Source organism: Impatiens glandulifera, chromosome 2, assembly GCF_907164915.1.
Source record: "Impatiens glandulifera chromosome 2, dImpGla2.1, whole genome shotgun sequence".
Taxonomy (NCBI): Eukaryota; Viridiplantae; Streptophyta; class Magnoliopsida; order Ericales; family Balsaminaceae; genus Impatiens; species Impatiens glandulifera.
In genome coordinates this window covers 45,830,841-45,902,929 of record NC_061863.1, presented here as the reverse complement: position 1 = coordinate 45,902,929, position 72,089 = coordinate 45,830,841, and the positions used below count along the sequence as shown (strand labels likewise).

The 72,089-nt window shown below is 36.1% G+C and overlaps 4 protein-coding genes across 5 annotated transcripts; all 4 read right to left on the bottom strand.

The window, feature by feature from the left end:
• Positions 1-23,252: 23,252 nt before the first annotated feature.
• Positions 23,253-27,422, bottom strand: LOC124924735. The gene is made up of 4 exons (XM_047464729.1): positions 27,374-27,422; positions 24,475-24,653; positions 23,953-24,303; positions 23,253-23,882 (listed from the first exon to the last, which is right to left on the bottom strand). Exons 1-4 carry the CDS (start codon positions 27,420-27,422, stop codon positions 23,253-23,255), a joined length of 1,209 nt encoding a protein of 402 aa, XP_047320685.1.
• A 22,479-nt stretch (positions 27,423-49,901) lies between these two features.
• On the bottom strand, positions 49,902-56,890 carry LOC124927286 (5'-nucleotidase domain-containing protein DDB_G0275467). The gene is made up of 14 exons (XM_047467677.1): positions 56,744-56,890; positions 56,628-56,661; positions 56,314-56,502; positions 56,064-56,200; positions 55,808-55,957; positions 55,277-55,378; positions 54,022-54,186; positions 53,816-53,926; positions 53,145-53,242; positions 52,553-52,676; positions 52,365-52,454; positions 51,131-51,175; positions 50,509-50,829; positions 49,902-50,341 (listed from the first exon to the last, which is right to left on the bottom strand). The coding sequence occupies exons 1-14, from the start codon at positions 56,786-56,788 to the stop codon at positions 50,312-50,314; spliced, it is 1,641 nt and encodes a 546-aa protein (XP_047323633.1). The 5' UTR covers positions 56,789-56,890; the 3' UTR covers positions 49,902-50,311.
• Positions 56,891-58,473: 1,583 nt separating this feature from the next.
• On the bottom strand, positions 58,474-60,905 carry LOC124926894 (protein KOKOPELLI). 2 transcript variants are annotated; one of them, XM_047467213.1, is made up of 4 exons: positions 60,512-60,905; positions 60,299-60,412; positions 60,145-60,222; positions 58,474-60,072 (listed from the first exon to the last, which is right to left on the bottom strand). In XM_047467213.1, the coding sequence occupies exons 2-4, from the start codon at positions 60,404-60,406 to the stop codon at positions 58,675-58,677; spliced, it is 1,584 nt and encodes a 527-aa protein (XP_047323169.1). In that variant the 5' UTR covers positions 60,407-60,412; positions 60,512-60,905; the 3' UTR covers positions 58,474-58,674. The 2 variants fall into 2 exon arrangements, with proteins under 2 accessions (XP_047323169.1, XP_047323170.1); XM_047467214.1 differs by lacking the exon at positions 60,512-60,905 and having other exon boundaries at positions 60,299-60,502.
• Positions 60,906-62,173: 1,268 nt separating this feature from the next.
• LOC124926411 (UDP-glucuronate 4-epimerase 1-like) lies at positions 62,174-63,660 on the bottom strand. The gene has a single exon (XM_047466634.1). It carries the CDS (start codon positions 63,603-63,605, stop codon positions 62,328-62,330), a length of 1,278 nt encoding a protein of 425 aa, XP_047322590.1. The 5' UTR covers positions 63,606-63,660; the 3' UTR covers positions 62,174-62,327.
• Between the last annotated feature and the right edge of the window lie 8,429 nt (positions 63,661-72,089).

Genomic DNA, 72,089 nt, shown 5'->3' with positions numbered 1-72,089 from the left:
AGAAAATGTTAACAAATATATATTTCTTTAAAAAAAAGTTAGATGAATAATTTGTGTAAGAAAGTAAATGTCAAGAGTTCAATTCTGACTTATAACTCCATTTAAACATAAGATATAAAATATGATATTAATTTTTAAACTAAAAAATAATTAAGAAATATAATTCAATATATATATATATAATTTTATTTTTTTACTTTTTTTCACATTTAAGCTGCATTCAAACTAAGTTTTGAAGATAAGATAGAAACCGAAACAAGGAGAATCATTCTTAGGTACAAAATTCATTTTTTCAAGTATTTAGAAAATTTGGCATACCATATCAACATATTTGTTGACTCATTTTAAATTTCATCCGTTCACATTTTATACCAAATTTACCCTATTAATTTCATTAGTTTTCCATAAATAAAAATAAAGAAAGAAGTGTTCAGTTAAAGAAATGAATTAGAACTAATGTATTTTAGTCAACAAAGACGGTTAGGATCTAGATCACGGATGGCGGACAATCCGGTTAGAGATTAACACCGGTTTCAATACTACATAGGCTGTCACAAACCCTTGAACCAAGTTCAAGTGCAGAAGAGGTTTGTTTCAGACTGAAGCAACACACACAGGATGAATAGAGATAGAGTTTGGAGAAAGTCGGTTTGAGGTTTAGTGAGTCGGTTAGAATGATGTAAGTTTGTTATAAGGCGGAACCGACAGAAAGTAAAGAACAAGACACAGGTTTTTATGGATGTTCGGAGATAAAACTCCTACGTCACCCCTTCTTCTCAAACCGCGAGAAGGATATTCACTAAGGAATACTCAACCACACTACACAATCGAGACTTATTTACTGCTCGATGAACACTCGTACAATTCTCACAAAAATTGTAATCACACTTCAAATGCACACTTAAACTTTGAATCTTGTAGAGAGATAAACACAACTTGTGATTGTTAGAACTTGGGTTGTTGGAACTCTTAATTGTGTAACTCTTGATTGTTCGAACTACATTTACTCCTCTTCAGCTCCTTCTTTTATAGGTGAAAATGTGCAAACGATCACATTTCTTCAACGGATACCTTCAAGGTAATCCTTGAATCTGATTGGTTGAGTAGAGGTTCAGCATTGCATTAATTGCGGTTTAAGCTTCCAAGGCATGGAGCAGACCGACTTCATATGTCTTTTACTTAATATGGCAACTGCCGGTTGGCCAGTTGCCTGCATCTGGAAAACTGCACCTTTGACTTGTACCAAAATGGTAACTGTTTCTTCAGGCAGTCTTCTGCAGCCTTCAGAGTATCATCAGACTTGTATGGATACGGCAATGTCACAGTCTGATCTTTTGATATCATCTTTCGCAGATACTCAAAGTGTTCGTTTGCACCAATTTGTAGATTGTACTTAGTTTGATAATCTTGACTTCTTTCTTTATGTAGTCTCTTCGTCGGTTTTCGGTTGAATACTGCATTTCGGTTTAGGATGTCTACCGGTTGTTTATAGCTTCAGGTTAACCGGATAACTTCCGGTTTTGGATACATCATTTGCTTCTTCTTCTAACCGGTTTGATTGCTTGTCCGGTTAGATTCTTGACCGTCCTGCACAGGAAATTTGTTTTTGTTAAGTTCTTATTTTAACCGGTCTAATTTATTTATCAATTTCTCCCTTTTTGATTATTTTATTTAAAATATTCAAAATCATGTAAGAAGTAAGAAGTAGGCCGGTTGTTTTAAAAGTTTGTTTGGCCGGATTTTTGAAAAAATTTAGAAAAAATTTTAGAAAAATTGTCTTTAAAGAAAAATTTTATCTTATCAATTTCTCCCTTTTTGATTATTTTATTTAAAATATTCAAAATAATGTAAGAAATGAAATGTAAGCCGGTTTCCAAAATACTTTATATATATATAAAAATAGGAAATATTGTAAAGTTGACATAAATAACAAATAATTGAAAGTCTATTCCCTATTCTTGTCGTCTTTAGGCATATATCTCCGGAGATATTCAGCCATCATTCCCTTTCCCGGATTGCACGGATCGCTGCCAGGTCCGGAGGAGGATTCTTGACCGCCCGAGGTGCCGGTGGTTGGTGAAGCCTATGCTGGTGGACGGACCGATCTGAGTGAGAGCACATTAGCGCACCGCACTCTCTTCCTCAACGGTATAGCTTCGTCCTCAACTTCTACAACTTCTGGTGAATCCGGGTTGATTGGAGGAGCATTGGTCGGTTCATCAATGTCATCTAATATCTGTTGAGTCCGTTTAGCCGCTGTATTCTTGGTGGCCTTTCTCTTTTTGGTGACCGGTACAGTTGAGGGATCAGCCGGATTAGGGAGTTTATTTCTTTCTTCTATTTCTTATTCTATCAACTTTTGTTGGATTAGCCGACCCGCGTTCTCATTTGCTTGTACCGCTTGTTCCGGTGCGGCATTTTCTACCACCTGAACGTGTTGGGCCAGGCTTGCATCCGCCTGTTCCCTTTCCTTCAATATCCGCATGTTCTCGTTCTCAGTTTTTGGAGTTTTTGGGCCGCGATCTCATTTTCTTTCTCAAGTGCCTCATTGGCCGCTAGCTTGGCCGCAATCATTTTCGCAAGCTGTTCGGTGACCGCTTGTAGCGAGGCTTCGGTCAGGGCATGCTTTTCTTCGAGCGCTACCATTCTTTGAAGTATCGAACCGGCCTGGATACCGGATTGAAAATGGCCCTCTTCAAGAGATGCCAACCTTTGATCCGTTGACGTGAATTGTTGAACGGTATGATTGTGTCCCTCATCAAGAGTCGTTAACCTTTGATTGTGACTCTCTTCAAGAGTCGCTAACCTTTGATCCGTTGAGTCGAGCCGCTGGTCGGTTAGAGCAAGATTCTCTTCATGAGTTGTAGTTCTGTGTGTTGTTGAACTGATCAGCTGGTCGGTTAGGGCGTGATTCTCTTCAACGGCTGTAAGCCGTTGGATCGCAGAGTTGAGCATTTCACCGGTAGACTTATCCAACCGGTGTGATGTTTTCACCCTTTCTTTCACTTTAGTCTGCCACGGGATGATGGCATCTTGACAAAATTCCTCGATGTATGCCTTGACGTGGTCCTCGGTTAAGACAGACGCCGACGATTTATCGGTTTGTGGGGACCCGAGTTGATCGGGAAGCGGATTACCCGTATCAATTATGTTGACCATGGAATCCGGTGGAGGAGGAGCATTCTCGGCCTCTTCCGTATTAAGGCTGGCATTGGATTTGGATCTTTCATCATCGTCAAGATGAGATCTTGAAAAATGCGAAGCTTCTTGATGACCGACTTCCGATTCCAACCGCGTCATCTCATCGATCAGCTCTTGTTCCTTAGCCTTTAACATCTCCAGCACTATTACATCAAGTTGGTTTTTGTCATCTGGAGAGACGTTCTGTTCATGAATATGAAGGATGTGGCCGGTGAGTTCTTTTAACCGGGCGTGCGTTTCAACCATCCTTCCTATTCTAAGAGCGGTGACAACGCTCTTTGTCTTTGTCAATTCGAACACCGTCCTCTCCATTTCCACTAGTTTTTCCCATTTCTGATGAGCGGGACACTCTGGTAACATGTCGGCAAAACCAACTTCCTCTCGTAGAAGAGCCCACTGATAGTAGACATTGCTCACAACATGAGTCTGCTTGAAGAGCTGCTCTATTATTTTGGAGACAAGTTCCTCTCCTAATTGTTGGATGTCGTCGTTTGCGGTTTCGGATGCCTCCGGTTGACGACTGACTGGACCGGATTCATCATCAAGATTTGTGGCTGGATTTTCCTCATCGACGACCTTCCCTTTTCCTTTGTTTGACCGATTCTGCTCGGTGTCATTGGTGTTGGTGCGGCTAGAGCTAGATGCGGAGTCCTCCGGATTTGGAGTGTCGACTTGAATATTTGCCGACCCGGATGTATGAGGAACCGCTTTGCTTCCGGATTGTCCTGCCTCTAGGGCCTTCCTCTTCCTAGGCTGCGATTTCCTAGGTCGAGTGGATGGTTGTTTAGCAGTTGAAGCCTTCGCTCTGCTCGGTCGAACCGCTGTTCTCAAAAAGTGGGTAGATTTTATTATCTTACTGTGAGGTATAAGAACACCTAAGCCGGTTTCGATATTTGAATGGAGCATCATCTTGCCGAGCGGAATAGTATATCCCTGAGAACGTTTTGAAGTCGGATCCACCATCTCACAAAGGTTGGAGAAAATGACTTTGGCCTAGTTGATTTGAAGACCTCCAACTATACCGGCCAACATCTCAATCTTCGAACCTGTTGGGCTGTCGTAGTTGCCTCCTCTTCCTTAGACCGACTTTGAGATAATTTCACAAAGTGGCCTGTATTCCGGTTTCAGGTCTATTTTCTTATCGGACACCACTAACGGTTGGTTCGAATCCGATACAGCACAGCAAACCGAAAGGAGTTCGTCGGCGTCCATGTCCTCGGTGAAGTCACACTCTTCTATTAGTAGGCGGAGAGCTTCAGCAATTGATTCTTTTGTAACCTAAAACGGTTTTCCACCAACCGTTGCGGATATGGTTTCCTCATTGAGTACGGCGGTTTGGAAAAACTCTGTGATTGCGTCTTGATACATGACGAACGGTCCACCTAGAAAATGCTCCAGACCTAAAGTAGTTATGAGTTCCAGCACTTGTTTAGCCTCCGTCGAACCGTTGGTTCGAATATCTTCGAAGTCTACTTGGAAAATGTGGTTGAAAAGTGCAGAATCACGACCCATTTAGATTAGAAAGATTTGGAGTTGGAACGATGAAAAGTTGAAAAGATTAAGTGATTGCTAAAGAGAGAAAGCAGATTCGCGGAAGAGGATAATAAGAAGACAAATGAGGTTATTTATAGGCAGCGGCCTGGAATGTCAACCGACACGAACCGTCACATCAAGAAAAGGCGTCAAGGTTTCCCTCTAAAACGAGTTGACGGTAAACTCTTGGGCGGCAATCTTTTTGGCGGGAGTCCTTTTGGCGGGAAGTGATTAAAGCGGTAAACAATTTAACCGGTGGAGAATTTAAACCGATATTTGATCCTTGTAATTTAAACCGATATTTGATTAAGGATGAAACAAACATGATGATGATAGAACTGATATGAAGATCGGTTTGAAATACACATAAAGTTAAAATTAAAAATTAACCGACTTAGAACCTAGAACATCTTAGAGATTTTGTCTTCCACCGCTTCCTTGGTGAGGACATTTGAAGGATTCACCGGTGTACCCGGTCCAAGGTTTGGAACGAAGGCTCGAACGACCCGGCTCAAATGAGGAGCATAGCCGAACCGTTTCTTCGTCTCGACCATAGTCTTCAGGTTGTTAAAAATGACCGATGCCCAATTGATGGAGGTTGAGCTGATGATATAGGTCATCATATCAAAGGCTTTTCTAGAGTAGTTTTGATTGGGGGTTTGGCAGAGGATCGACCAGTTAACGATCTCATGCAAAATTTGAATGTGGGGAGCAAGGTGGGCTTTAAGGTCGTGGTTTTGAACCGGTGTGTCGGAGGCGGAGAACATTTCAGCGTATTCATCAAATGTACTTCTCACCCGTGGTGGAAAGTCCGAAAACCCCTCGGTTGGGAGGTCGAAAATCTCGGCGAATAAGTTTTCCGAGAGAATGATGATATTGGTGTTTATAGTGGAGACGATGACACCGTTATGTATAGCTGCATTGGAGAGGAACTCCAGTACCTCTGGAAGAAAGAGAGGTCCGGATTCCTCTAGGAATCCACGAAGGCCGGTGTCAATCAAAGATTCAAAGAGTACTTCCCTTGTTTCATCGTTCTCAAGGGATAGTACTGAGTCAAAGTCGATGCACAAATAGTTTCGGAGGATGGAGTGAGACATTTTTCAGATTTGCTTAGAGATGTAGAATGTTGTCTTGGAGTGTATTGGAGTGAGAGTGAGAGATTTCTTAAATAGATTGGAAATGAGAGGTAACGTAAGAGCATTTAAGATTAAGATTATGTTTTGTCTCATTAATGCTGTGCAATATTTATGTTTTCAAAAACGTCTTGGGAAGTGGTAGTTTTGACCGGTTACGGAGACCGAGGTTGAGAATCTAGTTGGGAACTAACTAAGTTTGTGTAGTTTCCCATGCAGTTAGAATTCAAAGATACTAGAATTTCATTAAGAAAATGGGGATTACAGTAGACCAAAAGGAAGATACAACCGATTAAAATAAGTAGAGATACAACCGGTGCATGAAACAAAATGACCGGTTGTCCGAAGGGGTGATTCTTTAGTGGCCGGAGGAGGTGATGTTTCTCTGCTTTTTCTTCCATGCTTTCTCAAACCTCTCATAGAAAGAATCCACGGAATCCTTGGTCAAAACCTGGGATTGGTTCAGTCCTTCACTTGGACAGAGTGGAACCCCGAGTTCGATGAGTAGAGAGCTTATTTGAGGAATAAAACCGGTGTGACGGGTATTGATCATCCAGATTAGGTTGTCAAACAACAACCTACACCAGTTTACCGGAGTATCGGTTGTTATGGCAGTCATGATGTTAAAGATCGTAGTATAGTAGGTATTGGTGACATCTTTTCCCAGGATGGCCTTACCAATAATGTCGTTGATGAGCTGATATTCGGCCCTCAACGATGATCGTGCACCGTGATCATCGACCGGAAAGTTGGAGCGGAAGAATTCCAGAGATATTTCGGTTTTCTGTTTAGCCGAAACTGACAGGTCTGTATGACCTTCCTTGGAAAGGTCGAAGCACCGAGCGAAGTCTCGCTCGGTGAAGTCAAAAATTGTTCCTCTTACCCTTGACTAGATAAGAGTGTCGAAAAACGGAGTGCCGCGAAAAACTCTGCCATTGTGAAAGAATTCGGTCACGATTTCAGAAAATATGATATGTTTGTCATCTAGGAAAGACCGAAGACCGGTACTTTCCAAAGACTTGATCATCTTGAAAATTTCATAGTGTTTTGTGCCTTGTGCTGTGTCAAACTCAACTTAAAGAATGTTCTGGAACTGAGATATTTTTGCCTTAGTAAGATGAGAGGTTGAAGGTGTGAATATTTGTTTGATATTCATCTAACTTATATATCAGTTGGAGGGTGATATAAGTGAGTAGCATTATCTAGTGGGTAACAGGTAATTTAGTTTATTAGTCGTAGGATAAAACATCTTGCATGAATTAGGTGTGTTTACAGCCTAAGGGTGTGAGTCATAGGCCTGGACAATGAGAGATATTATATTTTCACGTCTTTTGAGGCATGACTGCTTTGTTTTGAAAAGGAATCTTTTTAGAACAGATACGTTCAAACACAGACAATTGTTCCATTTTTGTTGGGAAGCCAAATATTCCAGAGTATATTATATTCAAACCGGTTGGTTTTCAGTCATTCGTCGCGGCTAGAGGACCGGGGTTGGGCCGGTTAGCGCATCTCACTCAAAGGGTGGTGATTAATCCGGTTAGAGATTAACACCGGGGTTTCAATACTACACAAACTGTCACAAACCCTTGAACTAGGTTCAAGCGCGGAAGAGGTTTGTTTCAGGTTGAAGTAGCACACTTGTATAATAGGCATGACCGGTTTCGGATGATAAAGGTTTGAAAATTGATGGGTCGGTTTTTGTAACCTGGTGATTCGGTTTGGATAGAGTTAAGTAGATTAGAGCGGTGTAAGTAAGTTAGTACAGGTCGGTTAGAAAATGGAACCGGTAGAAAGTAGATGACAAGACAAATTTTATGGATGTTCGGAGATAAAACTCCTACGTCACCCCTTCCTCTCGAAACCGCGAGAAGGATATTCACTAAGGAATACAATTACAATCCGATCGAGACTTATTTTCTGCTCGATAACACCTTTACAATTTACACCGAAATTGTAAAATACACACTTCAACTTTAGCACTTAGGCTTTCTCTAGAGATAGAACACACTGTTTTCACTTGTAAATTAAATGCTCACTATATCGCTTGTGTCCCACAGAATCTCTCTTGTGTCGCTCATTTACTCTTCTTCAGCTGCTCCTTTTATAGGTGAAATATGCCAACGGTCATATTTCGCTCCCTTGAATTTGATTGGCTGAGCAGAGGTTCAGTGATTCAGACTCTGCGGTCATCTTTTCAGACCTGGCGGTCATCTCTACAGACTTTGCAGTCTGTTCTTCCGGTGTGTAAGACAAACCTGATATGTTTGTCTTTTACTCAATGTGGTAACTGTTGGTTAGACATTTGTCTGTACTTGGAAGATTGCCTCTGATTTATCCTGAAAGTGGAAAGATCCTGTAGGACTGTCTTCTGCAGCCTGCAGACTTTCCTCAGACTTGTATGAATATGGAAGTGTTCAGTCTGTTCCTTTGGTATCATTCTCAACAGATACCCGAATTATCTTCTTATGCTGGTCGGTTATTTGACTTAACTGAATGGCTTCTGGTGTGATTGGTTTAACCGGACAGCTTCCGGTTATTCCTTTGCCTTGTGGCTGATCGGCTTTCTGGTGTTTCCGGTTTTTAGCTTTGGCCGATCTTTTCTTTGTTCGGTCATGTTCCGAATGTCCTGGTCGGTTTAATAGCTTGACCGGTTAGTCTTCTTAGCCGGTTCATTTGTTTGACCGGTCCGGTTCCTTGTTCCTACATGGAAGGTTTATTTATGTTAAGTTTTGTGAACCGGTCTAATTTTATCTAACAGGTCCCGATGTAGTTAATTAGTGTAGGTACTAAGTAACTGATCGGTTTACTGTAACTGATAGACAAAACGGTTTTTCAATAAATACGATGGTAAATTCGGTTTCCGACATTTTAGGAATATCTGCCGGTTTTGTCTGTCCGAACCGATTTTTCCCTTTAGAGGTTAAAGGTTTTAAGAAATGAGTTGATTTATATCGATTAGACCGAGGATGTTTCTAAAGAAAGAAAACTTAGCTTCTTGCAGAGGCTTTGTAAAGATATCGGCTACTTGTTGATCAGTTGATACATATTCCAATCGGATGTGCTTCTACATGACATGTTCCCGGATGAAATGATGCCTTATGTCAATGTGTTTGGTTCTAGAGTGTAAAACCGGATTGTATGTGATTGCTATGGCACTTGTGTTGTCACAGAAAATTGGAGACTCTTCGGCGGTGACACCAAATTCCTTTAGTTGTTGTTGAATCCATAGAAGTTGTGAACAACAACTTCCGGCTGCCAGATATTCAGCTTCTGCAGTTGATGTAGCAACCGACGTTTTCTTCTTGTTGTGCCATGAAACAAGCCGATCACCTAAGAATTGGCATGTTCCGCTGGTACTTTTTCTATCAACTTTACATCTTGCATAGTCTGCATCAGAATAGCTTGTTAGGTTAAAACTTGAGTCTTTTGGATACCACAGTCCGACTTCAGGTGTTCCCTTTAGATACTTCAGGATTCGCTTAGCGGCTGTATAGTGAGATTGTTTGGGATTAGCACGAAATATTCCACATACTCCGACCGCAAATAGTATGTCCGGTCTACTTGCTGTTAGGTACAGAAGTGAACCGATGATTCCACGATAGGCTGTTAGGTCTACTCCCTGACCGTCGTCATCTTTATCCAGCTTGATTGATGAGCTCATTGGAGTGGCGGCAGAGGAACATGTGTCCATCCCAAATTTCTTTAGAAGTTCCTTTGTATATTTGGACTGATTGATGAAAGTTCCTCCTTCCAATTGTCTAACCTGAAGACATAGGAAGAAGCTTAATTCTCCCATCATACTCATTTCAAATTTGTTAGTCATCAGGGTTGAGAATTTATCACACAGCTTAGGATCGGTTGATCCGAAAATGATATCATCTACATATATTTGAACAAGTAGAATGTGTCCATTTTTTTTCAAATTTAAATAGGGTTTTATCTACTGAACCTATGGTGAAGTCATGATGTATCAGAAATGCGGTTAATGTATCATACCAAGCTCTAGGAGCTTGTTTTAAATCGTAAAGGGCTTTATTTAGACGATATACATGATTAGTCAAGTCAGCATTTTTAAAACCGGGTAGTTGTTCAACGTATACTTCTTCACGTAGGTCACCATTTAAAAATGCACTTTTAACATCCATTTGGAATACTTTAAAATTTTTGAAAGCAGCAAAGGCTAGAAAAATTCTAATGGCTTCAATTCTAGTTACAGGAGCAAATAATTCTTCAAAATCAATGCCTTCTTTCATGTTTGTATCCTTGTGCCACTAATCTAGCTTTGTTTCTCGTAACCAAACCGTCTTCATTGAGTTTATTTCTGAATACCCATCTTGTTCCTATGGCCGGTTGATCTTTCGGTCTATGAACTAGATACCAGACTTTATTACTCTCAAACTGGTTTAACTCTTCTTGCATTGCTAAGATCCAATCCGGATCCAACAATGCTTCATCCACCTTTTTCGGCTAAATATGGAATATGAAAGCGGAATTAAAGTATTCCTCCAGTTTTTGTTGCCTAGTTTGGATGGGTTTTGAAGGGTCACCTATAATAAGCTCAGGAGGATGATTTGTGTTCCTTTTGAGATTCGGTTTATGAATGTCTACCAAATTACCGTTTGTTTGATCAAGGCTAGACATATCGGTAGACTGAACCATAGTGTCAGACCGACCGATTTCTCCAGTTTGAACCGAGGTGTCAGCTTCCTGCTGTGTGGTAGCTTGATCCGGCTGGGTTTCAACAACACTCATTTGGTCATGGACAAACCGTCTGAAATCGAAATCTCATCTTCACTATCAGAATGGATATTATGATTTTCCAATCTGTTGTGCAGATCAAAGGATGATGCAGTGTTACTTTCAACCGATTCATCGAATACAACATGAAGAGATTCTTCCACGGTTAAAGTTCTAGTATTATATACTCTATATGCTTTACTAACCGCTGAGTATCCTAGCATTATCCCAATATCAGATTTTGCATCAAAAGCAGATAAATAGTTTTTGCCATTAATGTGAATGTAACATTTACAACCAAAAATCTTAAGATACCGAATGTTAGGGATTCTATCAAAATATATTCCGTACGGTGTTTTATTGTGAAATTTGTTAATCAAAGACCGATTTTGTGTATAACATGCAGTGCTGATAGTTTTGACCTAAAATTTATGAGCAACACCTGAGTCGGCTATCATAGACCTTGCGGCTTCCTTGAGAGTTCGGTTTCTTCTCTCAGTCAGGTCGTTTTGTTGAGGAGTTCTGGAACTGAACAACTCGTGTCTAATACCGGATTCCTCAAGAAATGCATTTAGAGTACTATTTGTAAATTTGGTTCCTCTATCACTCCTAATGCTATTTATGTGTGTTGATTTTTCATTTTGTAAACGCTTAAGCAATGTAATTAAATTGGATGCGGTTTCACTTTTAGATGCCTAAAATGTGACCCATGTATATCTATAATAATCATCAATAACAACCATAGTGTAATGCATACCACCTAGGCTGGTGACCCTAATCGGTCCAAATAAATCCATGTGAAGAAGGTCTAAACATCGGTTAGACTGAATGTGTCATTTACTCTTAAAGGTTGATTTAGTTTGTTTACCCATTTGACATGCTGAGCACACATTATCCTTATTAAATATTATATCAGGAATTCCTTCAACTAACTTTTTATTGCGGATATAATTTAAGGTTTTGAGGTTTAGATGGTTTAACCTTTTATGCCATAGCCAGGTTTGATCAGTTTTAGCTACCATGCAAACAGGATGCTCCACTTCATTTTTCCAGTCTACCTTGTATATATTTCCTAACCTATTACCGGTTAGTAGTGTGCTACACTGAGAGTTTTTAACTAAGCATTCATGTCTAAGAAATTTTACGGTATATCCAGCATCACACATCTGACTAATACTTAGTAGGTTAAAATGTAGATTTTCAATTAGAAGTACATTGTTAATTGTTAAGTTACCATGGACAATCTTACCCTTGCCCACAGTTCTACCTCTTGAGTTGTCACCAAAGACTATCATTGCACCGGTTTGTATTTTGATGTCGGTTAGAAGGTTGTTGTTTCCAGTCATGTGTCTAGAGCAACCGCTGTCCAGGTACCACTCAGAATTTCCTAGCCGTTTCTTCATAACCTGCAAAATACACATATTTACAACTATTTGGTACCCAAATTTACTTGGGTCCACGGTTGATTAGTCCCTTGGGTATCCAGACTTTAATAAGTCGGATAACTTTCCCGGTTATGATTCTAATTCTTTTTCCTGTGCTTGGCTTGACATCTTTCTGTTGTCCTAAGAGTGCCTTATTTTGTAGTGGCTTTGGTCTATTCTATGTGGTCGTGGATCGGTTTGTTTACCTGTTGGCCGGTTGGCCTTCCTTCTCTCAGGATGAAGCCATTTTTCCGAGTCAGTTGGACTTAGGGATGGCAATGGGGCGGTTCGGGGCGGGGAATGCAATTACCATCCCCGCCCCGTTTTAATTTCGGGGATTTTTTTAATACCATCCCCGCCCCGTTCGGTTTTTTTCGATTTCGGGGAATCCCGCGGGGCACCGTTAATATTTTTTATTAAAAAAAATAAATAAATATTATACAATAAAATTATATAAACCAAATTTTTAATATAATATATATTGTAATATATTAAAATTTTATATTATTATAAAGAAATAATTTTAATACTCTTATAAAATATAGTAAATAAATAAATATATTGTTGATTTAATATATTTAATTATGTTTATGGTATTCGGGGCAGAATCGGGATGAAAACGGGGTGAAATCGGGGCGGGGCGGGGGACACAAATACCATCCCCGCCCCATCCTCGTTCGGTTTCGGGGGAAAACCGTCCCAAACGGGGCAATTCGGTTCGGTTTTCACGGGGCGGTTTTAAATTGCCATCCCTAGTTAGACTTACATATATTATTTCTTTTTCCGGTTTTGAGTCACGTTGTTCCTCATTGTCGGTTGAAGAGCTCTTGACAAATCTTATAAAAGGAAAATTGTCTTTTGTGAGTTTCATCTCGTTAGAACGGTTCCGGTTGGCGGATCTGTTGTCTTTGTATCCAAGACCAAATTTGCATTTGGGATGTCTTTGATATTTAGACATTTGGTTCACCGCTTCACTAGATCTTTTCCATGCGGCTATTCGATACCTAATTCGTGCATCTTCCTCTTCGGTCAACTCTTGAACTGACTCCTTGAGCTGTTTAGTCTCAGAGGATAGTTCAGGTGTTGCCTCGATTTCTAAGATTTCATCAGGTTGAATACTATCTATTTCAAGATTGGGGGACCGATGTGGTGATATAGGGTCAGTTCTAAAGTTGAGTCGGGTTGGTACTAAGGTTAATAGATTTTTATACTCTACTACCATGTCATTTAGTGCATTAACTAAATCATCTTTAGTAAATTCTTCACAAGAGAAATCAAATACATGTTTTTCGTTTGTCATGAGACAAGAGAGTTCATCATCGTTGTCACTGTGAGCTCATAGACTTCCTCCATCATCGACTATCAGTGCTTTCTGAATTTCCCTCCCTTCACCGGTTTATGAGTAGTTGTTTCTTTGGTTCTAATCATCCGGCTTTCGGTCATCCTGTCTTGGTTTTCTGCATTTCCACCTGAAATTTCCCAAACAGTTGCAATTATAACATCTAATATTAGATTTATCACCGTAGTTATAGTTGTTGTTTGTCGGTTGGCTTTTCTTCATGGATCTGCCAAACTTCTGTGCAAGCATTTCCATTGCATCCTCAGTGAATTGTTCAGCGAATTTGATCGGTGCAGCAGCTACAGGTTCTATAGATGTGACTAGTGCCTTAGTAGCGGTTGAGGTTGTTGCTTCATCTTCGATCCTGGATCTCATTTCAAACTCATATGCCTTCAGATTTTCGAATACATCGTGTAGCTTCATTTTGTTTAGGCAGTTTGATTCTCTCATCACCATCGTCTTTATGTCCCATGCACTCGGAAGAGATCTTAAAGCTTTTATGATTGTTTCCTTGTTATCATACTTCTTTCCAAGAGTTGATAGCTCATTTATCACATTTGTAAATCGGTCACTGTAATCCCTCATGGTTTCTCCTGGCTTCATCTTGATGTTTTCAAACTTCTGGGTATCCACCATTATCTTGTTTTCCTTGGTTCTTTCATTTCCCTCATGAAGTTGAATCACTGTTTCCCATACTTCCTTTGAGGTTTTGCAATCTCTGACCTTATAGAAGGTATTTCTGTCCAAACCTTTGAAGATATGGTTTTTGGCGTGATTATCCAGATTGTTTCTCCTCTTATCCTCAGCTGTCCAATCCTTTCTATCTTTATCAATCTTTATCGGTCCTTCAGACAGAATGAACGACATCTCATCATCCATAGTGATTAGGTGAAAGTGCATGCATATCTTCCAGTTGGCGAAATCATCACCTTCTAGCATTGGAGGCTTCTCGAAAGTCATGCTTGATTGCTTCGGGTTGCTTGAGTATTGAAACTAACTGCTCTGATACCAATTGTTAGGATCTAGATCGCGGATGGCGGACCGGAGTCTGGCCGGTTAATACTATCTAACAACACTCAACGATTGACGTTTAATCCAGTTAGAGATTAACACCGGTTTCAATACTACACAGGCTGTCACAAACCCTTGAACCGAGTTCAAGTGCGGAAGAGGTTTGTTTCAGACTGAAGCAACACACACAGGATGAATAGAGATAGAGTTTGGAGAAAGTCGGTTTAAGGTTTAGTGAGTCGGTTAGAATGATGTAAGTCGGTTATAAAGCGGAACCGGTAGAAAGTAAAGAACAAGACACAGGTTTTTATGGATGTTCGAAGATAAAACTCCTACGTCACCCCTTCTTCTCAAACCGCGAGAAAGATATTCACTAAGGAATACTCAACCACACTACACAATCGAGACTTATTTACTGCTCGATGAACACTCGTACAATTCTCACAGAAATTGTAATCACACTTCAAATGCACACTTAAACTTTGAATCTTGTAGAGAGATAAACACAACTTGTGATTGTTAGAACTTGGGTTGTTGGAACTCTTAATTGTGTAACTCTTGATTGTTCGAACTACATTTACTCCTCTTCAGCTCCTTCTTTTATAGGTGAAAATGTGCCAACGGTCATATTTCTTCAACGGATACCTTTAGGGTAATCCTTGAATCTGATTGGTTGAGTAGAGGTTCAGCATTTCATTAACTGCGGTTTAAGCTTCCAAGGCATGGAGCAGACCGGCTTCATTTGTCTTTTACTTAATATGGCAATTGTCGGTTGGCCAGTTGTCTGCATCTGGAAAACTGCACCTTTGACTTGTACCAAAATGGTAACTGTTTCTTCAGGCAGTCTTCTGCAGCCTTCAAAGTATCATTAGACTTGTATGGATATGGCAATGTCACAGTCTGATCCTTTGATATCATCTTCCGCAGATACTCAAAGTGTTCGTTTGCACCAATTTGTAGATTGTACTTAGTTTGATAATCTTGACTTCTTTTCTTTAAGTAGTCTCTTCGTCGGTTTTCGGTTGAATACTGCATTTCAATTTAGGATGTCTGTCGGTTGTTTATAGCTTCAGGTTAACCGGATAACTTCAGGTTTTGGATACATCCTTTGCTTCTTCTTATAACCGGTTTGATTGCTTGACCGGTTAGATTCTTGACCGTTCCTGTACAAGAAATTTGTTTTTGTTAAGTTTTTATTTTAACCGGTCTAATTTATCTATCAAAGACTGATCTCTATGCTCAAATTAAATGTGGTTAAACAATTTCATTTTTTCTTAATTATAATTCACTTCAATTTATGCCTGAATTTAACCTTTTTTTTTTATTGATTATATAAAAAAAATATCTTTTTTAGAATACATATTTAATATATTAGTTGTAAATAATTAAAGTTATTTTTCAAACCAAATAATAAATTATAATTAAAAAAGTATTAATATAAAATTATCATTAAATTAAAAATATTTTTTAAATTATAAATTATTAAATTGCAATTTTAAAATAATACTTGAACAACTATTTTTCAAAATAAAACTGTTTTTAAATTATTTTTATTTTGTTTACTTATTTAAATTAAAAAATCTGTTTATTTAATTAAAAATAAATAATAATAATAATAATAATAATATTAGTTAAAATTAATTAAGTAAAATACATTTACAGTTGTGATGACGTTCATAATCTGTATTTATTACATGTTTCTAAACTTTTTAAGAAGGGTTTTAAATTCTTTCAAAAACAAATTTCTTAGATTAATTAATATTATTTTTATTATAAAAGAATTAATGGTAAACATTATTAAAGTCTAAGGACTATATTTCTTTTATATTAAATAAAGATAGTAGAGGTAACGCTATAGAAGCTATCACTTTTCATTTGTAAAATTTATGTTTTCTCAAACCCTAATTTTGCTCTCTCAAGAAGATTGTGAAGATTTAGGAGAATTAGAAGATAAAGAAGAAAGTGATTTTGAATCTTTGATATCTTCACCCGATTCTTAAACAAGTTCTTCGAGTGCAGAAGGTGTTCAACGTAGTAGAACAATGGTCGGCAAGAAACGGTACGATAACGATCTTTTTACTATTCGGAACTCAGATAATCCAGGGAGTATCATATGCACGACAATATTCAACGGAGTAACTATATCGGATGGAGTAGTTGTATTCGTTTAGCCCTAGAAGCAAAATCAAAATTAGGGTTCGTAGATGGGTCATGTATTGCTCCAACAGAAGCAACTGAGTTTGATCGATGGAAAAAAGTGGACTTCTTAGTTCGATCATGGATCTTGAATACACTTTCAGAAGAGATAAAAGCCAACTACTCACAAACTACTATAGCACTTGATTTGTGGGTTGATATCAAAGAACGGTATCAAGAAAATAATGGCCCGCAAACATTCCAACTTCAAAAGGCGATAAGCAATCTATGACAAGATACTCTTACACTTGAAAAATATTTTTCTAAATTCAAGAAATTGTGGGGTGAGCTATTGGTCTTAGAACCATTACCGAGTTGCGATTGCGACCCAAGAACTGTTTGCTGTTGCAGAATGATAAAACTAGTTATACAATTAAACATGGCAAATAAACTTACTCAGTTCCTTATGGGTTTGAATGAATATTACGACAATGCGAGACAACAAATTCTTCTTATGGATCCTAAGCCAAGTCTTAATTGAGTGTATGCTATGTTACTTAGCATTGAAAGACAAAGAGAAATTCAGTCTCACACGAACGATCAAACTGAGAATTTTGCCATGTTCATGAAGGACAACTTTGAACAACATAAAGGACAAAACAATGGAAAGAGTAACAGAGGTAGAGGAGGTAGATATTCTGCAGGAAGATGAGGAAATCGAGAGTTTACTTATAAAGATTTATATTGTATTAACTGCAAGACAGAGGGGCACAACCAAGAAGGATATTTTAAGATAATTGGATATCCCGACTAGTGGAAGGGAAATAAAGAACAAAAACCGAAGAATGCAGTCAACCTTTCTAATACGCCTTTCTCCTGCTATGAAGATCAACCAGAATCTTCCTCTAGGTCCTCTGGAAAACTCAACAAAAAGTGAGATAGGTGTTGCCTTCAATGAGATGATAAAGAATTACTTTGTCGAAGAAAAAGGTAAAGGAAAAGTTACTTTCTACGAAGGTATGATAAAAATGTTACAGGTGCATGTAGTCTTAATGTGCATAATAATCATAAAACAAACTGTTATGGATAATTGATAGTGGCACTAGTTGTCACATTTGTTCATATTTGAATGTCATGACTAATGTTAGAACCATGGCTAATGTACCTTTGTTTTTACCTGATGGGACAACTAAGCATGTAAAACAAATTGGTAACATTTAATCTTATTAGATGTTATGCATGTTCCAGACTTCACATACAATCTAATGTCAGTTTCTAAATTAGCTAAACACAACAATATTATGTGTCAATTTTGTTTATTGTAGGATCCTAAAGACAAAAGCATCATAGAAAAAGGGGAATTGATTTAAAACTTTTATATCCTAAAAAACCTAGGAACAAAAACTGTTATAGAAAATAATACACTCAATACATGTACTGACTTTTTACTACTACATAGAAGGTTATGTCATCTTTCTGATATTGCACTAAAAGATGCATATCCTATTAATAAGATTAAATGTTCATTGTAATATATGTCCAATTTCCAAACTAAAAAGATTGCCTTTTAAATCTAGTACTTCTAAAACTTTTCAATGTTTTGAATTGATTCACATGGATGTTTGGGGTCCTTACAAAGAAATTTCGCTTATTAATTATCCTTACATGCTAACTGTTGTTGATGATTATAGAAATTTTACTTGGACATTTATGATTAAAACCAAAAATCATGTTACTCAAACTTTTATTGATTTCCATTCCATGATTAAAACTCAATTCAATTTTCTCATTAAAATTATTAGAACAGATAATGGAAATGAGTTTGTTAATCATAAATGTTAATTTTTTTAAGGAAAATGAGATTTTACACCAAAAAAACGTGTGTTTATACACCTCAACAAAATGGAGTAGTTGAACGCAAACACCAACACCTTTTACAAGTGGCTCGATCAATTCCTTTTCACGAAAAATGCCACAAGTTTTTTGGCCCTTTCCAATTTTAATGGCCACCCACATCATTAACCGAATTCCTTCTAAAACACTAGAATGAGATAATCCTTTTCACAAACTATTTAAACAAAAATCAGATTATTCTAATCTTAGAGTATTTGGATGTCTTTGTTATATAAAAAACAATGTTCCATACAAAACAAAATTTAAACCAAGAGGTTCAAAATGTGTCTTTATTGGATATCCCTCTGATCATACAGAGTTTTTGATTTAAAAAAACAAGTGATTGTTGTTTCAAGAGATATTATTTTTTTATGAAAATATTTTCCCCTATTTTAGAACTGAAAATACAACAGAAAAAATAAAAAATTATTTTCATATATTTGATGAAACTTCTGAAATCTTGGAAGAATCAGAAACAGAAATAGAAAATGATGAAACAGATCAATCTGCTGAAAATATTATTTTAACAAATGAAAATTCAGTTCTACAAAATACAGATTTTTCAAAAATACCAGTTATTACTAAAACTTTTATTTTACAAGATGAGGAAAAAAGGAGCACAAGACAAAGAAATCCCCTATTTGATTAAATGATTATGTTGTAAATACTACTTCAAAATTATCTGAAAATCATAGAATATTATATACTCTTAATATTTATCCATAAGAATCTAAGTGTGATGATGATAAATATTTAAAGTATATAAAAAAGTTTCAAACAATACATTTGCTTTGATCTGTTTCTGGCCACAACTTAGTGAGTCACGGCCAAGAGGTAACCTAAAAAATACCATTAGAAATAACACCTCTTTAGATTCACTAGTTCTTATTGATTCTGGTTGAAGTTAGATAAACGAAACTGGAAAGTGTTATCTGAAAAACAACTTGTAACATTGAAATGAACAATTCATAAAAGACCATTACATTAACTAGCTGTCACAACTGATTTCTAACTAATATTAAAACTAACTAAACTTATAAGCGAATACTAGAACCGATAAAATGAGAGAAATTAGATAGGGGATTGCACTACTCCTTCTATTTTGAATGTGCCATATAGAACCTGAGAAATCATTAACACTGTTAAAACTTTTGATAAATTTCTTATCTATACGATAGGTAAGAATCTACTACGGCAAGAGAGAATTCTCATTGCTATCATAAAAATGATAGCATTTAAGTCACCAACATAACTACTAAGATTTAAATTATTTGGAGATTTGAAGAAAGAAATTGTCGATCTTCCAGTTATACTGGCAACCATTTTGGGAACCACATTAAATAGGTTGTCTTCCTCCACTCCTCTTTCTTGCTCCTTTCACTGCTGCTCTTGTTAGACGTTGTGTCGCTGTGTCTTCAACATTCCTTTCAGCAGGATCTTTAATATCTCTTTCAAGTAGTAGTGACTTCACCCTCCCCCTATATTTGAACCCTATTTTCTTCTTCTCTTTCAAAAATTTCTAAATCATCCCTCCCTTTCAACTATATAAATCTGTGAAAATTGGTTCACACATAAATAACTATTATTGTCTAGTAACGAATTTTGTGATACGCATCAACCAAATGAAAGATGTCAGTAAATCTTCCTATGTGAAACTCTACTAAAGTCGAAGAGGAAGAGGGCGGATAAATTCGAATGAATGCATCCAAAAAATTGGAACGTTGGTCAGTGAAAAGGTATTTCTTCCCATTCCAATCGGCATTAATTAATGGGCCTATAGTACTCATCTGTAAAACAAAAAACAAACAAAAATAAGTAACATAAGAAAAAAAGTCCAAAATCAGAACAAAATAAGTAAGGGAAGAAAGAAGGGAAATTTGAGGAAATGACCCCAAAATAAGGCCAAATAGCCGATGGTGCGGCCCACTAATTTTTATAGCGCTGGTGACCCCCAAACAATTTTCTGCCAAAAATACCCCCGTTGCGTCACGCACCCTCCCGTTGCGTGACGCACCTGAGGGCATTGTGAAAAGTCCACAATGCCCTTACTATATAATAAAAAAAATCTCAGTTCTTTTCATTCTTTCTTTCTTCTTCTCTTTCTTCACTTTCCTTCTCCTCCTTCTCTCTAAAAAACCCAACCACCGACGGACGAAGACGACGACGGAATCCTCTCTTCCTTCACAGTGTCTCTTTCTGCTGCTACTACAGGTACTCTTCTCCTTCTTCATTTATCTCTTGGATTGCTTTGTTTGTTAGGGTGTAGTGATTAGGAAATGAGTAGGTGGAATGCCACCGTCGCGGCGGAAACCGGGTGCGTAACGCATTTGCGTGACGTAGTTGCGTAACGCAGTTACGTCACGTAGTTGCGTTACGCAGATGCGTAACGCACCCCAGACCATTTATAACTATTACTTCCATTTCATTGTTACGGTGTCTCTCGATTGATACTATAATTTTTTCAATTGCAGCTGAAGTATTTGCTGACGTATTTGTTGTGTACAATGGAGAGTGGCAAATTGCAGCCAATGGTACCAGGTCTTTCTCTGCACAATCATGCAAAACCATGGATATACCTCAATGTACTACATTTGCTCAATTAGTTGATACAATCTATGAGACGATTAACGTGCAAAAGTCTGCATATGATTTAGTGATTAAAGTCATGTATGATCCTTCTGCAAAACTTCCCCCTGTTGTTATTGAGGGAGATAAAGATGTGGGCATGTATTTATCACGGTTGATATCGGGTCGAAGTTCGTCATCTTCGTCACCACTTTGTGTCTCATTAGTAGAGAAGTACCCGAGTCAAGATACTACACTACCAATCATTACTCAAAATAGTATACCCGGCGTTGTTTCTCGAGTTGTTTCTCAACAGATTTTATTTGAAAGTGATAATGAAGGAGGAGGAGAAGAAGATGAACGGGCTCATCATGAACTGATTAATCATGAACGCGTTATTGACTTTAATTATGAACGGGTTAGTGATTTCCAAGCTACTTCTAGTCCTGCATCAGCAGTTGCACGCACGCCGCACCGGTCAATACCTACACCAATGGGTACACCATCTAGTGCAAGAGCAATGGGTACACAATCTAGTGCAAGAGCGTCAATGGGTACACCATCTAGTGCAAGAGCGTCAATGGGTACACCATCTAGTGCAAGAGCGTCAATGGGTACACCATCTAGTGCAAGAGCGTCAATGGGTACACCATCGACAGACCCTACAAACGTATCACCGACAGACGTATCACCGACAGACCCTTCATTTGCATTGGCGTTAACTAGTGAAACTGTATTGGAAGTCGGTACGTTATTTGATACTAAAAAAGAACTTCAACTGACGCTATATAAATATGCGATGACTTATCATTTTGAATTCAAAGTGAAAAAGTCTCGAAAACATCTTTGGTATGTGAAATGTATGGATGAGACATGCAAGTGGAGCTTACGTGCTGTGAAAGGTAAGTTTTCCGAGATGTTTGAGATTCGGAAATTCAATCGACAACACTCATGCTCAGTTTTGTCGAGGCCGGAAAAAAAAATGCAAACACCGGCATGGGTTATTGGGCAGTGCATGAAGGGTAAGTACATGGACCATCACCATAACCACTTGCCTAAAAAAATAATTGAAGACATGCAGTCAGATTATGGGATGTTTTTGACTTATAATAAGGCTTGGAGGGCAAGGGAAACGGCTTTAACGGCGGTGCGAGGAACGGTAGAGGATTCCTATGGAAAATTGCCTTCATACCTATACATGTTGGAGAAGAATAATCCGGGTACCATAACAAATATTCAGACAGACGAGCACGGGCACTTCAAATATATGTTCATGTTTCTAGGCCTCTCAATTAGGGGTTTCAAAGCCTTCTGTCGTCCCGTATTGTGTGTTGATGCAAGTTTCAAAGCCTTCTGTCGTCCCGTTTAGACATGTTATCCGGTTGGTGATGAAGAGAATTGGGATCTTCCCGATATTATCAAACAACGCGTGTGTCTAAAACCACCTGTGAAGGTTAAGAAAGGTCGGCCACAAACTAAACGTAGGACATCCCAAGGTGAGGTCCGTAAGGTCCCGAGACGATGCAGTTCATGTGCAGGTCTAGGACATAATAGAGCAACATGCAAAGCAGTGATGCCTGCACCGTCTACCGCAAGAGCAAGAGAATCATCTCAGCTGCATGAGCCCTCATCATCTCAGCAGCATGTGCCCTCATCATCTCAGCCGAATGAGCCATCATCATCTCAACTGTACGAGCCCTCATCTCAGCTCTACGAGCCATCATCTCAATCTTACGAGCCATTAGCTTAGAATGAACTTGTTAGTGTTGTGTTGTGGTGTTAATGTTGTTTTTGTAGACTTATTATCAAATGTCTTGTGTGGAGGTGTTAATGTTGTTTTTGCATCAAGGATTCAAGGATTCAAGGATTCAGTAAATGTCTGGTGTTTTTGTAGTTTTCTGGTGAATGTAATACAGGGACAGGGTTTTTGTACCAAGTGTTTTTGTAGACGCAGCTGCTTGACGCAGCTGCTTGACGAAACTGCTTGACGCAGCTGCTTGACGAAACTGCTTGACGCAGCTGCTTGACGAAACTGCTTGACGCAGCTGCTTGACGAAACTGCTTGACGCAGCTGCTTGACGAAACATGGTTTACATTAGTGCAGAACCTATTACATTAGACATGGTTTATATAACTGTGTACTTCAGGCATTAAATTAATTACAATAACATATATATCATTAACAACATTTGATATCATTAAATCAACCATTTTACAAAGGTTTGAGATTAACATTACAAAAATTTGATATCAGTACAGTACAAAAGTTTCATAAATAACCTATGGATCTACAATTCCATGAAATAACCTCACTGCCCACTTTTCTCTCCAAGCTTTCATCTCATTTGAGGTCACTTCTGATAGATTCAGACCTGCAGTCAAGTACTCAATATACATAAGTACAAATACACCACAATCTCCACTCTTAGTTGCTTTGGGAACTTCTGACTCTGGACGTCTTGTGTATGGCAAAACGGAATCAGGGTTGAGCATAGGAAATCGTTGTTTATCTTCAAGAGGCAATTCCTTATCAAATATAACCGGAATCATTTGGCACATCGGTAGCACAAACTCATCAAGATTAGCATAACATCCAGGATCGCAGTCATATACGTCTACGCGCCATTGCTGTAGACGGACAACACAAAGTATCCAGTGGACGTCTTTGATGTTCAAAGGAATATATATATCATCGCATACTTTCCAACTATTCCTATAGTTGCTTTCATCGCCCAAGAAGTATTCGAAAAAGTTTTCAATGTCAAACTCAATACGACTTTTGTTAAACGCAGCGTACTCAGCAGTGAACCTGGTGTGGAGCCAACAATCTCCAATAAAGAAGTTCTTCTTATATGTCTTTGGATATACCCAAGCTCTTCTTCTCAGAATGAAGCAACCTGCATCGATTTCCTACACAAGAGAAACACATTTAAAATACAATCTGCAAATCTAAAATTATTCTAACATAAATATTACTTACATCATCAGTCAGCCAGGTGAACCTTTTTAGCATTCGGCGAAATAATGCCTTATCACCTAATATAGTATGGAGCTCAATTTTGTTGTTGTCAGTGTTTGGATCTTTAAGCCATGTTTGCAATTGATGAAGAAGTTGATCGTCATATTTTAGAAGTGGATTGACGGTGATAGGATCTTTTAACTTGGGCTGTTTTAGATTGGGGTCGGTGAAATCTGGATCATTCTTCGGCCTCCTATTCCTTCTCGTGACCAATATGACTTTCTTAGGAAGAGGAGGAGGAGTATTCACTATTTCCAGTTCATCTTCGTCATTTTCGTCTTTCTTCTTCCCAACCTTCTTCCCCACCTTTTTCTGAAAAGTCTTTTGTATAGGTTTTCTCTTCACTTCTTCTTTCTACTCCACTTCTTCTTTCTTCTCCCCTTCTTCTTCAATCTCCCCTTCTTCTTTCTTCTCCCCTTCTTCTTCAATCTCCCCTTCTTCTTCAATCTCCCCTTCTTCTTTCTTCTCCCCTTCTTCAACAACGGCCTCTTTCTCGACAATGGCATTCTCTATCGGCGGATCCTCAACAATCTCATTCTCAATCTTCTTCTGCTCCAATTCAACATTGTCTTGCTCCAATTCAACATTGTCTTGCTCCAATTCAACATTGTCTTGCTCCAATTCAACATTATTAACCTTCTCATTCTCCTTTTGCTCCTCTTCTTCATCGAGAATATCATTCAGACCAATGGCATTCTCATCTTCTTCGTCACGAATGTCATTCTGCTTTTCTTCCTCTTCTTCAACACGAATATCATTCTGCTTTTCTTCCTCTTCATTGTCACGATTGTCATTCAGACCGATGTCATTCTCCTTCTGCTCCTGCTACAAAAGTGAAAAGAATTTAAATTAAGGATGCGTCAAGCAAGCAGCTGTGTTAGATAAATTCATACCGGTTCGAATAAACCTAACTTAAACAAACTTCCCATGCAGGAACAAGAAACCGGACCAGATGAACAAAAGAAAACCAACTAAAGAAACCGAACCGGTCAAGCTACCATACCGATCAAAAGTATTCGGAGCATGACCAAACAAAGGAAGGATCGGCCAAAGCTCAATGCCGAACCATCAAACAGCCGATCAATCCACAAGACAAGTATAACCGGAAGAAATTCGGTTACTTCACTACCAAAGACATTCGGCCAAGTCAAGAGGCCGACTAGTACAAGAAGACACTTTGGGTATCTGTTGAGAATGATACCAAAGGAACAGACTGAATACTTCCATATCCATGCAAGTCTGAGGAAAGCCTGTAGGCTGCAGAAGACAGTACTACCGGATCCTTCTACTTCGGGATAAGCCAGAAAGGAAATCTTCAAAGTACAGACAACTGTCCAAGCAGACAGTGCCTACATTGAGTAAAAGACAAACCCAGCAGGTTTGCCGTACAGACCGGCAGGTCTGAAACAGGATACCAGGTCTGAGACGACCGGCAGGTCTGAGACACTGAATCACTGCATCTCTGATCAGCCAATCAGATTCAAGGCTTCGAAATATGACCGTTGGCATATTTCACCTATAAAAGGAGGCAGTTGCAGAAGAGTAAATGCGTGACATCAAGAGACATTAAGTGAGACAAGTGAAGCGTTGAAAGCATTTACTACAAGTGATAACAGTGTGGTATTCTAAGAAAGCCTAAGTGCTAAATTCTAAGTGTGTGTTACAATTTCGGTGTGAATTGTAAGAGTGTTATCGAGCAGGAAATAAGTCTCGATCGGTTTGTATTTGTATTCCTTAGTGAATATCCTTCTCGCGGCTTCGAGAGGAAGGGGTGACGTAGGAGTTTTATCTCCGAACATCCATAAAATCTTTCGTGTTATTTACTTTCTGTTGGCTTCATTACATAACCGACCAACCTAATCATACCGCCCCAAACCGAATCTCTACTTATCACACCGAACATCCAGATTGCCAAAACCGACCCACCATTCTTCAAATCTCCATCATCCGAAACCGATTCCGCCTATCATACACGTGTACCGCTTCAACTTGAAAGCAAACCTCTTCCGCGCTTGAACCTAGTTCAAGGGTTTGTGACAGGTTGTGTAGTATTGAAACCCCGGTGTTAATCTCTAACCAGATTAACCACCACCCTACGAGTGAAAACCGCCAACCGGTCCAACCCCTGGTCCACCAGCGGCGACCTAGATCCTAACAATTGGTATCAGAGCAGTTAGTTTCAATACTCAAGCAAACATGTATCAGGATAGGCCTCCAATGCTAGAAGGTGATGACTTTGCCAACTGGAAGGCACGCATGCACCTGCATCTAGTTACCTTGGATGATGAAATGGAATCCATTCTAACCGAAGGACCTATAGTCATTGATAAAGATAGAAAAGAATGGACGGCTGAAGATAGGAGAAGAAACAATCTGGACAACCATGCAAGAAACCGAATCTCCAACAGCGTGGACAGAAACACATACTGCAAGATCAGAGATTGCAAAACCGCGAAGGAGACATGGAACACAGTTATCCAGATCTTTGAGGGAAATGAAAGAACAAAGGAGAACAAGATGATGGTAGCTACACAGAAGTTCGAAAGCATCAAAATGAAACCAGGACAAACGATGAAGGAATACAGTGACCGGTTCACTGGTGTGTTAGATGAATTAGCAACTCTGGGCAAGAAGTATGACAACAAAGAGGTCATTATGAAGGTTTTGAGATCTCTTCCAAGTGCCTGGGATATAAAAACAATGGTAATGAGGGAATCAAAGAGCCTACGTAAGATGAAGCTATACGATGTATTCGAATATCTTAAGGCATACGAGTTCGAAATGAGATCCAGAACCGAAGAGGAAGTCTCGGCCTCAACATCAACCAGAGCATTATTCACATCTACAGAACCGGCTGTACCTGCTTCTGTACCCACACCTGCACCGATACCGGTTCCTGCACCCGCACCTATCAGAACAGCCGAACAGTTTACTGAGGACGCCATGGCCATGCTCGCACAGAAGTTTGGGAGGTTCATGAAAAGGAGCCAACCGACAAACAACTACTATGGTGACAAATCCAATGTAAGATGCTATAACTGTAACTGTATGGGACACTTTAAGTGGGAATGCAGGAAACCAAGGAGGGATACCCAGAAACCGGAATATCAAAATGACAGAAACAATTATCAACAAGCCGGTGAGGGAAGTGAGGTGCCAAAAGCACTGATAGCCGACGATGGAGGAAGTCTGTGGGCTCGCAGTGACAGTGACGATGAACTCACGTGCCTTATGGCTAATGAGGAACAGGTATTCGACTCTCCCTATGATGAATTTACTAAAGATGAGTTATATGAAGCATTAAATGACATGGTAGAAGAATATAAGAACCTATTGACCATGTTACCTAAACACCTCAACATCAAGACCGATCCTATAGTACCGATCCCAATAGAACCAGAGATATCTGTCATAACCGAACCAGAAGTCATACAACCTGATGATACTCACACCCTAGAAACCGAGTTAGATCCCAAGATCGAACAACCTAGTGAACCGACTAGAGAGCTAACCGAGGAAGAGAATGCCCGATTCCAATATACGATGGCCGCCTATAAGAGATCTAGCGATATAGTAAAGGATATGAATAAACACTATAGGCATCCTCGTTGTAAGCGTGGTCTAGGATACACAGGGAATAGCTCTAAAGACCGAAAATCTATAGAGAAATCAAGACTCACAAAAGGAAACCTACCCTTTATAAAATTTATTAAGAGCACCTGGACAGCCGAAGAAGAGGAAACCGCATATTATAGGGAAGAGAAGCTAAAATACGACTATGTTGGCCCAACCGATTCATGGCTTGACCTTGAGAAAAGGAAAGCAGAAATCCTCAAATATAAGAAAGATTTTCCCGAGCCACGTAGGTCAAACTATAGATTACCGATTCAAAGATCATTTCCATTTAGGTTATCTGAAGGAAAACCGAAATACACGAGACCGAGTGCCAAAAGGACAGTTAAAACCCTAGCAAAGAAAACTGTCTGGTTCATCAAGGTTTGGGTACCTAAAGGACTAATCGCATGTGGACCCAAGTAAATGTGGGTACCAAACAGTTGTAAATATGTACATTTTGCAGGATCCAAAGAAACGACTAGGAAACTCCGAATGATTTTTGGACAGCGGTTGCTCCAGGCACATGACCGGAAATAGCAATTTGATAATCGACATCAGATCAGTAACCGGTGCTCCAATTACCTTCGGTGACAACTCAAAGGGTAAAACTGTGGGCAAGGGTAAGATTGTCCATGGTAACCTAACTATTGATAATGTACTCTTAGTTGAAAACCTACGTTTTAATCTACTTAGTATTAGTCAGATGTGTGATGCCGGATACACGGTAGAATTCCTCAAACATGCATGCTTAGTTAAGGATTCTCAAGGTATTGTATTACTAACCGGAAATAGGATAGGAAACATCTATAAAGTAGACTGGAGAACAAGAGTAGAACATCCTATATGCATGATAGCTAAGACCGATCAAACCTGGCTATGGCATAAGAGACTAAACCATCTAAACATGAAAACCTTAAACTACATTCGCGGTAAAAAGCTAGTTGAAGGTATTCCTGATATAGTGTTTAACCAGGATAAGGTCTGTTCAGCATGCCAGATGGGTAAACAAACTAGGTCATCCTTTAAGAGTAATGGAAATATTCAATCTAGCCGATGCCTAGATCTTCTTCACATGGATTTATTTGGACCGATTCAGGTCATTAGCCTAGGCGGTATGCTGTACACCATGGTAGTTATTGATGATTATTCTAGATATACTTGGGTGATATTTCTACCATCTAAACGTGAAACTGTATCGAATCTGATCACACTCCTTAAGCGGTTGCAAAATGAAAAATCAGCTCGCATCAACAGCATTCGAAGTGATCGAGGTACCGAATTTACTAATAGTACATTAACTGCATATCTTGATGAATCCGGCATTAGACACGAGTTGTCTAGTGCTAGGACTCCTCAACAAAATGGCCTGGCCGAGAGAAGAAACCGGACTCTCAAGGAAGCCGCACGGTCTATGATAGCCGATTCCGGTATTGCTTAGAAATTTTGGGCTGAAGCTATCAACACTGCATGCCATACACAAAACCGGTCCTTGATTAACAGATTTCACAACAAAACACCATATGAGGTTTATTTTAACAGAGTTCCTAAACTTAAATACCTCAGGATTTTCGGTTGTAAATGTTATATTCATAATAATGGTAAAACTCAACTCACTACTTTTGATGCAAAGACCGACACCGGCATTATGCTAGGATACTCGTCAGTAAGTAAAGCATATAGAGTATATAATAATAGAACTGCAACCATGGAGGAAACAATTCATGTTGTTTTCGATGAATCGGTTGAGAGTAACACTACTTCATGCTTTGACCTACACAACAGATTGGAAAACAATGATATCCATTCTGATAGTGAAGATGAGACTCCGGTCTTCAGGCGATTTGTCCATGACCTAATGGGTAACATTGATACCCAGCCGGATCAAGCTGTTTCACAACAAGAAGCTGACACTTCGGTCCAATCCGAGGGAGTCGGTCGGTCTGACAATCTCGGTCAACCTACCGACAAGTCTAGCCTTGATCAAACAAACGGCAACCTGGTAGACACTCCTGAACTGAATCTCAGAAGAAACAGTAAACATCCTCCTGAGCAAATTATTGGTGACCCTTCAGAACCTGTTCGAACTAGGGGTCAACTTCTGGAAGGATATTTTAACTCTGCGTTTATATCCCAGATTGAACCGAAAAGAATAGATGAAGCATTGTCAGATCCGGATTGGATCTTGGGAATGCAAGAAGAACTAAACCAGTTTGAGAGTAGTAAAGTCTGGTACTTAGTTCCCAGACCGAAAGATAAATCGGTCATAGGAACAAGATGGGTATTCAGAAACAAACTCAATGAAGACGGTTTGGTCACGAGGAACAAAGCCAGATTAGTGGCTCAAGGTTACAAACAGGAAGAAGGCATTGATTTTGAAGAGTCATTTGCTCCTGTAGCCAGGATTGAAGCCATTAGGATTTTTCTTGCATTTGCTGCTTTCAAAAATTTCAAAGTCTTTCAAATGGATGTTAAAAGTGCATTTCTGAACGGTGATATACGTGAAGAAGTGTACGTTGAACAGCCACCCGGTTTCAAAAATGCTGCATTTCCAAACCATGTATACCGGCTGAACAAGGCTTTATACGGTCTAAAGCAAGCACCTAGGGCCTGGTATGATACGCTAACCGCATTTCTATTAGAGCATGACTTCACCATCGGATCGGTGGATAAAACTTTGTTCAAATTTGAAAAGAAGGAACATATCCTACTTGTTCAAATTTATGTAGATGATATCATTTTCGGCTCCACCGACTCCAAACTCTGTGACAAATTCTCGAAAATGATGACTGACAAATTTGCAATGAGTATGATGGGAGAACTAAGTTTCTTCCTAGGTCTTCAGGTTAAACAATTCAAGGAAGGAACATTCATAAGTCAACCGAAATATACCAAGGAGCTGCTAAAGAAATTCGGTATGGACACATGCTCCTCGGCGGCTACTCCTATGAGCTCATCAATCAAACTGGACAGGGACGATGAAGGCCAATCAGTAGATCAGATTGCATACCGAGGCATGATCGGTTCCCTACTGTACCTGACAGCGAGTAGACCGGATATCCTGTTTGCAGTTGGTGTGTGTGGGAGATTTCAAGCAAATCCAAAGCAATTCCACTACACAGCCGCAAAGAGGATACTGAAGTATCTAAAAGGCACTCCTGATGTCGGTCTGTGGTATCCAAAGGACTCATCCTTTAATCTAACAAGCTACTCAGACGCAGATTATGCAGGGTGCAAGATCGATAGGAAGAGCACCAGTGGAACATGTCAGTTCCTAGGTGACCGACTGGTGTCATGGCACAGCAAGAAGCAGACATCGGTGGCTACATCAACCGCGGAGGCTGAATACTTGGCGGCCGGAAGCTGCTGCTCTCAACTCCTCTGGATCCAACAGCAGCTGAAGGACTTCGGTATTATAGCCGAAGAGTCCCCGATATTCTGTGACAACACAAGTGCCATTGCAATCACCTACAACCCGGTTCTCCACTCCAGAACCAAGCACATCGACATCAGACATCACTTCATCCGAGAGCATGTCACGCTGAAGCATATCCGGCTGGAGTACGTACCGACCGATCAACAAGTAGCCGATATCTTCACGAAGCCGCTGCAGGAAGCTAAGTTTTCTCAATTTAGACTTACTCTCGGCTTAACCGATATTAGCCAAATCCTCCCAAAGGATACTTAAAGGGAAATCGGCTCAGACAGACAAACCGATAATTCTTCCTAAGATGTTGAACTTTGAATCTTCGGGGTGTTTGTGGAAGAACCGCACAGTCTATCAGACAGAGTAAACCGACCGGCTACTTGGTGCATGCACCACATAACCGCATCGGGATGAACAACTGATAGCTGACCGGTTCGGAAGAAAGCTACCCCAGATTATTTGAAATTCAAACAAAAGAGGAATAGTTATCAGAGGTTAACGGTCTCTGCTCTGCATCATTACCTTTTAGAATAAACCTGGTCATGCCTAAAAAGACGTGAAGATCTTTTGATATCTTTCACAGTCCAGGCCTATGACCGACACCTAGACCTGCAAAGTTGCCTATTCTGTGCAAAGATTCCTACCCTGCAGTTAATACACATCATCTCACTTAATACCCGGACAATAGGCTAGCCCCGAAACCAGTATTTAAAGGGAGTACTCATTCACTCAAACACTCACAAAACAAAGTTAAGGCAAAACACTCTCTCTCCATCTCTAAGGCAAAATGTCTATCTTCACAAACATCCTACAAGTTAACTTTGAATCTTGCTCCGATACAGATCACTATGATCTGTATCGAATGATCAAACAGCTGGAGGATACCGGCCTCCAGTACATTCTGGATGATAATCAAACCATCTATCCTCAGTCTGTCGTGGAATTTTTCAACAATGCCAGGGTGTACCGGGGGACACCATATTTCAATACACATATCCAATCGAAAGTTGGAGGTACTCTCTTTGATTTCACCGAGCAAGATTTTGCTCGGTGCTTCGGTCTGCCCAAACAAGGGCTCACGGACCTCCATCCTCCAGCCGACACTAAGGCTGAGGTCTCTCTCTCCCTCTCTCGATCTGATGAGCCCGTCGATGACCATGGCTCTAAATATCCCTTGAGGGCTGAATACCAGCTCCTCAACGACATTATAGGGAGGAGCATCCTCGGGAAAGATGTAACCAACACATATTGCACGGCAACGTTCAATATGATGGCGACCATCATAACAAGGACGCCGGTCAACTGGTCTAGGGTGCTGTTCGATGTCCTTATTTGGATAATCGGCACCAGGTCAGTAGCACTCGTTCCCCAGATCAGCCGACTGCTTGAGGAGCTTGGGGTCCCAACCTGTCCAAGCGAAGATCTGGACCGCAGCCAAGTGTTCAACAAGGAGATCATCGACTCGTTCTACGATCGGGTTGAGGAAGAGTGGAGGAGGAACCGCTAAGTCACTCCTTCTTGCATCCGGTCATTTTGCTTCATGCACCGGATGTATTATTATTCAACTCAAATCTGACCATATCGGCTTCATCCATGTCCACTTCGGTTTTATTCGTGTTTTTCATTTCTGTATGACATATTTCGGCTTTATCTCTACCACTTTCGGTCTCTATCTAATCAATGTTGTTTATGTGATGAATGCACTTAATGAGATAATCTTATTTAATGAGATAACTCCCAACCACCTACATATTTAATTTCCAACTAATCTGGTCGCTTCCCAACTAATATTTACCTCGAGCCTTGCGATTTGCTCCTTCCCCATGCATCATTAAAAGGGAAAGATTCTCTTCCTTAATAAAACAAAACTAACCATCAATACACAGATTTTCCCTCCAAAACCGATTCTATATAAGGAGCTATCCTCTTCTTGTTTCATCACATTCAAAAGTACAAAATCACTATCCCCTCTTGAATCCCGTTTCTCTCTCTCAATACCGATATCATGCCGAGCAGAACTCTGGGAAATTTTCTATGCATCGATTTCGACTCGTGCACGGACATAAGGGATTGTAATGCTAAGACGAGAATCATGTATGACTCTCTTGTTCAAACCGGTCTTCAACCGTTTCTTGAAGAGGCCGGTCCCATCCTTTTAGATGACGTCAAGGCCTTCTTTCGAAGCGCCTGCATCAGGGGGAAGTACATCGTCTCGACTGTTCGAGACCACACATTCTGGATCGACGAGGATGAATTTTCTTCACTCTTCGATCTACCCGCTGAAGGTTTCTCTGACTTCCCGGCTGCTCAGGACCCTGCGGGATTTGAAACCGCACTTTACCTGTCGGCAACCCCTCTTCCGGTGGAACAGTTTGGGCCAAAAACCCAGCTTGCCAGTCACGGTCAGCTCTTGCTCGAAATCGTGACCAGGTCAATCCTGTGTCAATCACCCAATCAACGGTATTCCAAGAATACCTACAATATCATGACCAACATTCTTCGCAAATCGGCCATTAACTGGTCCTCGGTCATCTGGGAAAACTTGAAAGATATGGTGATAACCAAGAAGGGTCTCGGGTATGCACCGCATATCAGCAAGCTGATTCTTGGGTATCGACCGGAGTTCGGACCAGGCACACCGGCTTCCTCCTCTAACATCCTCAACAGTGGTTCGGCAAGAGAACGACTCTGGAGAATGCCTGTTGAATAGGCTATAGTTTTCATTGTTTCTATATGCCTACTCCTGTACCGAATCTTATAATCGGTTTTCTCCTCTTAACATTTCCTGAATTTCATTATCATTTCAGTTTAAATGATCGAGTTTTCTTAAATTCCTTGAATACTTATCTAAGTAACCGGTTCACTCCTTCTACCTGTAACCGCTTACTTATCCGGTCTTATAAAATCTGCTTGAAACTGTTAAACACCGATCAATCAAAATATCTGAAACACTATTAGAAACCGATATATCATTCGGCCTCAAGGAAAAGATTGTGTCACCCATGACATAGACAAAATTTTGGAGGGAAATCTCCCGCTCAAAATGCCGCCCACTGTTTCGTACGTAACCGCCCATTGTTTGGCGTCCTTTCGTTTTGGAGGGAAAACTCCCGCCCATTCATGATGGGACGGTTTGGCTTCCAAACCGTGCCTATAAAAGGGGGCCTTCGTCATATTTTTCATTTTCACACAAATTCACTTTCTCTCTCTAGGCTACTAAATTCTTTGAAGCCGAATTCTCTCATTCTCAAACTTCTCAAACATGGGTCGTGATTCGGTATTATTCAAACTATACTCTCAAGTGGACTTTGAAGAGATTCGGCAGAATGGAACAACCGGGGCAAAAGAAGTAATTGACCGACTGATTAAAACCGGTCTGGGATATTTTCTAGATGGCCCTCACGTAATTTACAGGGAAGCGGTCGAAGAGTTCTTCAAAACCGCAACCACCTCCTACGATAGAATCCTCGCAACAATTTGCGGTTCCCAAGTTGAGATCACCGAAGCGGTGGTGGCCGAGAGTTTGCGTCTTCCAACTACCGGCATGGACGCAATGGCAGAGATGGATGAAGATACCTTCAAAACCGCTTGCCGCATCTTATCGGCAACCAACAAGCCGGTTACCACATCCGGAAAGAAACAGATGCTGAAACCGGAGCTTATCCCGGCGTGTGACGTTTTTGCCAGGGCGATATTGGCAAGAGGAGGAAACTTCAGCAATCTGACCAGAGACAAAATCAAAATGATTTTTCGTCTGATGGAAGGAACAGAGGTGAACTGGGCAAGGTCGGTATTCGGCAACCTCATGGACATGGTAAGATCAGATTCAGCCAGGTCATGGGGGTATGCCGTACAACTCGGTAAGATCTTCTTACACTTGAACATCAACGTCGGTCCCGGTGTTGGGATAATAAAACGTAGCATCATCCGATCAAGGCACTTTCTTCCAAGAACGCAGTCGGCCTCCGGTTCCTCAAGTGGCCGAAAGAAGAAAGCCGCGAAGAAAAATGCCCCGGCAAAAGAAAACACCGGAGGAAAGAGGAAAGAAAAGATAACTTTCGAAGACCCACCGCAACAAACAGAAGATGAGGAGTGGGCCGATGAGGAAGCCGACACAGAGGGAACCGAGAATAGAACGGACCATGACGACGATCTTTCGGCTCGGAGTCCGAATAATACCGAACAAAGCGCTAATCCCGAGACTACCGAGGGTGGGGACGGAGTTGACACAGGTGCCAATGATGAAGGCCTCAGCAGGGAAGAAGCCGATGAGGCCGAGGCCGAAAGACTAGCACAGAATATCTTTTTCGGCATCGACAAGCGGGACGAGGACGTCATAGACTTATATCTGGAGTGGCATGAGTACCGGTTTAATACAAAGTACAAAGACATCCTCTCAGACCTCTCGCAAGAAAATTGCATCGCCAGATTGGAGGAAGTCGAGAAGATGATCTTAAGCCTCACAAAATCCAATACCATTCATGAGGCACAATGCCGAACTTGCCTACTGATACCGAGAAGTCATCTTCGGAAGATAAGAAGGCGTATCAGAAAGATTAAGGAAGAATATGCCGAAGGGGGATCGGTGTCTACAGTAGCACCGCGAGTACTGGAAAAGCTTGAAAAGGGCAAACTGGAAATTCGGCAAGAAATAGAGCGGCTGGAAGCCATATGCAATCAGAAACAAGTTCCGGTATATACCGCTCCGGTCATCGAAGAATTTCCAATAGACTGGACAACAACTTCAAGAGAGGACACTGAGACACCGAGGGATATTGAGACACCAATGCCAGAAGATGATGAGGTACCGACTTCGAAAACTGTTGAAGTCCAAACTTTAGAGGATGTCGAGGTGCCAATCCTGGAAAATGCGGCATTGAACTTGGAGGATGCGGTTACATTGGAACCTCCTAATGAGAATGCTGCACTGATGGACTCCGGTGAGAGAGCCGATCCTGATCCGACCGAGCAGTCCCCTCCCACTCCACCACCGGAAGCCACCGTTTCAGTTCCTCCTAAGGAATGGATTGAAGACCGGCTCCAAGAGTTTGAAGCATCCGTTTCGGGACGGATTGGTGAGCAACTTAAGAAATTTGAAGTGTCCACATCGGGGCAGATTGAAGACCGGCTTCAGAAATTTGAGGCATCAATATCAGAGCAGATTGAGGACCGCATACTTGAACACAACGTCTCTAAGCTTCAACCGCTCAAGGATAGATGCGAGAACATTTTCGATACGGCCATGCAGTTCGCCGATGTGACAAAGAAGGTTGTGGATCAACATCAAGCACGCCTAGCGGAACTCAGCACCGGACTGTGGGAAGAAGCCGGTGAGCGTGAAAATTGTGCACAGCATATTGTAGCTCTGGAGGGTATCACTTCGGAATTAAAGAAGGATTTCGAACGGGTCGACACGACAATTGAACGGGTCTCGGTGCTGGAAAAGACAAATGAGACTCTCGTGGCCGAGGTAAAGGCACTCAACGAACAGATGGCCGAAATTCTGAAAGCTAAGGCAAACGCGGATGCCGCGGCGGGCTGGAAGAGTTCTCCGAAGCAAACAAGAAGAAAAAGAAAGTGGCCGCCTCTACTTCAGCACCGGTCGCCTCCGCCTCAGCACCAAAGAAAAGAAAGAAGTCGGCTCCTAAGAAAGTTCGGATTGTGGAGATGCTCAATACAATTTCTGACCCGGTCGAGACGGGTACTTCGCAGCAAGACGACCAAGTCGAGGATGAATTCGAAGAACAGCTGCGGTCCCGATCTAAACGACCACGACACTCCACGCAACCGCAGCCGCAACCGCCACCGCAACCGAAGAGAAAGAAGAGTGCCTACGAATTCACGGACTCGGAATAGGGACTATCCTTCTTTTTCTTACTTGCCTTAGTATTTTTGCTTAGTCTTTTCCGGTTATCTATAAATATATAAAGTTATTTTTGAATACCGGCCCTATTTTGCATTTCTACATGATTTTGATAATTTTAAATAAAATAATCAAAAAGGGAGAAATTGTTAGATAAAAGATAGAGATTCTTCTAAAACTCCTCCCTCAAAATTTTTCGAAAATTCTCTAAGCCTTTTTCAAAAATCGGCCAAACAAAACAACCGGCCTACGGTTGCAAACTTACATGATTTTGATAATTTTAAATAAAATAATCAAAAAGGGAGAAATTGTTAGATAAATTCATACCGGTTCGAATAAACCTAACTTAAACAAACTTCCCATGCAGGAACAAGAAACCGGACCGGATGAACAAAAGAAAACCAACTAAAGAAACTGAACCGGTCAAGCTACCATACCGATCAAAAGTATTCGGAGCATGACCAAACAAAGGAAGGATCGGCCAAAGCTCAATGCCGAACCATCAAACAGCCGATCAATCCACAAGACAAGTATAACCGGAAGAAATTCGGTTACTTCACTACCAAAGACATTCGGCCAAGTCAAGAGGCCGACTAGTACAAGAAGACACTTTGGGTATCTGTTGAGAATGATACCAAAGGAACAGACTGAATACTTCCATATCCATGCAAGTCTGAGGAAAGCCTGTAGGCTGCAGAAGACAGTACTACCGGATCCTTCTACTTCGGGATAAGCCAGAAAGGAAATCTTCAAAGTACAGACAACTGTCCAAGCAGACAGTGCCTACATTGAGTAAAAGACAAACCCAGCAGGTTTGCCGTACAGACCGGCAGGTCTGAAACAGGATACCAGGTCTGAGACGACCGGCAGGTCTGAGACGACCGGCAGGTCTGAGACACTGAATCACTGCATCTCTGATCAGCCAATCAGATTCAAGGCTTCGAAATATGACCGTTGGCATATTTCACCTATAAAAGGAGGCAATTGCAGAAGAGTAAATGCGTGACATCAAGAGACATTAAGTAAGACAAGTGAAGCGTTGAAAGCATTTACTACAAGTGATAACAGTGTGGTATTCTAAGAAAGCCTAAGTGCTAAATTCTAAGTGTGTGTTACAATTTCGGTGTGAATTGTAAGAGTGTTATCGAGCAGGAAATAAGTCTCGATCGGATTGTATTTGTATTCCTTAGTGAATATCCTTCTCGCGGCTTCGAGAGGAAGGGGTGACGTAGGAGTTTTATCTCCGAACATCCATAAAATCTTTCGTGTTATTTACTTTCTGTTGGCTTCATTACATAACCGACCAACCTAATCATACCGCCCCAAACCGAATCTCTACTTATCACACCGAACATCCAGATTGCCAAAACCGACCCACCATTCTTCAAATCTCCATCATCCGAAACCGATTCCGCCTATCATACACGTGTACCGCTTCAACTTGAAAGCAAACCTCTTCCGCGCTTGAACCTAGTTCAAGGGTTTGTGACAGGTTGTGTAGTATTGAAACCCCGGTGTTAATCTCTAACCAGATTAACCACCACCCTACGAGTGAAAACCGCCAACCGGTCCAACCCCCGGTCCACCAGCGGCGACCTAGATCCTAACAAGCTGCGTCAAGCAAGCAGCGGCGTCAAAGTAGTAAAAAACAGAAAGCTCTAACAGAATTACCTGGTTGGTGACATGGCTGGCGAACTGGTTGCTTAGACTGAGAATCATCTTTTCAAACCTCGTAAAGTAGTTTTGTTGATTCAATTTGATGTCTCTTATGTCTCTCTTGATTTCTTCGACATCTTTCTTTATCTCTTCGACATCCTTCTTTATCACTTCGGCATCCTTTATCTGAACATGAGATGCCGGTTCCGGTTCACGTGCAGGTGATGATGGAGGTGTTGAAGTTGCGGATGGGGGACTCATGTTACGCAGGCTACGACGCTTGATGGCTGCTTTGCTGGGGGGGGATATATCATCATATTCAACATTCCTCTCCCTCTTGGAAGGTTGGACAGTAGTAGGTTCTTCATCAACATCTTCATCATCATCATCTTCAGCAACATCTTCATCAGCCTTTCTCTTTTTTTCCCCATCAGTAACTCCCTCAAACAAATCATCGTATGAATTGTTAATGTGTTCAAAATCCTCCCCACTGTACAAACTCGTCTCCTCGAAGGACTCTTGCATCTTAGAAAACACAGCGCTGTTAAAGGCAGATTGCATCTCCTGAAATGTATTCTTCCTTTTCGATTGATACAACAGTATCCTTGGGCGAAAAGGGCCATCAACGTCTTTCCTTGTGGCGAATTTAGGGACCAAGTTTTGAATGATCTCATAGCTCCACACTTGTAGTGCTAGTACAAACCCATACACGTTATAAGCAAAAGAATTAGTAACTCCACTCCCTTTCCTGGACATATATACGGACCTATGGTGTTTCATGTCCTGGTCAAGACCCCTCATGGTGAATCTAAAGGACACCTTCCCCCATGGAAATCGGAGGAAATCTTCAACATCTTCAACCATATGGATGATTTTGAGATTTAAAAGCCGTTTTGGGTCATATGAGAAGAGGTACTGGTTAATCAAGCAGATCAACCCGATCTTCCATGTGTCTTCCTTATCGGTGCATTTCATGAAAATAGACTCCAAATCCATCATTCGAATTGACGTATTCCTTTTGAAATATTTTATCAGCAAGGGTGGACAACCTCGGCATTCATCTTTGTATTCAGGCAATCTGTCGAAGTTGAGGCCTGTAATCAATGCGTACTCTTTCAGACCAAAAGTATATTCCTCCCCATTAAAGTTGAAAATCATCCTATTCAAATTGGCCTTCACCTTCCGAACCAGCAACTGATGTAAAATGGTCCCTGAGAACAACAAGTCTGGGACTCCTCTCAATAAATACTGAAATTGAGAATTTAGAGCCCTCTCCATAAGACCCAGCGCTTCAAACCTATCAGATACTTTTTTCAAGGCTAGGACAGATTTCAATGAAATCCTACCAGGAAAATCATGAACCGTGAAGTCTGCCATCTACAAAAGGGAAAAGAAAAACAACAATGTTTGTGAAAACATTTCACAACAAATATAAACAAACGAGAAGAAAAGCAACCGTCAAAATAGCTAGAAACAACTGTCAGATGCGTCAAGCAGCTGCTTGACGCAACCCAACCCATAAACCGTGCATGAACCATTTGAAATCAAGAAGCATCCTACCCTAATTCCTAACATAAAACATGCATGAACCGTTTGAAAGCAGGAAGCAACCTACCCTAAAACCCTAACATAAAACATGCATGAACTTTTTGAAAGCAAGAAGCAACCCTAAAAACATAACATAAAACATGCATGAAGCATTTGCAAGCATGTAGCAACCCTAAACCCTAACATAAACCATGAATGAACCATTTGCAAACAAGAAGCAACCAACCCTAAAACCTAACATGAACATAAACAAACATAACTAAAACTAACCTCATGAAGTCAATGAATGAACGAGAAGATGAAGACGAAGACGAGCAGGAAGAGACGTCGAGGCAGGTGCGTCGTCGAGGCAGGTGCGTCGTCGAGGCAGGTGCGTCGTCGGGTGCGAGAGAGAGAGAGCATGAATAGTGGTCGAGGCTTATTTGGGTTTTTATATAAAATAAAAATAAATGTGACGCATCGTATCCTACTTGACGCATCCGAGTTGACGCATCGGAGTTGACGCATCCGAGTTGACGCATCGGAGTTGACGCATCCGAGTTGACGCATCCGACTTGACGCATCCGAGTTGACGCATCCATCTTGACGCATCCGACTTGACGCATCCGAGTTGACGCATCCATCTTGACGCATCCGAGTTGACGCATCCATCTTGACGCATCCATCTTGACGCATCCATCTTGACGCATCCATCTTGACGCATCCATCTTGACGCATCCATCTTGACGCATCCTACGTGACGCATCCTACCAAACAAACAACCTGCATTCAACGAATCAGTAAAGGAATCAGCGAATCAATGAGGAACGTTCTGTAAAGGAAATATACACGAACTGAATAGGAAATCGAAACAAACAATAACGAAATAAACACAAAATATAGTGGAATGGCCGAATGAAATGTCAATTTGTTCGAAATCCTCAGCGCTGTTCAAACTCGTCTCCATTGGATGTTCTTCGAAGCTATAGGCCGTTGAATATGGTGCCATGGTCGACGGTGCCTCTTCGATTAGTTCTTCATCGCTGTAAAAGAAGAGAAAATCTTCTCCGCCACCATTAGGGTTTCACGGCGGAGAAGACGGGAAGAAAGGGGCTGGATGAGAGAGAAACTGAAACGAAAATGAAAAAAAATTAAGCCTTTATAGGGTTCAGGGTGCGTCACGCACCTGGAGGGTGCGTGACGCATGGGTAAAATGGTCATTAAAAAATTTGGGGGTCACCAGCGCTATAAAAATTAGTGGCCCGCACCATCGGCTATTTGGCCCTATTTTGGGGTCATTTCCTCAAATTTCCCAGAAAGAACGCCCAAGATTAGAACGAGCTTGTCGGCGGACCTGTCCCATTTTTGAGTGAGTGATGAGAAGATAGACTATTTACGAAAAAAATTCAATTCTCTTTCAAAAATAGAATTATGTACACTAATTATAACTCTCTTTTTATATGAATATATTGATTATATATTAAAATATACAACTATATTCAAAATATATAGTAGTTATTATTAAAAATGGTTAAATTGTATGAAAAGATACTCATTTGAATAATTAAAAAAAAATACTTGATAATTTTGTTTTTTATTAAAAATAATAAAATTAAAATACAATAATAACTTATTTTAGAAAATAAATTATAATATAAAATATATAGTAAAAGTCAATCTTTCATTTTAATAAATATATGCTAAATAAATTATTGAAAGGTCAGTCTTTTTTCAATGTTTAAATATAATAAAACTGATATTTGTCATAATTTTGATTTTATTAAAAATAATAAATTATAATTTAAAATGATTTTTTTCATTTTCTGATGTTGGTTATTTTGGATAGAAGATTATAAGACAATGATTTTCTTATATTTGAATAAAATTTATTTTTGTAGATAATAATTAAGTTATTATGTGAATTTCATTTAGAATCCTAATTATAAACTTTTTTTGAAATACAAAATGAAATTACCAGTCAAAAGCAGAATGAATAATTTTTTCTTCAAGAACTTTCATCTTCTCTCCCTATCCTGCCCTCATCCTCTGTCTTCCTCATCTGCTCTCATCTCTTGTCCTTATATTTAATTGGAACTTCTTCTTCATGGCCTCGTGGTCCTCGTGGTCCTCGTGCTTCTTCATGGCCTCGTGGTCCTCGTGCTTTAGAAGTTGTTTGGATTGGAAAAGATTTGTTTGAAAAACCAAAACAAAATAGGTTAGTGTTAATTCACTAGGTTAATTCACTACTTTGTTTTAATCGTATTATTAATATTAATAAGTTCTTTAAAAACTAATATTTTATCAAAGTGATAACATATTTTTTACATTATGAAAATTGAATAGAAAAAATAACTTTTATAAATTTTAGATGGTGTTATAGCAAATTTTATTAATTTATATTTATATTTATTTTTTTAACTAAATATGATATTTCAACTGGAAGATAAAAGAAAAAAGACAAAATAAAAGGAAATAGAAGAAATGCAGGTTAGAATTATCATAATTTAATGTGTGAGAAATTAAAGTCTGAATGCGGTAGAAGCGTACCTTAATTTGATAAATCATGAATCTTTTTTTTCTGAGACTTTGCATGGATGAATTAATTTTTTAATCTCTTTCCTTAAACTTTCCTTATATAGAATGGTTCTTCTATTTGACGAGTAGATCAATATGTTTCTCTATCTGTTGATGGGGACGCAAAGATGAATTGTTCGTACTTCAAATGTGGACCATTACCGTTACATATAACCAACCTTAAGTTAGTTATTATAGTTAGGTCATTTCTAATTTAGCCCCTTCATAAAATTAGAAATGTCATTTAAGTATCCTCACTTTATATTAATGACAAATACACCCATAATCCATAAACTTAATTTCACATTAGATCACATTATTTTGGCTTATATAAAATATGACATTTGCACAATTATTTATTATACTAGTGACCTTATAAATTTCAACAATCTCTCACTGAGTCACGTATGTAAAAAAATAAATGTATAAACCATAATGCGCTTGAAATTTTATGTCATCTCAATCATATATTGTTTAAACAATTTTATCAATTAAACATATCAATATAGGACCAAAGAGCTCGTCGTTGTATTTAAGCACAACTAGACCCAACAATGATCACATAAATCAATACAATTAATTGATAAATCATATCATGAATGTGATGAATGAAAATTTCATGCAAGGTGATCTTTTCATGTCAATTTTCAACTGATCATACTTGACTTTAGTGAGATCATACTTTAGACATAATTATACAAAGTGTAATGAACTGAATAATACTTAATTTTTGATCAGAATAAAAAAAAAACCTCATAAATATCTATAAAATAATTAAACTGAAAGACAACCAAACTACAAACTCCCACTGAAGTTAAAGATTATTGATCTCTACGACACTCATACGAGCAATATTCTTATGAAAGACATTGGACGATAAATCCATTATCAAGAGGTTCATAGCCATAGAGTTTGTACATAAATATTTTATAGAAATTCATTCATTTCGTATCATTTCTTTCATAATAATAAATTTGATATCAATATCACTTAATTTGATGCCTAGTAACATGTCATAAATTCCGCTGCAATAGTGGATGACGCCATAAGTGTTTGTTTGACACTACTTCAAGAAAACGACAAAACCAGCTAGCGAAAAATATAATCCGAAGTGGATTTTATACTGTTTTGACATCCCGTAAGATCAGAGTCAGAATACTCAATGATCTCAAGACTTTCCGACTTTCTATATGTGAGCATTTAATTCATAGTTCTTTTCAAATATCTCATAAATATTAGTTATTTAATGTCAAACAAAATTTGTGATAAACAAAATGTCACCCATATATAAAACCATAAATAGACGTTTATTCCCATTGAACTTGTGATACACAAATAATCAATTAAATTCACCTCAGAACCAAAAGAGAGAATTGTTATTTTGTGAAATTTATGATATCACCAACGAGATGCTTCTGTAAGTCTTTAATTTGCAAATAATATTAATTTGGTCTCTCAACACAATTTTTTCCTTGTATCAAATTACTTTTTTTCAATGTCTCTATTGAAAAAACCCTTAACATATATTTTGGTGAAGCTCCATATCAAAATATGCAACGAGTATTATAAATTATCCTTAAAGAGTAATTCAATTAAATTGGATTGTCATAAAGACACTTGATTTTGAGATTGTTAAGTTTATACTTAATGAATTTGATCAATATTGTCTTGTTACTCTTGAGTTTTGAACATTATCATCAATATCAATAAAATTCTTATCAATGTCAAAAACACTTGAGATATAAATCAAATCTTCCACAATAAGAATTATTGATCTAAATCATTTTTAAAGACAAAATCATTTCTCCCCTCAAACTCAATATCCTCACAATAATATTGCAGTCTCGTCTAAAAAAAACACTATTTTTAACTTGACATTATAAAAATTACAGCCCTTAATCTTTTCGAATATTCAATAAAGTAGATGCTCATATCTATAAACTTAAGTAACAACTAAATTCAAATAATGATTTATCCCATCTCAAAATAGTTAAATACAAAATTGCTAATATTAATAGTATTTTAGTGTAATGATGAAACATTAATAATAAGATATGTCAAATAATCAATCTATCTTTTGATAGATTAATTATTCACATAAATAAGACTTTATAATTATTACATGTTTATCATCACAAGTATTTATGCAATTTCGTCAATTAATTATCAGTCTTTCTTTGGGTCAAATAATATAATCACATGAATTACACAATACTACCATTCAAAATTTTCTTGAATTAATTTCAACAAACATTGTCACTTTGGTGGTGATTATTTGTATCAATCAATACAATCCAAAAATGAACAATATAAATATTATAATATTGTACAATCCAAATCAATAATATATAATTTTCCAAAAAATATATAATTTATTTTATTATAAAAAATAAAAGTATACCTAGACAAATTTTATTTCTTAAATTCGAAATTTTTAATATCAATATTATTATGACAGAAATCAATTATTCATTAATTTATTAATAATCATTAACTTTAACTTTTTAATCCTAAAATAAAGAATATAATTAAATTTTTATTATATTACTTAACAATAAAATTATTCTTTAATTCTCTCTTTAAATTTATAATATATTATAAGAACTATCCTTAAATCTATAAAACTTTAATAATAATTGTAGAATTCCTTTTTAACAATACTTAAAGAGAATAATTAATTGATTTTCAAAATATAATATGGAAAAAGATCTTCAATTTCCTCAATATAAACAAATATTGTAATCAATCTTTTCGTGAAATTTCATATATTCATATCATATCTACTCTCATAATCAGGAAATATCCATAAATCTAAAAAAATATGGTAAATCTTTATATTTTGTACTAATTATTATCAAAAATTAATATATATTTCTAATATTATGGTTTGAAACTATCAAAATCAATATATATATAATCCAAAAACATCATTTGAGATTGAGAATCTAAATATCCTTAAATTGCGGGATCTTATGATGAGATAATTCAAATATCTCTTCGTATCAATTTTCATGATAATATCATATAATTTTAATTAATATATAACCGTTCATTTTTAACGAGTCTTAACGTTCATCTTAATTTAATGAGACTTAACGAAAGAATCTAAATTTTTATAATTCTTTATATCTTTATACCAAATTTATTTTAAATTATCACAAATTAATATATATATATATATATAAGTAATGAATTAGGGCGGTAAATATATTGACAAGAAAGTGTAGGGAATGATGTGGCATCCCTTGATTGGATTAAAAATCTAATAGGAGAGAGAATTTTTAGATTTTCAATCTAATCAAGGGCATTCCCTACACTTTCCTGTCAATATATTTCTCGCTCTCTATCATTACTCTTTCTCTCTCTCTATATATATATATATATTCTTAATAATATGTTTTTATTATCAATTGTATGTATATAAATTTCATGTATATATATATATAAATTTCATGTATATATATCTGCACCGATATAATTTTCTCACATAATTAAATTAGGATGACTCTTATACCGATTATTAGATATTCTAATTAAATCATAATTTTAATATGTGAGAAATTAAAGTCTAAATGCGGCTTTGATGAATCATGAATCTTATTTTTCTAAGATTTTGCATGGATGGAATGATTCATTAATCTCTTTCCTTATACTAACTTGACTGTGTGGGCTTGCATGTAATGCCTCAGCCTCTTAGTGATCCAAGCTAGAGACCAGCACACCTTTTCTACTGGCGAGTAATTAAGTTCGTAGCCCGTCATGCGCTTGCTTAAGTAGTAGACTGCGACTTCCATCTTTTCCTCGTTTTCTTGGGCTAGTAGACTACCCATTGCGTTTTCCGTGACTGTTAAGTATAGGATTAGCGGCACGCCTGGTCTTGGTGGCATTAGAATGGGAGGATTCTTGAGGTATCCCTTTATCTTCTCGAATGCGTTCTGACAAGCGTCATCCCAAACGAATCTTTCATTTTTCCTTAAAAGTTTAAACAAAGGATCACATGTCATAGTCAACTTGTTTATGAATCGACTTATATACTGGATCTTTCCTAGAAAGCCTCGCACTTCTTTCTCTCTTCGTGGAGGTGGCATTGTCATGATCGCTTCTATCTTGCTCGGATCAACCTCAATTCCTCTTTGCGTGATTAAGAAGCCTAACATCTTTCTTGCTGTCACACCAAATGTGCACTTCTTTGGGTTGAGCCTAAGTTTGAACTTCCTGATGCGTTGTAAGATTTTGTCAAGATTTTGGATGTGCCCTTATCGATCTTTTGATTTGACAATCATATCGTCGACATAGACTTCTACCTCCTTGTGGATCATATCATGAAGAATCATTGTGGCAGCTCGTTGATACGTTGCTCCTGCATTCTTCAGCCCGATAGGCATGACTCGATAACAAAATGTTCTGACTTCTATGATGAACGTTGTCTTCTCCTTGTCTTCAGGAGCCATCAGTACTTGGTTGTAGCCTGAGAATTCGTCCATGAATGATATGAGTTGATGGCCTGCTGCATTATCCACAAGCACGTCGATGTGTGGTAGTGGAAAGTTGTCTTTAGGGCTTGCTTTATTGAGATCCCGATAGTCTACACACACTCGGATCTTTCCATCTTTCTTTGCGACTGGGACTACATTGACGATCCATTCTGGGTAATCTACCACTTCGAGGAATCCTGCGTCGAGCAGTTTCTGAAATTCCTCTTTGATCTTGTACACGATGTTTGCCTTCATTCTTCGGAGCTTTGGGATGATCTTAGCGTCGATCAGATCTTAAATCTTTTGTTTGAGAGGGAAACAACAATTAGTGGAATGCCCTATAGTCTAGTGATATCCGCATCACTCATTTGTGAACTTTTCCATTACTTCTCTCCTAGGTTCCGATGTTAACGTTTGAATCAACTTCTTCTGCAACAAGTTCCTTAAGGCCTTCGACATTGACATCCCCAAGTCGTCAAATTTTCTACGAGGTGGAGTAGTAGTGGCACTCCTTTCTTGTGATGATTGTGGACTTTGTTTAGGAGAAATGAGTTCTCTTGATGAACATTTTGTTCTTGAGTTTGACATGCTTGCATGGCTCTTGTTTTGAATAGTCCTTTCTGCAGCTTTCCAACCGTCCATGAATGCCCTTCTTACCCTTTCTCTTTCTTCTCACAAGCTTTTCAGATTAAGGGGTTCGATTGTCGCATAAGTTTCGACTTCTGCTGTGAGGTCTTCAAGTTGTTGCCCCAATTGTATCAGTATATCACGAAGATCGTCTATCTTTAGATGAACTGACTCATTGAACCTTCTTGGTGGGTTAGTCATTGTAAATTATGGTGAATATGAGTGTGTTGTATTCAAGAGAACAAAGTCAGTTCGAACCCCTTTATCAAGTAAAACAAGCAATGCGTTGCTCGTATGCACATAATCCCTAACACGCGATAGACGCTCAATTTGCCCATTCACATTGTAAAACATGTAGAAAAGGATGAGTAAAATAAGAATGAGTTATTTTATTAAAATCCTAAGTGTCATGGATAAAATCACAAACTCAAGTCATAAAATAAAATAAGAATAGAAAGCAAACACCATCATTCTTTCGTTACAATGTCGCTCATGTATCTTCATAAAGAGATTTACATTTCAAGCATAAAGAATTCTAGTCTAAGTCTTCGAATTTTCAAGTCTTTTCGTCTTTCTTGATCGTCTTTGCGCCTCATGCATCTTTCTTGATCATCTTTGCATCTCACGCGTCTTTCTTGATTAGATCTTGCGCTTAAAATCTGAGTAGTAAAGACACAAAGAAAGAAAACTAGTTACATTATATTCTTCTTTTAGCTTTCTAGGTTTCCTCGATTTTACTCCTTTAAAATTATTAGGCTTAGCTTCAAAATTTCGAAATTGTTCACATGTTTCATGGCATTTTAAAACTTTGAATGGATAAACTGAGCGCCTAGAAATATCTATATGCATACATGTATTTATCATATATAGTAGTCAAGTAAAAGGCTTCGTGACGTGGCTTTGTTGCTCGACAGGACGAGACGAGGCAACGGCTTGATAGAATTGGTTTTTTGGATTTTTGTTCTAAAGTTGGAAATGGCTTAAGAGAGAGTTGTTCCACCGACAAGGATACTATCCCAAAAGGGATCTCTCGATGTAAGGGGAGCTCTCAATTGGACATCCCCCTCACCTCTATTTCAAAATCCCTCATTTTCAATAGTAGGGGATATTTGAAAAGAAGAGAGGGTTAATCCGGATTTTATCCTAGTGTTTTCTCAACTCTCAAATCACACAAAAGCCTTCAAGGCAAGGGTTGAGGGTGTCATTCACATTGACTACCCTTAGCACATAAAATATAGATGTGTGAGCTTCATCCAACGATGTATACCCACACACCTTCACATTGGAGCTCCAAGTCTCATGCAAATAATCAATTAATGTGAACATGGAGTAAGAATTAAAGCGTAAGAAAGTTTAAATACTTGACCAAAATTACTTTCAAGTCAAACGTCGAATGTCCCCAGCAGAATCGCCAGAAAACTGTTTGGATATATTTCTTATATGGAATGGTTTTTCCATTTGATGAGTACGTCAATATATTTCTCTCTCTGATGATGGGAAAGATGAATTGTCCGTACTTCAAATGGAGACCATTACCGAAACATATAACCAACCTTAAATTAGTTATTATAGTTAGGTCATTTCTAATTTAGCCCTTCATAAAATTAAAAATGTCAATTAGGTATCCTCACTTTATATTCATGACAAATACAATTATAAGTCATAAACTTTAATTTCACATTAGATCACATTATTTTGATTTATATTAAATATGACATTTGCACAATTATTTATTATATTAGTGAGCCTATAAATTCCAACAATACAAACAACTACTTTTCTTTGCATTGGAGCAAGTCATATTTTGATTCTTAATTTCATGAACAATATTGTATACAGTGAAGATAAGAAAACGTTTATATTATGTATCTTTGATCTCTGCAGTAGGAGTCATCATTAGTTTTTCCATAAGTTATATTTATTTTTGTTACTAATGGTTAAGAATTAGTCACAATTCAACTTACTACATTTTTGATTAAATTGTTAAACTATTCTATAAAGCCTGACTTCCATTTCTAATAATACTTTTTATTTTATGACTTTCATTTCTAATAATAGTTTTTATTTTATTTATTAATTGGCATAAGCTTTTGATAGTTCCATTTTTCACTTTTAATACCAACAAGCAATATCCATCCATATGCATGAATTGACATTAAAAAGAATATAGTAGTACATGTAATCAAAATGTTTTGAACCTTAGAAAGAAAAAGGAAATCAACATACAGAATAAATGGTAGAATACTAATACTATACAAATATGATTTTCTTTTCGCAATGAATAAATAGCTTTAGTAATCCTCGGAAGAGTCCATTGATCCGAATCCATTACCAACTTCAAAGGTCAAAAATATTCACCATTTTAGAAGATTAAAAGCATGCAACAGTAGTGAAGAAGAATATGACATTAAATAATAATTAGAGAGACTTGGCATACCATTATTCTCAAATTACACTTCTCTGAGTACACAAAGAATGATTTGTAGTCAGTAGTCAGCCTATATTATATATATACTCCCCCAGCCACAAGTTGCTATTCATCATATGTTCAAATACCACCTACCCAGTCTTTAATAAGCTTGAAGGAACCTGATATGATGAATGTCAAAATTCTTAGAAATCGTCGAGGTGATCGCACTTGTGGGTTTCATAATGATGACTTAATAAACATGATTTTAGTGTAACAACTCAAATTACTCTAGTGCCTTCCTAACATTTCATCACAAAATGGACAGAAATTACATAATTTTATGTACCTTTACGTTGTGTGGCATTATCTTTATGTCAAATGGTTCGTGAAGCCATGCCTCCGGAGGATAAAACATGAAATTCTCAGGTTTACTCGTATACACATCAGCATATTGATGAATGTGATAAGCAAATGCAGATTCCTGACCAGTGTCAGTGAGGAATGTCGCTCCAAATGATCTATTGAACATCTTTTTCATTGAGGAACGTATCTTCTTCCTCTCCTCATTTAGATCAAAAAGCAGAGATTTATATGTTTCATTTCTCTGCTCACTAGTAACGGTTGCTTGCAATTTACCCAGAAGTTCTTGAATTATGTGAAATTTAGCCTGCAATGAGTGACCAACACAATAATAAAACTTCCCTAGTCGGATCACAATAGACAATTTCTAAGAGATTAATGCACACTCGGATGAAAGATAGAAGAAAGACAACTTTAAAACACTAAATTATTGCACCAAATGTCAAGATTTTGTTTCATAATTTACTCTTCTAAATGTAAACAAACCAGAAATCACAACCATCGAGGAACTATATATATATTAACATGGCCTTTTTACCTACAAGTATAAGATCACCAGACAACAGCTCCTATTTGCATAGCATTTTATAGAAAAAGTATGTATATACCTGTTCAAATCGGTAACTATCATCATTTTGTACTCTTATCTCATTCTGCATAACCACCAATAAAGCACATAGAAGGATTAGTCCAAACAACCCAGAACTAGTAAAAAAACATGGACGTTTTACCAACGAACATAAAATAGTTTACATACAACTTCCTCATAATGAAAGTGTAACAAAGAGTTAAGATGTTACTGCACAGAATTTTTTGTCAAGAAGAACTTCATGAGATACTTGATGCTGAAGGAATATCAAGAGTTAGATACTTTCTAGAAGACCGGCGTGGCATTCCTATGTGGCAATAAGAAAACGGCAAGATTCCTTGCATATGCAGCTGTTATTGAAGGCTGCAGTTTGCAACAACAGTATAGACTAGATTTATTATTATTCTGTAAATATACTTTATTCTAGAAGCTTATTCTTTATTCATTTGTTTGGCGATTATCTCCACTGTGCGAGAATTTTTACATCGACCCTATGTTCGGTGATTATCTCCAAAGCCACTTTATTCGGTTGAATCAAGATCTTAGGGGCCTCCTCATTTGGGCTGAAATTGTAGTCTCCTATTGTGATAGTTATATAAATTCCAAAATATAAATTTTTCACTCTTCAAATTTCTACAGTATATAAGCCTTGTAAGGCATCTAAGCTCTCTGTCTGCATCCTCTTCTAAGCACTTGTACAGATGCGAATGAGAATTGGGGGTTAGAGATCAAGTTAGTATGTTGAATAGTTCCGAATCACTTTGGACAGATCTTTTGATATCTTAAGCAAGACTCATGTCCCTTCAGCTACCTAGTGGGTTAGGCTAGCTTTTTTTTTCGAATAAGAAAAGCATTTCAACATACAAACTTTTACATTTTCTATACTCTTTATAGGCTTAAAGAGGCATTGGTCCAAGCCATTTGTAACAACTGGATATTCTTTTTTTAACAATTATTTTGGCTGTCTTACCACCTGCCACATTGCATTTTCTAAACCAATATGTCCCATTGATTTCTGTATTATAATGCATCCCTATTATTAGTACTATCAATGTCACAAAGGTTCTCCCAATATACTCTGCAACATAAACAAGCCCAATTCATGGGTTTCCGCTGTGTTACTTAAGAACGATATTTTTATTTATTTTTTCGAGAAAACTTAAGAAAGATATTTGTATCATAAATAATACATATTTGTTAAAGTAGATAATGGAACAAGCTACCACATCAACTGTCAAGACTAAAACACATACCTCTAACTCATGGATGATGGCAGCTGTACGCCAACCAGCCCTGGAAGGTCCGCGTAAATCACTGAAAAGATGATCACCAAAGTATATCACCTAAAACATCAGAGGACAAATGGTTAATATGCCCCGATAAATGGGAAAGAAAGAATAACAAGAAGGTTTATGCCCAAACTATGAAAGTGTTGAGTTACCTCTGGACCAAGCCATTTGGTTATTTGAAGGAAAGACTTCAGGCACCCATGGTAGTATACTTTATCTGGAAGTAGAGCATCCACCTTTGTGAAAGCTAATGTGTCCCTTTCTACATCATAACATCTGCAAGGAAATCAGAAAAGAGAGGGTATCCTAATAAACTCTTGATACATAAGTGCTTTGTTAATAATAAGGAAAACGTCATAATGATGGGAGTAAGTGATGATCAAAACAAATAATAGAATATATCATTTTATATCGGAAACTTGTTATGGAATTTTATGGATTACAGCATAAATATTCCATTAAATACTAACTGAAACATATAGCAAAAAGTAAAGTACCAACTGAAACTCCAGTTTTACCCTCTTAAGTTAGAATTAGCATAAGCCAATTCTAACAACTATGTTTACAATCCTATTTCAGAAGTGGCTTCCTAAGAGAAGGCAACGTCTGAATCAGTTGCAGTGATAATATATAAACACTAAAGAAAAATTAAATTATTGAGTCGGAAATTACCACCCTCTATACTTGAACATGTCTATAATTATAATAAACAACAAATAATCATGTAATGCTGAAGAAGACTACCTAAATGGATGATCAGATGTATAAAAGTCAGGTTTATTAGCTTTAGCAATCACCACGTCAAAAAGATCTCTCCAAGAGTCACTATGATCCTGAGAATCCTGTACAAATGCAAGGACAAAAAAATTTGAATTTCACAGCCTTTTTAATTGTCTAGTTTTATTAAAAATAAAAATAGATTCAAAACTGACAAGTGATAAAGAAGAGTATAAAATACATGAAATAATGGAAACATAATGAAAACAAAAGGTGATATGCAGAATCAGATACTCTGCAGTGGTATGAATTTTAGCTTCTTGAGATTCTATTTTAGCAGCAATATGGTACATGAGAAAAATACTTTGAATGGAAATTTGGTAAATAAGAGTTCAAGTCATGGAAAAACAATTCTGAATATGTTCGGAAATTATTATATGACAAAATGAAAGAACAAGACACAAAAAGGAAAGTATCAATCAGGGCAAAACAAGAGAAATATTTATTTTATAGAAAAAATAGAAAGAAAAAAATTATATAGTAATCTAAAACAACAAATACTTGTATTTAAACAACTGAATCATTATTTTTAGCGCAAATGACAGAAGAATTTCACCAAACCTAGAATTTGACATTGCCAGGAGTCAAAAGTTCAAAATACTAAAACAAATAGATATAAAGTGTATAGTGAGAGTGACCTCCAATAAGAATTGCATCCCTCCATCCACGAAATAGAAAGGTGAATTCGTTAGCAAGAAAAGTTTCTTTCCTTTCCCCTTTAGCATCTTAAGGAAGCGAAGTAACTCTGTCTGCAAGTTTAGTACAAAAAAAATAACATGCTTATTCCTTGCTAGTCAAATTATGAACACATATCTTTGTAGGAGCAAAAGCCACCAGCACACACATTTTTAACTAGATATTTGTGTGGATCGGACAAAATTCCCTGATGAGCCAAGCCACTTCTATGGACATGCTGAATTGCACGATTTATATCTTGATAAACATAGGAAGCATCAAACTCTAGCTTTGCATCAACGAAATGTTGCACAATATCAGCAATAAGGCAGGCCTGTAAATGAAATGAAAATTATGAAAATACAGAATTGAGCCAAGAGGAAAAAATAAAATAGCAATAAAAGTTTATATGAAGTACTGGGGTTGAAGGAAGTGAGATTCATGGATGGCACCCACAAATTAGATTGTATAACAAATTGAATATGTTATGCCACCCTATTTAAGAGATATATCATAGATCAAACATCATAGTGAGTACCAATAACAAATTCCCAACAAAAGTACCAATTTAAGAGACATCCCCTGTTTGACATCCTTCACAGTTACAAACATCTCTATTTGGAACCACCTCTAATTTTCAATTTTTTATTTTCAATTAAAGCTTAGACATGGCAAACTTATATCAACACCTAATTCTCAATTTAAGTAACTAAATAGATCAACACCCAAATAAAGTATGTGGTTCTAAATGAGATGGAGAATTGATAACAAGCAACCAAGTTCAATTACAGTGAATACAAAGAACTGCAAAGTTGAACCACCAATCTCGGAAGATAAATAGACTGGGTATCTAAGTCCTTGTGCTGTTAAGCACACCCTTCCCTTCTGTGTCTAATTATCTAATAGATGGTGATCATTATCTTTACATTAAACATATCCTAAATCCAATTTCAGAAACGATAGATGCATCTACTATCAAAAAACGTGTCACATAAAAAGTTGCACTATATGTTCTACCCTAAACAGGCTTCAGTCAAGTCAAAAGCTAATCAGCTCATCCCCGGGATTAATTTTGAAATTCTGGTTAAAGTGCAACCAAATGCATCAAAAGACGATCACCAGATTAACATGTTTCAAAAGCTAATATGAGTAGCAATGGATACCATACTCCATACACACACTGTCATTTTGGGCCTATTCATGATTTCAAAAGCAATGTAGAGTAGTCATGGATATCACAACTGCTCTTGGTATCTCCAACAGTAACTTGTAAGCTAAAATTTACCAGCTAGAGCAAGATGAAGCTGCTAAAATTGAATGTCGACTCAAGTTTGAGAATAAATAAAACAAACTAGAAATATGCAATACACTTGCTACAAGCAGTTGTCTGTGGATGAAGATTATTAGATTGCAAGAAGTCAAACCTCACTAAAACAAAAGAAATCCATCAAGGAAACAAGTCTGTGTGCATAATCACGTCCAACACGTCTTGTTCCATAAGTTTCTCGTATTTCCTTGTTGGTGAGCTGAAGATAGATACCATGACAAAAGGAGATGTCCTTAGTTAGGATTGAATATGCGACAAATATTTAAATCGGCAAGTTATATGGATGTAATAATGAACAATCATTTCATTTAGAAATATAATTGTAAGCAAAGAGATGGCAACAATTATGAAGTCCATTAGTTAGCTATTTTCAGTAAAATTAGAGACTGTTAAGTGTTAACCAACCAAAAGAATCCTAGCAAGAGTATGATGCTTGCAGGTACAGTGCATTCTTGAACCTCTTGCTTGATATAGGATGTAAGAACCTATTTTCTACTCTCTTTTCACTTTCAACTAATGGCAGTATGCACATATCAGTATTGAGAACACAACAAGAAGTTGGGTAGTACTCAAACAAGATCTCTCCACTGAAAATGGACCTCGGGAAGAATTTAACTATTACAATTACCTTTCGCCGGCCAAAGTAACACCCATCAGGTTCTACTGACCCAAAGAAATCCAACTTCAAAAGATATCCGGTCAATTGGTCATAAGACAATCCTCTGATGGGAAATGTGTAATCGTATTTGAACTCCAAGCAAGTTTCCGGATACTTAAGCTGAAGGTACATAATCACCATAAAAATAATCAAGTCATTCACCTATCAGGAGCATGGTAAGCCTGTGCAATGATAACACAGTTTGCAAATATTTTCAAATTCTGACCTCATTAACCAAATGCTCTTTTGCAAGATCATAGATCAAATTCTGCAAGTTAGCAGAGTAATGCGCCAAAGTATAGTCGTAATCAAACCCGTAAACTTGAATTTCCTCCAGCCTTAGATTCTTATTGACGTATATACCTGATTCCAGCACAATGAATACCAAGATTCTGACAATTAAGATCCATTTATATACCTAACAATCAGAGGAAAGGGTCATAATAGTTCAAGAAAAAGAAAGAACCAATAAATACCATGGGGATTCAACTTGGGCATATCCTTCAATCCTTCAGGAATCTTGAAAAATCTCTGTTTAGCATCATTGAATTCCCGTCTGATCTCCGATATCTCGTCTCCTGGTAACTGGTCATCCTCGAATTTCAAAGCTCTCGTCTCTTCAGACGCTACTCTAGCACTGTATCTTCGGAATTCATTACAAGTACCTACATTCCAGAACAAGTACAAAAAAAAGTCAAATCAAAGCCAACCGTAATTTGTGAAAATAAAAGTACAGTGGAACTAAAAGAGAGAGAAATATCGTGAGAAGAAGTGAAAACGATCAAGAAACCTCCAAGAACACCGCCATAAGCATAGTTAGCACCCTGCAGCAAGAAATCAGAAAATGAGTTAAATGAAGTCGGGTCATGTGCAGATAGAATGAAAAGGAAAATGGAAAGGACGAACGAGAAAAGAAGGCCGGAGAGGAAGAAGTCTGCGAAGGAAAGCCATGGAAGTATCCGATTTGTGGACAGTTCGCAGATTATCACGCCGGAGACTCTCCTGCAACCGCACCAATAAAAATACAGCCGCCACCTATTTCAGCTGTCTTTTAAAGTTACTTTTAAATACTAATAACTTGTCATTTTAACCAATAACACACAATTTTAATCAAACAAAATAATTTAAAGAATCTCTAACGAATCTATATATATATATAATAATTTAAACAATCTCTAAGGAATATATATATAATAATAATGTTTAATTTTAAAGTGTCTGTATTTCAGAGTTGAAAACTCTGATTAATTTGTATGCTACGAACATTTAATTTAACAAAAAAAAAAAAAAAAAAACAAGTATAAGTCATGAACCACATATTGAGAGATCATGAACCAATTGATTTGTGCTACCCTTCTAAAAGGATTAATCAATGATTTCATTCTCTCTCTACATCCTTGAAATACATGAAAGTTGGCCAAAATAACAATGGTTTCATATAAAAGAAAAAGTGGAGAAATTATAAAAGAAATAATAGGGGGAGATTGTACTAACACAATTGATGGAATGTTTATTTTAGGATCAACTAACACTTTGGAGAATGTTATTCATGACAACATATTTACGAACAAATAAGATATCGTCAAGAAGTGGTCGTTCAGTCACTTCGGTAGGGTAAGGGAGATTGTTGACTAACGACGAGCGAGGGAATGTCAAAAACACTAAATCAATTTATGTTTGATTTATTGTGCAAGTCTTTTACTTTTATTGAAGGTGAATTATTGTGCAAGTCTTGTTATAAATAAAAGATATATATTTGATTTCTATTAAAAATGTATATATTGATTTCTTTTCAATTAAAATCTTTTAAATGTATTTTACAAAATAATTATTTTTCTTTTGTCAGACTCGCATAGAAATATGTCATCGATAATGCGAGTAAAGTTAACCTCTATTCTTTTTTTATCATTACATTATTCTTTCCAAAATTTATTCGATTTTTCAAAAGAAAATATTTTTTTAAAAAAAATTTAGATATCTTCAAATAATATTTTATTATTTTTTTAGTGAATTTTTCATGATTTTAAAATACGCGATCCGGTAGGCGGTTCAACCTCGAAACGAGTGATTTGACGTTACGATTTTTTACTTAAATATGATTATTTTTTGAACCTGTCAAAATCCGGTCTAACTGAAAATTCAAACCGACAACTCCCGATTCAAAATATTAGCTTTCACCATTGTGAATCTCTTTCGACAAACACGCCTAATCACTCCCTTCTTTTGTGGAAACAACTATTCAATTCCAAACCAGAGTTCTACTACCGGTGAGATCTATGAATGGAATAGAAGACCCCTTTTCTGTACCTGAATTATCAACCATTTTCTAGGCAATAATTTAGTTTACTTTTATATTTTAAAAGAAATCTCATTGTTAGTATTACAGAAAACTACCAAATGGCAAAATTCATGGGTTACACAGCATCATTTACATTCATGAAATATATACGGTAATTACAGACACATTTTAAGATTCGCTTTCGCATTAATATAAAGTATACTAGTGCGCTTAAGGAACTTGGCAAAATGACTTGGGGGAGAAGGGGTGCTCTCCTATCTTTTTCATAAGAAAGCGGCACATACCAGGGGTAACGACTGTTTATTAAAAACGCAGGACTCTGCCTATTTTAAGTATCTCCATACAAGGTTTTTCTTTTTTATAATTTTGACAAGTATATTACTATGTTCCCAACTATTTTAAACATTACAACTGTTTTTGCCTAACTAACTGTACCAGTACAACAAATATACACTTTGTTGAGCATCTAGAGGATGAAAGCTAATCTTTTTGATGGAAACACAACTTAAATATCATCTCAACTGAAGTGTGGTAAAGCTTAAGCTTTTGGGCGGTGTTTCTTGCTTCCATGACCAACGAGCTTCACTCGAGGTTTATTAGGCAACTTCACTCTCCCCCCTCTTTGTCGGCTAAGAATTTTCCACCAGTGTATCTTCTTCGACATCATCCCGTCTCGACCCTTCATTACCTGTTTAATATCTGCTTTTGGCTGCTTCTTCTTTAACCTCTTCGAATTCCTAACATGCTTTCTCATTAGTCCTTCTGCCAGTGCATGGAAATGCCCTTTCCAATTCTTATCTGGATGTTTAAGTGCAACATTTTTCACATACTTCTTATCACCTGCATTAACAATTCTCTCTGCATGAGCTTTGTTAGACTTACCATCGTTAGTAACCGCGTCACCGTGATGATGATGGTGGTGGTGATGGTGGTGGTGAAATATAATAGCTAACTTGTCTTTCAGTCTTCTAAATCTCCCTTTCTGTTTCTTCTTTGGTATCATAAAGTTGCTTGTCTTGTAATTCTCGGTGGAATTATCAGTCCTTGATGATGATGTTGAACCTTTTGATGATGATCTTGTTGAATTACTGTCACTAGTTTGTTTACTGTAACTGTTGCTAGAGGAGGTATCTGCATTTTGGTATCGATATTCATCACTTCCATCGCTAGTAGTGCTAGGCCTTGTCCAACTGGAATAATCGGTCGAGCTCTTGGTTTCAATTGATTCATACTCGCTACTTTGACTCGAATCTTGAGGCGACTTATGCTGCTGATGCTGCCAATCCAACTTTCTTAAGCTCTTCTTCAAACTCATTTGACGGAACGGAGGTTTATCAATACTAGATCGGTCAGATTTTCCATGTGAACCATTTTCTGAAACCATGTTCTGTTCTTTCTGGGCAAGTGGCTCAATCTGTACAGAATGTAAAACTGAAATATGCAATTCAATCTTTTTGATGACATCATCAATATCCGAAGGAACAATAGTCGGATCATCGTTAAAATTCTTCTCAAAGTGTTTGGCTGTAGATTTGAGAATTTCTTTCTGATCATCCTTCAATACTGATTTATGAATCCTTTCCTGCTCATCATTAGTATCTCTGTCGCGGGTATTGTCGAATTCTGTCTCTTTTTCCTGATGCAAATGGCTAGATTGACTTAACTGTTGAGGGTCATGGTTAGATACTGTCATCATTCCAGGATTTAGATGCTTATCAGCATTGGTTTGCTGGCAAATTCTGCAATGTCTCTTCTTTCCAGTAGTTTCAGATTGTAAAGATCCATCAGAGACAATTTCATGAGACTGTTTATCTTCAGATATTTTCAGATGATTGTTGAATGAAATTGATGGCATTAGAACTGGCTTTTCCTCTGTTTTAATCATTTGAGAATCAAGTACTACTGGTTCAGGTATAACAAATTGGGTCGCTATGAACTGTGATGCAGAATGAAAAATAAAAATAAGGAAATGATCAAATGGTATACAAACAATATACAGTATGCATACCTTCAAATGACCTTCGAAAACCCTTTTAGCAGCATCATCAAGCAAACTCTTTAAGAAGCATAGCGAATTATCATCCAACTGTAAAGAAACAATATCAGGAAGAAGGCAAAAAGATGAAGCCTTACAAATGAAAACAGAATCGACAACAACTGACATAATAATCAGAAACTGCATTTTGCGAGTGAAACCAACTATTTTTTAAAAGATCATAAAGCTTCCTCAATGCATCAAGTTCCGACTTTAACTTCATATCTTCCATCATCGATCTCTGCAAATAATTTCACACCAACATCACAGTAAACAGAAGAATGAACATCAGTTTCTTATGTAATACATGATACGATTTCATAATCCAACAACCATTTACCAATAAAACGATGAAAATCAACTTTTTTTCCTCTTTACTATCCCTCACAGACTCGGAAAATCTTGAAAATTACTTGCGAAGACGATTCAGCTTCTCTTTCTCTCGCTTCTATTCTCTTCTGTCAAGCGTTGCAGGCATAAGAACTAGGGCAAAGATTGTTCGAAGACATGATTTCTTGATCGATTATTCTCAAGGATCGATTGAATTGTGACATGTTTTCATGATCGATTCTTCTCAAGGATCGATTGAATTGTACCCTGGGATTGAAGACGATTCGCAATAACTAGAGAACGATTCTTTATTTCGTCGTTAATGGAAAATTAAACAAGAAATTGAAATTTCTAACATTATATAGTTCTAATCTATCCCTTATACTATTTACCAAATATTAAAATTGTTCCTATACTATTTTTATACTTAATTTTGTCATTAAAGTTTTATATTTTTCATATAGAGAAAATCACATAACTCAGGTTTTTTTGAAAACTATTGTTTTGTTAATATCAGCAATTGTTTTTGAAAATTATTAAATTAGAAGTTGGGAATTATTTTATTTTTATTTGATATAAAAATTGTTATTAAATATTGATAAAAAAAATTATGTGAGAAGTGGATGAAAAAATAGTTCTTAAATAAATTATTTATTTTTTAACAAATATTGGTTATGATTATAAATATCAAGTTTTAAAGAATTAATGTTATTAAATTTGTTAATATACATAATTAAGATATATTTAAAATTAAAGTATATTTAACAACATTGTTCATCTAAATTAACATATTAATAATATATTAAAAAACAAAAAGATTTTAAGTAAATTAAAAAAATATATAACCCAAACCCATCTCTAAACGTGGCCACTTTTTATTTTTAACAAAATGATAAATAAATATTCCAAACAAATTATAATTTTCAGAAACTTATCCAAAATGAAAATTTTATATTATATTAAATAGATTTTTTTTATATATGAAAAAAAACTTATCCAAATCATGATCAAGAAAAACCTGCTACAACAAACAAACTAATAAAATATTTTAATTTTGTACTAGATTCCTTGTAAAATAGCCTGTTTTAAATAAGACCTTGTTTGAATTAAAGTTTTTTTAAAAATTTAAAAAAACGAAAAAAATAATAATTAATAACGATTTTGAGAAAATAATAATTATTTTTGATAAAAAAACTTAAAAGATATTAATATATATAAATAAAATAAAAAATATTTTAATATTTAATTTAAGTGATTTGATCATTAAAAAATAATTAATTAAAAAATTAATTTTGATTGAAATTTTTAAAAACTAAAAAAAAAAATCTCAAAGTTTATTATTCAAATGACCTAAATTGTACAACTAATATATTAATCAAATCTAATTAATAAAAAAATTGTTTAAAATTGTTATTTTCTTTATATATATATATTTTTTTTATGTATTATTATATATATAATTTAATATTCAAACAATTATTTAACAAAAATACATTCAATTTGTATAACTAATTTCTATTAATAAAAAGTCCCAATTTGAAAACGCAAGGATCTATGTAATCTATAATTTGCATCAAAGTATATAATGAAAACCAGCCCCACATCTTTCAAAAACATGCTTACGTCACTTTAAATATGCTTATCTATGTAATCTATGATTTGCATCAAAGTATATAATAAAAGGAAAAAGTCATAAAAGTGATAAAATAAAATAAAATAAAACAAAACAAAAACTGTTGTTAACTAGTTATTTGATGAGATCAAAGCATTGTCTATTGTTTATCTCAATAATAATAATAATAATAATAATAATAATAATAATAATATCAATTTAAAGGCTTGCCTTGATTGTAACCATAATATGATAGATACCACCTAACAAACTTCTTCAACCCGTTTTGCAAATCGGTTGTCGGTTTATACCCCAATTCCCTTCGGGCCAAGCTTATATTCGCATGAGTAAACGGAACGTCGCCGTTTCCGGGCATATCCAATACATTCTTCTTAGCCTTCACTTTCAAATGCTTCTCCAAGATACTAACAAGCGTCGGCACCGTCACCGGTGACGTATTACCCAGATTGTATATCCGATAAGGCGCTGGACCCGTTTTCTTCCCACCCGACCCAGTACTCTTCCCTGCAGTATCCAACGACCCGACACAACCCTTCACAATATCATCAATGTAAGTGAAATCCCGGGCTAAATCAACATGGTTCTTGCCCCGGTAAACCGTAATCGGTTTCCCCTGAAGGATATTACGGGTGAAAGAGAAGTAAGCCATGTCGGGTCTTCCCCATGGCCCGTAAACCGTGAAGAAACGAAGACCCGTTATGGATAAACCGTAGATGTGGTTATACGTATGAGTTATTTCCTCTCCGGCTTTCTTTGTAGCGGCGTAGAGTGAAGCGGGTTGATCTGTTGGATCCGATTCAGAAAATGGTACTTTCTCGTTTAACCCGTAAACCGAACTTGAAGATGCCCAAACGATAACGGGTTGTGGGTTTGCATTTTTACAGGCTTCTAGAAGTGTAACCAAACCGGCGATGTTACTATGAACATATGAACCGGGATTTTCCATGGCGTAACGTACGCCAGCCTGCGCAGCCAAGTGCATTACGTGAGTAAAAGGGACGATTTCGAATAGCTTTGCTAACATGCGCGCATCGTTGATATCACCTTCGATAATGAAGATATTATTCGAATTGAGGAGTTTTTTACGGGCTTTTTTCAATGAAGGGTCGTAATAGTTGTTGAAATTATCTAACCCAACAACGCCGTCTCCTCGTTTCTTTAAGGCAAGGGAGACGTGGGTGCCGACAAAACCGGCGGCGCCGGTGACTAAGACGGAGAAGCCTCCTGATCGATGGATATGGGCGGAAGATCTTACTTGGTTTTCGAAATAACACCATTTAGTGGAACCACCGATAAAGATTCGGAAGCTTAAAAATGACGCGGTTAGGACGATGAGGAATAGAGCACAGAGGAATATTGTACTGGTGGAGGCGAAACATCGATGAAATTGTCGGACAGATCGATCGGTCTTGAACTTTTTGGGGGTGGATGGTGACATTAATTCCTGCTCGATCGAGGACCGCGGCGGCATTTTTGATCGGAAAGTGAAAGAAAAGGAGAAAGATTTAAGATCAGATGTTCAATTGTTGGTCTGTACCTATGTCGGATAAAGCAAACGAAAAGTTATATAATTAGTGGAGACCACCATCACACGTACAGAGAGGAAACGACATGTTTACGCGTCTGATTGAATAAATAAATAAATAAATAAGGACGGTGATGTGAGATGATGTGATGTGAGTGAGGGAAAGTTGTTTTACTTAAAATAATTTAAATATTTTAATTCATTCTTTGAATCTTTTAGGCCTTTCTTCCGTTACGTTACGAGTTAAAAAATAAATAAAATAAATAGAGAGAAAAAATAAATGGCGAAAGATGATTTTAAAAATATAATAATTATTTTTGATAAAAAAATATAAAAAATATTAATATATATAAATAGAATAAAAAATAATAATTAAAAATATAAAGTATTTTAGTATTTTGATTAATAAAATAAGTGATGTGATTAGTAATAAGTGATTTATTAAAAAATTAATTTAATAAAAATTAAAACTTGTACTGAACAAGGCCTTATGTATTTTGTATTAATGACTTGTTTTCTTTGAACTTTTACAAAAAATACAATTAAAATTAAATTTTTAATAATTACTTTTTAATAATTATATTACTAATTTTATTAACCAAAATACTAAAATATTTTTTATTTTAAATTATTATTTTTTATTTTACTTTTATATATATATCAATATTTTTTAAATTATTTTATCAAAAATAATTATCACCTTCTTAAAATTATTACTAATTATTATTTTTTTTTTCTCTAAATTTTTTTAAAAAATTAAATTTAAATAAGGCCTAATATAACAAATATTTATATATATATATATATATATATATATATATATATATATATTACTAAAATTACTCTTATTTCTTTGAAAGTTCTAAATAAGGCCTAATATAACAAAAATATATATATATATATATATATATATATATATATATATATATATATATATATATATATATATATATATATATATATTATTACTAAAATTATACTCTTATTTCTTTGGAAGTTCAAACTCACCCCCTCATCTAGAAATCAGTCTAATAATTTTCAATATAAATACACAATTAGATAGACTTATTGAATTATATTTATAGTAATTAATTTATGCGGAAAATATGAATCAATATTTTGTTATTGAAAATTTGGATAGAAACTACAAGCTTAGCTTGTCGATGAGTTCTTGTCCCGGTTATCTTCTAGTGAATCATTTTACTCTAAAAAAATCTCATAAAATGTTTAATAATCGCGGTCGATTAGTGCGCTTACTATCAATTGTATTTATTATGACTATAGATGAGGTCTTTTTGAAAAAATCGGCGGAGTCGGTCAGTGAATTCATTAATCTTTTTTAGAATTCTCAATATCATCGACACTAATTTTCATGTTTGTTCATTTGAGAATATTTTTTTTGTTATGTTTTTATTGTTATTTTTAAATAAGTATTCTTATTGTGTTTCAGCGGTGTTTTGTGACACTTTAGACACTTGTATTTTATATTATTTCTATCGTTATGTTTAAACGAGATTTATTTATATATTTTAAATATTTTGGGTAAAATTAGATTAACTAGTATGTATCCCGTGCAAATACAGGATAAGAATATATTTAAAATATTATTTATCTAAAAATATTTTAGATAAAATCAATATTATTCAAATCTAATTAATATAAAATTGGTTTTAGTTTGTAAAAATTAAGTTTAATATTAAACTTAACGCTATCATATATTTTATCCCATCGGCACTCTACTTAATCCCTCAATTGACTATTATCTTGTATTTCACACATTTTTATATGCATTTTTTTATCCCCTCGGGAACCATCCACCAATCTTAGTCGACCTCAATTGATGACACATCTCTTATCTCTCGTCAAACTCAACCACCAATCTTAATTCCGACCTCACACTCGACAAACCACCCACCACCCACCTAACCTCCATCTCGTGACCTCACATTTTCAAATGCTCGTTAAACAAACAACTAATTCCAATCTCACAATCGACAAAATCACCCACCACCCAACCTCAATCTCGTGAGCTCACACTTTCAAATGCTCGTCAAACCAACAACTAATTTCGACCTCACACTTGACAAACCACCCACCATCTGACTTTCATCTCGTGACCTCATACTTTCAAATGTTCGTCAAACCAACCACTAATTCCGACCTCACACTTGACAAACCACTCACCACCCGACATCCATCTCGTGACCTCACACTTTCAAATGCTCGTCAAACCAACCACTAATTCCGACCTCACACTTGACAAAACCACCCACCACCCGACCTCCATCTCATGAATTCACACTTTTAAATGCTCGTCAAACCAACAACTAATTTCTGACCTCACACTCGATAAACCACCCACCACCTGACCTTCATCTCGTGATCTCACACTTTCAAATGCTTGTCAAACCATCCACTAATTCTGACCTCACACTCAACAAACCACCAACCACCGACCTCTATTTCGTGTCCTCACACTTTCAAATACTCACCAAACCAACAACTAATTCCGATCTCACACTCGATAAACTAACACCACCCGACCTCCATCTCATTACCTCACACTTTCAAATGCTCACGAAATCAACCAATAATTCCGATCTCACACTCGACAAACCACCACCACCCGACCTGCATCTCGTGACCTCACACTTTCAAATGCTCGTCAAACCTACCACTAATACTGACTTCACACTTTAAGATGCTTCATATCATTTGTTTAAAAGTTGTGTCACTATATATTATAGTCAATATGTTTTGGCATTCGAACCCTAGTTTTAAGCATGAAATGTGAACACTTTAACCGTTAGACCACTTAAAATTGTGAAAATAATTTTATTATTTTGTGTATATATATTTTGTATTTAATATTTATTATTAATTAGTTAATTTTTATATTAATCAAAAAATTATTTATGCTAATAAAAAAAATATTATATATATATATATATATATATATATATATATATATATATATAATGAGAGAAAAAGTGTATAATAAAAGATAAAATGTATTTATATAAAGTTAATGATGAAAATTAATATAATATATATAAGATAAATTATATTTAATATATATATATATATATTATTAATAAAAAAAATATATTTTATGATTATTTAGAATATATATATAATATATATATATATATATATATATATATAAAATTAATGAAAGAAAAAATAATTATAAAAGAAAAAAATATAAGATAAAATATATTTATATTCTTTAAAATTTAAAATTAAACTATGAAAGAGATTATGAAAGAAGAGATAAAATACTTGATAATTAAATTATGAGTGCATTGTTATGGTGTTGGTTGACTTTAAGCAGCATTATATATACATATATATATTATAATTAATTTAAAATATTTTTAATAAAAAATAAATATAATTAATAAATCAAATAAGAGAATTTGTCATATATATATATATATATTAATTTATTTAATTTGTGATTTATAAAAAAAATTATTTAAATAATAATTACAAATTTTGATATGTTTTTGTAAAAAGATTATAATACCAACATTCACATTCAAACATTACCTCACTTTTAACAAAGCAGTTTTAGTGAAAAAATTTATATATTATTTAACTCTTACATAAATTACATTTTGTAGTTGTCATTGATTTTGGCTATGGTGTTTTAAACTATTAATATGTCACAAATACATTTTTAAGAGATCACGGACGTCCATTTGATTATAGAACTGATTTAGTGCAAAGTCGTTTATATGAATTATGATCATATCGGTTATATTATTACCTAATTAATTAAATTATATAAGATTATTTAAAAACAAATTTAGAAAGGACAAAATGATAATAATGAAGAGAACATGGGAGCAGACTAAAACTGCTTGGAAAGTCACATGAAACTACCGACGCCGGAGAGAGAAAGGTAGTCATGGTCGCCCACAAGTTTGACTGCGCTTGTTTGATCTTTGTCTTTTTATTTTCCAAAAATCTATTTATTTATTAATCAAATTATTACTTAATATTTGAATTTTAATAATTTTTTATCATGAGTATGTCATTTAGCCTGTTATAATAAAATATAGTTAATTTTTAATTTTTAATTTATATATTTATTAATATATTTTTCTCTCATTCTTTTTTATTAATCAATAAACTCTTTAATATATATATATATATATATATATATATATATATTAAATAATATTACAATATTATTATATTTTATTTTAATTTTAAAAAATAATTTTTTATAATTAAAATAATATTAAATATATTTATTTTTTTATAAATATTATATATATATATATATATCAATTTATAACTATTATATATATATATATATATTAATTTATAAATATTATTTGGTATTTTTCTGTATATCAAAATTTTGAAAATCTCATTCTTTTACCAATATATTTTTAATATACCGAAAAAATTAATATTTTCAAAAAAAAAAAAGTTCACTTACGTATGTACTTGTACAACTGACTCACCGTATATACTAATAATAGATCATTTAAATATACTTACTATCAAAAATTGACTCATTTAGTCTCCTTTAATAAAATATAGTTAATTTTTATTTTTTAATTTATACATTTATTAATATATTTTTTCTCTCATTCTTTTTTATTAATCAATAAACTCTTTATTTTTATTTTTTTATAAAAAAATATTATTTATATAAAAGTATTTATTATTAATTATTTTAATGTATATATATATATATATATGAGAATTTATCATTAATTATTTTAATTTTATATATATTTCTATATTTTTTTATATTAAAATTAATTATTAATTATTTTAAAATTGTTTGGCCCAACCAACCTAACAATACTTATCTTTTCAACCATAAAAATCCTTAAACATAAAAATAAATTAATTAATAATCAATAATTGAATAATAATAGCAATATTCATAAAAAAAATAATAATAATAATCAAATATTAGACAAAACAATATTCCTTACTATTATTATAAGTTATAAATTAAAAATAAAATAAAAATGAATAATTATATTTTTTTATATTAAATTAAATAAGAAAGAGATCTTTCAAAAAAAATATTACAGAAAAATATAAAATTCATAAATAAGTTAAAAAAATTTCAAAAATGAGAATTTAAGAATTATGAAAATAAAAGTTGATAAAAAAAATGAAATAAAAAAATTAATATAAAAATAATAAAAAATTTAGGAATAAAATAAATTAACTGGTTTAATTAATGAAAATGAAGAGGAAAGAAAATATATTAATATTTAATTAATAAATATATAAATAAATAAAAATTAATTATGGTTATCTAAAAGAGACTAAATGAGCTAATTTTTAATAGTACGTATGTTTAAATGACTTTTTATTAGTACATACGTCTAAATGAGCTAGTTGTACAAGTATATACGCCTAAGTAAGTTTTTTTTTTTTTCTATTTTCAATATATTGCGGTACAATATTTTCAACAAATTTATAATGTCAGTAATTTTTCCGGCTCTAATTTTTGTGATATAAAATTTTAACCATATTGTTTGAACTTTAATAGTTTTGGTCATTTGATATTTTTTCTAAACTTGCTAGCAAAAGAAAAAAATTACAAGAGATTTATGTTTTCTTAGTTAATAATATCTATATTTATGGTCTATATTTATGGATATTGCGTGATATAAAAATTGTTTATAAAGAAATGATAAAAAGAAAATGGTTAGTATTCAAAAGTTAGAATGTTATAAAGTAAAATAATAATGCTTTAGAATTGGCTTTAATAATAATAATAAATATAATCAAATTTAATATATTGGAGATATAATATAAAGATAATATACGGTAAAATATTATCAAATATGATATATTGTGAATTGTGATAATATCGATATTATATTATATTATATTAGTTTCATTATAAGTTTAATTTAATGTTTACATAAGAGACATGTCTTATGTAATTGAGAAATCATCCAATACAATCTCTTTATATATTATTACATGGTATCAGGGCTAAAATTTTGTCCTTGAGCATAAAATATAGTCTTTTGTTGCCTCCATCAATGATTACTTTAAGTCATTAATGGAGGACTAAAATAAAACTATAATACCTCTCTCAATTTCTTTTTCTTCCTCCTCCTCTTTGCTATTCTTCTTTGCGTCGTCTACTACCTCATTTTTTTTGTCGTTCGGTTCATCATTTCCTATCTCTTTTTTCAAACCCTAACCCCAACGTCATTCGCTTCCGCTAGTTCCTCTGGTTTAGAGCAAGTGATGCCACTGCCTTCGGATTCGGAACAACTGGTGCCCCGACTTTAGCTGCTTCCACACCTTCCTTTGGAACATTTGGTATCTCGGCTTTAGCCACTTTCACACCTTTCTTTGAATTTAGCGCAACTGGAGCTTCTTCTACTTTCAGATCTGGATTAACCAAAATAACGACTTCCACAACCTCCACTCCTTCATTAGGATTTGGATCAACCGTCGCTAGTTCTTCGCCATATCCTCCTTTTAGGATGACAACTAGTGCATCATCGTCTCCTTTTGGTGCATCTACTTTCGGATCATTTGCGACCTCAGTAGCGCTTGGATCTTCATCTGCTACTACTCTAACTAGGACATCTTTTTCGCCTTCGGTTGCTACACCATCGTTGTTTGGGTTTTTTCGGGTTCTTTAGAAGAGTTTCAATCCAATCTCAGCATACATCGTTCACCTGCTTCGATTGCGGGGTGTAATAAATATAATCAAATTTAATATATGAGAGATATAATATAAAAATAATATATATGTAAGATATTATCACAATATGATAAATTATGATAATATCGATATGATATGATATTATATTAGTTTCCTTATAAGTTTAATTTAATTCTATATAAGAGACATGCCTTATGTAATTGAGAGATCATTCAAGACAATATCCTTCTATATTCTTACAGAATATAAGATAATATATGTGTAAGATAGTAACGTTTGTCTTTTAGAGAGTCGTTACTAATATTAATATCAGTAACGACATTACCTTTAAAGAACCGATACTCATATTAATATTGGCTCAATTACTATATGGGGCTCGAACTTTGAGCGTTTTTATCATACAAGACTCGAACTTTGATTTGAGCCATATGAGACTCCTACTATCAAAGTTTTGGCCATTTGGAGCTTTGTACTAAACGGATGTTTACTCAGTTTATTTTATCTTACGTGTCTTTTTTTTCCCAACAACTAGAAGCATATCGCATCTATCATTGAATCTGAGGTAAATTATATATATGATCGAATGAGCTAAGTTTGGAATTAGAAATTTAGATTTGAGTTATAGTTCCTCTAATATGAATTGTCTCAAGTTTCTTCTTCTTTTGCTTGCAAGTTGCAATGATGTCTGCAATTGTGATAAGCGATTCGATCTTGGTAACTGTTTCTGCGATGAAGTTTGTTGCGGAAATTGAAATTCAGTTCGTCAAGTGCGAGTGTTGTGGATTGACAGAGGAGTGCACTCAGACATACATAGATTGAATTCGAGAACGATATTAAGGAAAATAGATCTACGATCTCTACGCCAAAGTAGGGAAGGATGAAATCGTGAGATTAGAGAGATAAGCACATAAGAAGCCTTCACTGTCGTATCATTTGAAAAACAAAATGACATGTTAGATAAAATAAACGGAGTGGATGTCCGTTTAGTAAAAAGCCCCAAATGGCCAAAAATTTGATAGTTGGAGCAACATATGGCACATAAGAAGTCTTCACTGTCGTATCATTTGAAAAACAAAATGACATGTCAGATAAAATAAACGGAGTGGATGTCCGTTTAGTAAAAAGCCCCAAATGGCCAAAAATTTGATAGTTGGAGCAACATATGGCTCAAATCAAAGTTCGAGCCCCATATGATAAAAGCGCTCAAAGTTCGAACTCTATATGATAATTAGGTATATTAATTTTATAACGACTATAGAGCCGTTACTAGTACCAATATTTATAACGACTCTCTAATGTCGTTACTAATACTCTTTTATATTAGTGACAACATTTTCAATGACAAATGGTAACGGCTTTTAGGGCCATTACTGAAATTCATTAGTAATAGTTTTATCCACTTTTAGTAACGACTTTGGTCGATTTCCCTTTTTCTACTAGTGAATCGAAAATTAAATTCAAATTCGGTTTATTCGAATTCGGTCGGATATTCGGTTTAGATCAAATATTGAACACCTCTAAATGTCCCTACTAACACCACCCTAAGGAACTAGTAGAGAATATATATGCTAGTTCGCAACTCAACATGATTGGCTTCGAAAACAAGGATCTTCCATCAACCAAACTAAATCATGACAAAGCCCTCTACATTTCTGTACAAATGGAGAGAAATACTATTTCGATGGTCTTAATAAACAATGGATCCGCTCTCAACATATGTCCTTAAAGGACTCTTGAGAAGATATGTGTATCCCGAGACA

Bases quoted from the DNA above. Each gene is read 5' to 3' on its own strand.
- LOC124924735 (XM_047464729.1), bottom strand. From the start codon at position 27,422: ATGACTTCTGGTTCGGTTATGACAGATATCTCTGGTTCTATTGGGATC. The intron at 24,654-27,373 runs GTACTATAGGAT...TTCTCGATGAAG, and splicing joins CTCTGGTTCTATTGGGATCG to AAGAGGAGCAAAAGGAGAAT. The intron at 24,304-24,474 runs GTTGTTGAAGAA...AAGACTTTTCAG, and splicing joins CCATTGTCGAGAAAGAGGCC to AAAAAGGTGGGGAAGAAGGT.
- LOC124927286 (XM_047467677.1), bottom strand. From the start codon at position 56,788: ATGGCTTTCCTTCGCAGACTTCTTCCTCTCCGGCCTTCTTTTCTC. The intron at 56,662-56,743 runs GTTCGTCCTTTC...TTCTTGCTGCAG, and splicing joins CTCTCCGGCCTTCTTTTCTC to GGTGCTAACTATGCTTATGG. The intron at 55,958-56,063 runs GTCAGAATTTGA...ATGTACCTTCAG, and splicing joins AAGAGCATTTGGTTAATGAG to CTTAAGTATCCGGAAACTTG.
- LOC124926894 (XM_047467213.1), bottom strand. From the start codon at position 60,406: ATGATGGAAGATATGAAGTTAAAGTCGGAACTTGATGCATTGAGGAAG. The intron at 60,223-60,298 runs GTCAGTTGTTGT...GTTTCTTTACAG, and splicing joins ATGCAGTTTCTGATTATTAT to TTGGATGATAATTCGCTATG. The intron at 60,073-60,144 runs GTATGCATACTG...TCTGCATCACAG, and splicing joins TTTTCGAAGGTCATTTGAAG to TTCATAGCGACCCAATTTGT.
- LOC124926411 (XM_047466634.1), bottom strand. From the start codon at position 63,605: ATGCCGCCGCGGTCCTCGATCGAGCAGGAATTAATGTCACCATCCACC.